This window comes from Hippopotamus amphibius, chromosome 3, assembly GCF_030028045.1.
Source record: "Hippopotamus amphibius kiboko isolate mHipAmp2 chromosome 3, mHipAmp2.hap2, whole genome shotgun sequence".
NCBI classification, from domain to species: domain Eukaryota; kingdom Metazoa; phylum Chordata; class Mammalia; order Artiodactyla; family Hippopotamidae; genus Hippopotamus; species Hippopotamus amphibius.
In genome coordinates, this window is record NC_080188.1 from 164245998 (window position 1) to 164318086 (window position 72089).

Here is a 72089-nt window from a genome sequence, read left to right on the forward strand (position 1 = left end):
AAATCCTATCTTCTCTGCAGAGAAAGCTCATCCGCACAATCACAAAAATGTGTTGTTGTAAATTTACATACAATTCATGTTCCAGCGTATTCACCATTCGTGTAGAAAGTTTAACTGTTACGACGAGACATTTGCGATGATAAGCTTCAATATGATAGTTTAATGTCTATGTGGACAGAACTCATAGTCGTTTATCACCCATTCAATTGTTTATTCAATCATTAGATGGATCATACAAATTATGTTAAGAATACAGTCCAGTTGGAGAGATGGTTCTTACTCAAATAATCATACAAATAACTGTAAAAATGTAACTGTCATAGTACCATGAAGAAATGTTATACAGTGCCATGAGGAGTGTGATGGTTAATTTCATGCATCTACTTGACTGGCCCACAAGATGCCCAGATACCCAATTAAACATAATTGCTAGGTATGTCTATGAAGGTGTTTCTCCAAGAGAGTAACACTTGAATTTGTTGATGGAGTAAGCAGATGGGCTTCCCCAACGTGGGGGGGCATCATTCAATCCACTGAGGGTGTGAAAACAACAAAAAGGTGGAGGAAGATTGGATTCACAGTCCCTCTGCCTAACTGAGCTAGAACATTGCTCTTCTTCTGTCCTCACCGTTACTGGTTCTCAACCCACCACCAGCTTTCTTAGGTCTCCAGCAGATCATAGGGCTTCTCAGTCTCCATAATCAAGTGAGATAATACCTTATAATAAATCTCTTTATATATCCTACTGGTTCTGTTTCTCTGAAGAACCTTGACTAGTATAAGGGATTATAATTGGAAGACTTTTATGGTAAAGTGACATTAAATGAGGTCTGAAGGATGAGAAGTAGGAATAATATGCCAGGCAAAGGGAAGAGTCTGTATAAATGCTCAGTTCTAAGAACCAAAAAAAGGTGAGTGTGAGTAATAGAGAGAGGACCCTGGAGTGGGAAGTAGCTGAGACTAGGCTATGCAAAGCCCATAGGCTGTTTGAATTTTTTCTATAGCCTAAGATCATCTACAAACATCAAAGGGTTGTAAGGGGATAATCTGTGAAACGTTTTATCTGAAAAAGATCATTCTGGCTGCAGGGGGAACCATACAGGAAGTAAACAGAAAGAAGATGCTAAGTGAGAGGAGATTATGGCTCGAGACAGGATAGTAATGGTGGATATGGAAAAAAATTACACAAATACAAAAGATATTTAGGAAGTAAAATCATGAAAGAAGGCTTTTATAACTAGATAGATCATGCTATGATTCACTCAAAAGGGGGAAAAAGGGCAGCTTTAGTGAGGTGGGTAGAAAGAAGGTAGAGGAGTCTACATGAGTACCATTTTGGACATGCCAAGTTTGAGGTATCATTGCAACATTCAAATGAAAAAAGTAGGCCTTTAGGTATTCAAGTTTGTAGCTCAGAGGAGAAGTCTGAGCTAGAGATATAAATATTTGAGGCATCTGCATAAAATAGAGCCTAGGGAGAGGGCAAAGAAGGGAGAAAAGAGGGCCTAGAATCAAGTTGGGAGGAAGAACAAAATAGGACAGGTGAGGATGAAGCTAAAAAGATGAGTGATGAAGAATCATCCAAAAAAAAAAAAGAGTCATCAAAGATGGAGGAGAAAAACCATGAAAGTGTTTCCAAGAGTCGAGGAAAAGGGCAATTTAAAAGAGAAAAAGATCATTAGCAACTTGTGCTGAGGGATTTAAATCACGAGGTCTGAAAAATATCCAAACTTGTTGCATTATTACTCCACCTTCCGCAACACATGCCTCTTGTCTTTTATCACTTTAAACATGTACATACATACATTTAATTTCCAAAATATTCTATGGCTAACCAGGCATGTGAAACTTTCATAAACAAGGGAATTTTTTGGATCATGAGAGGTAACAACTAAAATAGAAAGCTATGCTTCCAGATTATACTTCTCATATTAGACAATGAGTTGTTTTCACCAGGTACTAATAACACATACACATAATCTTAGAATCACTGAACTGTAAAATGTGATGTGGAATGAAAAGCATCCCAGAAAGAGATTTCAGAATTTCTCAGAGCTAAGTTATATTTGTTGTTTAGAAGTTAAGCAGGAGGTGTATACCCCCAGTTAGTGTATGAAACAAAACCTATCTATGCAATATGTAAAACACATATCTTAAAAAGTTAAAGAAGGACTTCCTTGGTGGTGCAGTGGTTAAGAATCCACCTGCCAATGCAGGGGACACGGGTTCGATCCCTGGTCCGGGAAGATCCCACATGCTTCGGAGCAACTAAGCCCATGTACCACAACTACTGAGCCTGTGCTCTAGAGCCCATGAGCCACAACTACGGAGCCCACGTGCTTCAACTACTGAAGCCCACATGCCTAGAGCCTGTGCTCTGCAACAAGAGAAGCCACTGCAATGAGAAGCCCATGCACCTCAATGAAGAGTAGCCCCCACTCGCCACAACTAGAGAAAGCCTGTGAGCAGCAACAAAGACCCAGGGAAGCCAAAAGTAAATAAATGAAAAAGCAACAAGTTAAGGAAGACTAAAAGAGAACAGGAAATAACATGGCAGGCAAATGCAAAGAAAAAGGAAGTACTGGTCAAAATATTAATATCAAACAAAACTGAATACAAGACAAAATGCATTAAATAAAAAAAAAAGAGAGAAGACACCTCTATTATAGTAGAGGCCAAGTAAAAATGAAGATCAATTTGTTGTGAATCTTTATACATTAAATAAAATAGTATTGAGAATTACAGAGCAAAATTAAGGTAAATTTAACACAAGGATGAATACACAGAAAGCAATGTTAGGAATTTTAACTTGCTTTACTGTGTTAGTTTCCTAGGACTGCTGTAACAAAGCACCACAAACCGGGTGGCTTAAGAAAAATTTGTTATCTCACAGCTCTGGAGTTAAAAGTCTGAAATCAAGATGTCAGCAGGTTGATTCCTTCTTAAGTCTGTAAGTGTGAATCTGTTCCATGCCTTTCTCCTAGTTTCTAGTGGTATATCTTTACTATATCTTTGGTGTTCCTTGGTTTGGAGCTGCATAACTCCAGTCTTCAAATGGCAGTCTCACTGTGTTCTATCTCTGTGTCAGAATTCACCATTTTTGCAAGGAAATAGTTATGCTGGATTTAAGGCCTCTTCTTACCTTGACAATCTGCAAAGACCCTACATCCAAATAAGGTTATATACACAGGCTTTGGAGGTTAGAACGTCAACATTTTTCCAGGGGAGACACAATTTAACCAATAATACTCACGCAATCTATAATAAGCAGGCTACGAATATATAAATACTATCTAATATAATTAAATAACAAAAATAAATACAAAACATGATTTTTTCAAGTGGTAATGGAGTTTTTATAAAAATTGACCAACATACAAAAGAAATGAAAACATATGCCCATAACCAGATTTGCATAAGAATATTTTATAGCCAACTTAATAATAAGCTCCCCAAACTGGAAATATCCATGTGTGAATCAATAGAAAAATATATAAAGAAACTGGCATATGCCTACAATGGAATACTTAATAGTAATAAAAAGGAAGGAATTATGGATACATGCAACAACATGAATTAATCTCAAAAACACGCTCAGAGTAAAAAAAAGTCATATACAAAAGAGCACATATTGTTTAATTACATTCAGATAACAGACAAAGTAAACTATGGTGGGAAAGTATCAGAATCATGGATGCTTCTAAGGGTGGAAGATAGGGGATTGATTGGGAAGGGATATGAAGGAACTTCCTAAGGGGATGGTAACATTCTGTATCTTAATGTTGCCTGCATTATGCCAGTGTATCAATTTGTTAAACTTTCACTAATGTACACTTAAGATTTTTGTACTTCATTATATGTAATTTTTAACTCAAAAGGGGGGAAAAGCTCTAAATGAGTAATAAATTCTAGTTAATGACATGCATGCTGAAGTATTTAGAGAAAATAGAATGATAGGCACAATTTACTTTGAAACACATGAAAAATAAAATGGATGGATGTGTAGAGATGGATAAGCATGAAAAAGTAAGTATAATAAAATGATAGAATCTAGATGGTACGTTCTCAGTAAAAAGAAAAAAAAATCAACATGATAAAGTCAGGAAATAATAACCAGATAAGAATAGGGTGAAAACACATTACATAATAGATAAACCTATTATCTACTTTCTTTTTTAAGATTTATTTATTTGTTTGTTTACTTTTGTCTGTGTTGGGTCTTCGTTGCTGTGTGCGGGCTTTCTCTAGTTGTGGAGAGTGGGGGCTACTCTTCCTTGTGATGCGTGGGCTTCTCAGTGTGGTGGCTTCTCTTGTTGCAGAGCATGGGCTCTAGGCACACAAGCTTCAGTAGCTGCGGCACACGGGCTTAGTTGCTCCGTGGCATGCGGGATCTTCCGGGACCAGGGATCGAACCCGTGTCCCCTGCATTGGCAGGTGGATTCTTAACCACTGTGCCACCAGGGAAGTCCCTATTATCTACTTCTATAAATAAATAAAAGCTAATTAACTAACCGCTAGCTAGCTAATCAAAGGAAAAATCTCCACACAACAAAATGTAAATGGGAAAAAAAAAATAACCACACCTATATACTAGAAACTGCAGTAATAAAATTTACTTTGTTCCTTTCTATTCAAAAACATTTGAATATCTGAATTTAAAAAATTGTTTTCAGATAATATAAATACAATATTTGAAATCAAAAAATAGGAAATTCAGACTGACTTTAATATAAAAAAATAAGCAAGAGGTCAAACATCTACGTCCTAAAATGACACCAAATCCACACGGTTTCACAGATAAATTATATCAGTTACTCAAATAATTTCAATAATATTTTACTTATTCCAGATCTTACAGTGAAAAAGCAGGCCTCCTAATTCTCAAGGACTGGGGCCTTTGGATTTGTCAGTCAGCACTGGAGCCCACTTCAGTAACTGAGAATTCTCTATTCACCAGACAGGCCACTTCCAGAGTAGAAACCAAAAGAGCCAGACACTCACTTTCCCAGCCTCCTCTGCAACGAGAGCTGGGTACAAAAGCTAGGAATGTACCCAGCAGGGCCTGTGAGTCAGCCAGCAGCTCAAGAACCAGAGCTCTGGTCAAATAAAATCTGATAACAGGCAGCAGAATTGGTTTCAGCCATTTCTGGTTTCCAGAGATAACGTGACAGATCCAGTTACGCCATTGGGAGGCCCCTGTTCATTGAATGAGGTTGTTCAAGTCACAGTGTCTGGCGCTCAGCAGTAGCTATCTTCTTCATACCAGCCTGGGGGGTGCCTGTGGGGTGTTGACCCTAACAATGTAACTTCCTAGTCTAGTTCTCAATATTTTAGAGATTTTTCTGAGCTTCCCAAATTCTTTCCTGAATCCATTTTACTACTACCAGTTAAAATAAGTTTCCATTTATTCCAGTTGAGAACCCAGACTGACACCCAATAAAATGCTGGCAACAGAAGCAGACAGAGGTAATCTTTTCAATAGAGATCCATTTCACATGTAAGTATCAAGGTTAATGTAAAAATCATTTAATAGAATCTGGCAGCTTATAAAAAGAATAATTCACTGTGACTCAGAGGGGTTTTCCCAAAGAAGTTTTTTTATTATTAGGAAATCTACTGCTATAATTAATGTAATTAAAAGGTCAAAGGAAATAAGCTACTTAATTATCAGTATCATGCCAAAAGACATGTGATAAAATTAAACATCCATTACTGATTCAAAATAAAATTTCATAAACTGGACGTGTAGATATTTTTTTTCAAATCCTTGTGTCGAGGGCTGACTTTCAATATAGATTTTTTTAACATAATAAAATATAAACTCAAATTATATCATACCTAATAAGGAAACTATATTCATATTCTCACTAAAGTCAGGAATAAGATAAGCATGCCCACTACCTTAATTATGGCCATAATTTTTGAAGAACTGGACAAAGTAATGAGAAAAAGGAAGAGTTCTTAAAAACTGACGGGCAAGAGAGAAAAATGTCACTTATTTCCAATGGAATGATTGTGTTTCTGTAAATTATATCAACTGATATTCAATTACAAATTAAAAAAGAATTAAGCTGGCTAGATACAAATTAATATACGAATATCAACATCAGTGGCTTTCCTATAATGACTTTCCTTACAACCATTTAGGAAAATACATTCAAAAAAGAAGAGATTTGACTTATGATAGCAACAAAAACAAAAATATCTAGGAATAAGCTTAAATGTGTAAGAATTATGTGATAATTCAGCCAAAGATATTTGTTTAATAAAGTCGAATAAACAGAGATGCATACATTTTTTTCAGAAAAGAAGGTTCATTGTTACAGCTGCATTTATTGTCTTTAAGTTATTTTATAACCACAATGCAATCTCAATAAAAATACAAATATGTTTTTTGAGCAAACAAGAAAAATCTATAAAATTCATGTAGAAAAATAAAAATAGGATAATAGATAAAGAAGTAATGAAGGCCTAGTCCTATGATATATATAAATCTGTAATTATGGTGATTAAAGCAGTATGACATTAGCAAATAAAAAGTTCAGTACAATAGAGGCATTCATAAAGACACCCAAAGAGACAGAGGAATTTATATACAATAGGGCAGCATTTTGCAATAGTGGAAAATGCCAAACTATTCACTATATGGACAATTTGGCTATCTGTTTTGGCAACTAGCTATTTGAAAAAGAAAAAAACAAACTGTATTCCTACCAAATTCTTTAGACGATGATAAATTCCAAATATATCAAATATTTAATGTTAATACCATGAAAAAGTAACAATTTCATATAAAAATATGAGAGAATTTTAGTGGGGAGGCCTTTCTTCATATTCAAACAGTAGAAGCCATAAAAGCGTTTGAGAAATATGAATGCATTTAAGTGAAACATTTCTAAACAAGTACAATATATACATATACACATATAAATATGTGTGTATATATATATATTTTATATGTGTGCGTGTGTGTAAGTGTGTGTGTGTACGTGTAGATACGTATAAACACCAGTAACTATGTCAGATGAAAACACGTTGAGAGTGAGTCTCACAGGAGCTTACCCTGAGAAAGCTTGAGCCACTCAAGTGACTAACCACTGGATAAGGTAGAAAGGAAGATGATGAAGCTTATTCTCCATCATTCTCTGCCCAGTATCTTCCCACAGGGGAACATGACCTATCACGCTGCTCATGAGAAGGAGGTAGTAAGAATATAAGGGCAGAGGCCCTTTCAAAAGCCTGAACCTCCAGTCTTGACTGTCTGACCCCCACCTCCACTGTCCCTGCTGGGTGCAAATAAACAGTGGCTTAGCTCAGGGTCCTCAGGAAATTGCCTCTGAGATGGAGACTTTCACAGAGGAAGTTCAACTAAATATGCTCTGGGGAACAACGTCCTTAGAGAAGTACCAAGGAAGTAGTATTGGGCAGAAGGGAGGCACTGAACATCAGGAAACTCAGCAGTGGGGTTCACCACCACCCCTCCCCGAAGCTGAGGAAATGAGTCCCTCAGTCCAGCAAGGGGGATCCCAGCAGTGCACTATAGCGTCTACCACACAGGGCAAAAGTGCCTCCGAAAAGTCTTGGCTCAGGGCAGAGATGAACAAATGCTGAAAAACTATTTTCCAAATATGTTACTTTTGTCATTCCAGTCTATTGAATGGTCTCAGATTTGTATTTTATTCACTGCTGTATCCCCACACATACATAGATACACATATAAAGCAATTCCTTAGATTCAACAATGATCGGATAATAGTACTGAATGAATGAATGAATAAATAAAACAATTGAATTTTGATTTCCTTAAAATATAAAGAATTCTTTCAACCAATTGGCCAACATCTATCAGTATTTTTAACGTATATGCCCTTTGGCATTATAATTGCATATCTAGAATTTTTTTCTGCAGTTATAGTCATATAGGTGAGTAAAAATGTATGTGATAAAATATGACTTGCACCCCTATTTAAAATATTAAAAGACTGAAAACAGTGTAATGTCTCTAAATATGGAACTAAGAATGAATAACAGATGGATACAATTGAACACCATGCTGTTCAAACGGAGGCGATAGGATGCAGAGAAAAAGAATTATCCCAAAGTCATATTTTGCAGTGATAAAAGTATGATGCAAAACAGTGGATATAAAGTTCTCATGTTTGATAAAAATAAAAAATATACATACATAAAAATAAAAAGTAAGGATATAATAAAAGTTAAGTGAGGCTGTGCTAAATATCGAAAATATTTGTCATGTTTTTAATGTCATCTATTAAAAGGGTTTCTGCCTTTCTCCCTTCCAAATCCTATCAGAGTAGGGAATTCCCTGGCGGTCCAGTGGTTAGGACTCCATGCTCTCACTGCTGAGAGCCAGGCTGCTCTCTCAGCAAAACAAAAAATAGTATTCAAATCCTATCAAAGTAGTTTTTTGAGTAGCTTTATGCCCTTGCCAGGCAATGGGGGACACAGCAAGCTTCTATCTCGAAAAACTATGTCCCCATCCAAGAGGCCAAGGGTGTGGTTGCTGACAAGATTAGGGTGCGTGCAGGGTCTCAGGTGGTCGGGTCTCCTAATCTTGATGAGCTGCTTCTCTGGTCCCTTTAATCTTGCTTCACGTGGTTTCTTGGATTGATTAGCATCTGTTTGAATCTGCCCTTTGGAACACAGGAAAGGTCATAAAGGCTGGAGTCTTGCCTCCAGCCTCTATGAAATGGGGGACAAAAAGGCCTCCGTGCCTGGGAACCTCACAGGGCCCCTGCTCAGTTTCACTCCCCCCTTTTCTTCGATGTGATATTCACTATCAGAGTAGTTATATGATACTTACTAAGTCTACATTTGTAATAATTATCACTGATTTTAGGCATTCTTTAAATTTAAATTTAGCACTCTTCTAATTTCAAGTTTACAGATTAATAAATAAATGTCTCAGCATTTTACATTATATATAAGCTATACAGTTTTTTTTAATATACATAAATTTTCAAATGCACTTCTATTTTTATTTGATTATTTACTTCTACTACAGACAGTGTCATAGACATTTTTAAAGCTGAAATAAACTTTAGAAAGCATTTTTGATATGAGGAAATTTGGGCCCACAGAAGAAAAGCATTACCGAAGATTCAGCCCTAGTTAGTAGCAGAAGTTGCAGAATGCCATATATCTGACGGCTGCCAGGTGTTCTAAGTAAAAACAATCTTTTAGTTAGATTTCATCTGTCATGAGTTTTCAGATCATGTGAGACAGCAAACAATAAATTGCGATTTGGTGAGAAGACAAATATAAATCTTCTGGTATAACTCTATTTTCAAAGATAGTATTTACAACCAAAGTAATCTTTTATCATGTAGTTTATATGTGGGCTAACTAGGGTGATTTTTCCAGGGTGGACCTGCATAATATAAACCTCCTGAAGAAAACTAAGAAAACTTTTAGTAGGACTTTATTAAATAAATCCTTATTTAAATGTTCCTCAACTTCTTTTCTTAAAAGAATTTATATTTCTGTTTAAATAGGATGTTTGAAAAATGTATCTATAAAGCCTTCTCTAAAAATATCTGTTGGGACTTACGGTTTATTTTATAGTCAACAACAAGATGTTTCTGCTCTTTCATTTGATCACAGTGGTGAGGAGCACACACTCATGTCAGATTGCCCTGGTTCAAATCCCAATTTTTCCTCTTAATATACATGTGACCTTGTACAAATGAGGTGGTCTCTATACCTCAGTGTCCTCATCTATAAAAGGTATATAATAACAATAGTGACCTCTGTGAGTTGTTTTGGAACTAAAATGAGTTAATATAAAGGAGCTTATAATAGAATCAGTTAGATTGCAAGCCTATGTAAAAGTTAGCTGTTTTTATGCGGAGATGTAGCCATGCTCTTGAAGTTCTGCAGTAACAGGAGAGGTCTCCAGTGATTCTTTCCCTTCCTTTTTCCTTCCTTATTCAATAAAGATGTATTGAGGACTTCCCTGGTGGCACAGTGGTTAAGAATCCACCTGCCAATGCAAGGGACACAGATTTGACCTCTGGTCCAAGAAGATCCCACATGCCATGGAGCAACTAAGCCCATGCACCACAACTACTGAGTCCACATGTTGCAACTACCAAAGCCCACACTCCACAACAAGAGAAACCACCACAATGAGAAGCCTATGCACTGCAATGAAGTAGCCCCCACTTGCCACAACTAGAGAAAACCCGTGCGCAGCAACGAAGACCCAACAGAGCCAAAAAATTAATTAATTAATTTTAAAAAAGATGTATTGAGCACCTATTTGGTTCAGTATCCTTACCAGCCTTGGGACAACCGTGTTTCTGTGTGAGGGTAACCAGTTTTGTAGTCTTCCTCATGTCCACTATACTTGTATTCTTTACTTCTACTGAGTACCCTTAGCAGGCTGTGGATGGAATTAGTTTTTCTAGCACCTGTGATAAAATTGCTCAGCACCATCTTGATTCCCTTTATCACCCAAACTGTAGATTTGTGATATGTCAAGCTTGGATTGGACACTGAGTTCCTGAATAAGGAATAAAAAAAAAAAAACCATGACCACTACATTTCTCACTCCTCAATCTTAAGTCCTTTTTGATCCTATTAGTCAAACTAAATTCTAAAACACAGAAATTAAAATCTTCTTTGTTTTTTTGGTTTGTTTTGAAGAGTTTTATTGAGATATAATTGACATACAATAAACTGCACATATTTAAAGTGTATAATTTGATTTTTTTCTTATTAGTCATCTGTTTTATGCATATTAATGTATATATGGCACTCCCAATTCATCCCACTCCAACTCCCCCTACACTTCCCGCCCTTAGTGTCCATATGGTTGTTCTCTACATCTGTGTCTCTAGAGAAATTAAAATATTTTTAAAGAAATCAGAAAAATTCATATGTATTTGTTGGGTTTTTTTTCACATGGCCTTACCCCAAAGTTCATTTACTGTGAAGATAAAGTTTAAGCTCTGGTGCCCCTGCCTGGCACTGGCTCTTTCCAAGGCCTTGGGAGAAGCTCCAGCCTTGTAGAGCTTGGTTGTTGTGTACTCAAAAATAGTTAAGATTAGTTCCTGCATAAGAAAACTTAATATTCTCTGAAACCGCACCACTCATTATGAAAGAAACTTGATATTTACCCATATTTTATAATGAATCTAGAAAATTTACTTGACATTATCAATAGTGAGCATTATACACTCTTAGGTATTTAATATATAGAGAGGAGATTTCCTACAGGAAAGCTTTATGTGACCTTCAAATCAATATTATATGATATGAATATTCTCAAATCCCTGGGAGACCCTAAATCAAAGTACTAGAAGACACTTTTTAGAGCAGTTGCACCTACCACACAGTCCCATGAATGCAGAGAGATGCTCAACACTCAGGACATTAGAACACACATATAGAGTTCCTCACCCAGGGCTTGAATACAGAAAGAGTAAAATAGATTTTATCTGTGATGAATATTAATAGTATCAAAATACACATAAGTATAAAAACACCTAAAATTTACAGAGTGTTGAGTATGTTGCTAGGCACTATTCTAAGTGTCTCATGTTCATTATCATATTTTATCCCCACTTGCAGATAAGAAAACTAAGGGACAGAGAATTTAAGTATTTTTTCAAAGGCTGGACAACAAAAAATTAGCAGAACCTAAATTCGGAGACCAGGCTCTTAGCAAAATCATGTCCTACTGCTATATAGCTTATTTTGTATATTTGGAAAAACAGATACGTAAATAATTAAATCTCAGATTAGTAATTCATTAAGTGTGTGACCTTGGTCCTCTCTGGTCTGAGGCCCAATGTTATCATCCATAGAATAAAGTTTAAAATACACATCAAAGACTTCCCTGGTGGTCCAGTGGTTAAGATTCTGTGCTCCCAATGCGGAGGGCCTGGGTTCAATCCCTGGTCAGGGAACTAAATTCTGCATGCCACAACTAAGAGCCCGCATACTGTAGCAGAGTCCCATGTGCCACAACTAAGACCCAGTGCAGCCAAATAAATAGATAAATATTTTTTTAAAAAAATACGCATCAGTCAGAGCTGTTGTGAAGATTAAATTACACTCTACACTATGCCTTACCTCAAATAGGTATTCAATAAATGCTATAATAGAAAGAATAATTACCCAAGTGTTCATGAAAGCACTGGAGTCCTGACTTTTTTTTTTTAAGTTATTTAAAATTACTGGAACACAATAAACATTTGATACTGAATATTTTTCTCTATCAACAATTATTGGCCTCGGGAGTTCCCTGCTGGACCAATGGTTAAGACTCTGCACTTCCACTGCAGGTGACACTGATTAGATCTCTGGTCAGGGAATTAGGATCCTGCATTCCATGCAGTGTGGCCAAAAAACAAACAAAAAAACAAAACAAAAAACAAAAAAAACAATTATTGGCCTAGAGAAAAGTGATGACTCCACGGGAGCAATATTTAAAGTATTTTTCTAATAAACAGTACTAAAGAAGGAATGATGTTTTATGACATAAGTTGGTATCTTAGCGTATTGTCTTCTTTTACAAAGCTTCCTATTATAAAGCTCAAAAACATTGTATTAAAACTTCCACAGATGGTGTGTTTCAACAGTTCATTGATTCATAAAACAGTTCACCAAAGAACAAAGGTGTGCTAAGTTCTGTAAGAACAGAACCCCCTTGACCAACATATACTTCTTGATCACTGAACCTTGTTCAATGCCTTCATATAATTTACTTCAATTTGTAAATATATGCATTTCTTCCTTACTAGTTCATCTTCTGCCTTCCCCTCAATAACATAAGCAGGGCCCTTATTTTTGGTAATCAGTGATTATTGTTAATAACTGTAATGCCAATAGATGACTGAGCGAACATGGTTCCAAGGAAATAGAAGAATGAAAGCCATGCACAACCTGTCTTTGGCCAAATATCTATTGAGTAATGACTATGAGCCAGAGATTTACAACTACCCCTATTGGCACATTTACTTATGAAAGCAGGCCATTGATTTGCTTGCTTCAAAATCAAGCTCTGAATTTTGCTTCTGTTATAAACTTTGTATCTCTCACCCACAGAGGACACCTACTAAGTATTCTGAGAAAATATATACAGCTATAAAAAAGGACAGATATTGTATCCAGTGACTGTAATATAGATAAAGATTTAGCTGAATGTATTAGGATTACTCAAAGTCAAAATTTGGAAACAAACAACAAATGGCCTAGTAAATATTAGTGCACCCATGAAGCCACTTTACATTTTGTTTTGTTTTTCTAAATTCCTTTTTTACATAAAAAGTTGGTAAGGAAGTTGGGGGCAGGCACCTTCTTTAAATAGATTTTTTCCATTTGCTTCTAAAATAAATTACATGCACCACTTATAAGTGAAAACGGCTGATTTACAAAGGAAGGTTCTACTTAAATGCCAAGTGAAGAATGTAAATTTAAAAACAGTATTTACAACTATTCAAATAATACCAAAATGGCATCAGCTTAAACCACAAAAAGGAGACATGTTCTGGATATTGAATGTCGTATCAGCCCTGCGATCAACTCTGCAGCAGATGAAATTTTTAACAATAGCCAGCAGCCCAAGGATTAATCTGAAAATAGTTCAGAGTATAAAATTAGAAATAGGAAAGTGGAAAGAGTGGAAATGCAAAGGCATGCGACATCTCAATGGCAGAGCAGAACCATGACCAGACTGCATTTGAAGTGTCTCAAGAAGCCAAAGTGTCCCAGAGTTAGATGCCTTCTGATAGTTCAAAGGAGTTTATATGTTTTACTTATCCTCATTACCAACTTATGAGTAGATCAAGACGCTGAGGAATAACAAATATAAGACCTGTGTAAGGTTGTAAAATCAGTCTCTCAAATGAAATGCTCCTTTCATTAAACTATTTTGGAAATATTGATGGTGTCTTGACATAAAGAAGTTTAGATCACATCACATTAGGCTATGTAAATAATAAATACATAATAAAATAGATCTATTTGTATTAAAATACTTTTCCCTTATTATAAAAACGAGCATTTGTTTAGAAAATACAGAAATAAAGATTAGCAAAAAAGATGAAAATAAAATGCACAGTGGCTGAGTTTTTCACATTAGTGTCACAGAAGACAGTTTCACCCATTTATTCAATAAGTTTTTATTGATCACTGCCAGCACTATTTTAGGTGCTTGGAATATAACAGTGAGGAAAGCAGACAAAACTTCTGTCTTCATAGAATTTACAGTAGTTGGTGGGGGAGAGAGATAGTAAACAAAATATGCAAGTAAAGTATGCAGCACATGAGATGCTGATAAATGCTAATAAATGATAAATCTGGGTGGATTGTGAGCCTGTTTACTCCTATGGAGAATATTAAAGGAAAATAATTTTATGTTGAGGGTAAGTTTGGTTTTTAGTATGGTCATATGAAAAGATCCAGGGAGCAGTTGGAAGAGTGTGCTTGAAATTTAAATTAGAATATAGAGTAGAGATATAACTTTAGAGGCAAGAAACCCTGAAGCTTTTGTAGAAGCAATTGGAAAGGATGCAAACTTCTAAGAGTAGTGTTTCTGAAACTGAGCAGAAACCTGTAGGACCCTCTCAGGTACAAAAGCCTTTCTGTGTCCCCTGTTTCTTGTTTGTAGGAAAAAGGCTTCAGCCACCTAGACATTCCTTGAGTTCCAAAAGGCAGATTCAAACAGTTACTAATTAGGGAAGGGAGGAAATGCAGAAACAAAGGAAGAGCAGGCACGAAACAATAGTGCAGTGATAAAGCAGGGTCTTAGGGGGACATCCCTGGTGGCATGGTGGGTAAGACTCCGCACTCCCAATGTAGGGGGCCTGCGTTCAAGCCCTAGTCAGGGAACTAGATTCTACATGCATGCTGCAGCTAAGAGTTCACATGTCACAACTAAAGAGCCTGCAAGCTGCAACTAAGGAGCCTGCCTGCTGCAACTAAGACCTGGAGCAAACAAATAAATAAATATTAAAAAAAAAAAAAAAAGGCAGGGTCTTGGTTCCTCCTAAAGGATATATATATTTTTGAGGTCTTCTTCAGAAACTAACTCCCCACCCCCACCCCAGTGGACTGGTAACTGCAGGCTAAGCACAAGATTCCTGGGACACCATGCCGTTGCCTCACCACCAACAGATGGGAAGAAAGTCACATGCCCTGCATCCCTCACCTCAAATTTTGCCTTTAAAAACTTTTCCCCAGGGACTTCCCTGGTGGCGCAGTGGTTAAGAATCTGCCTGCTGATGCAGCAGACATGAGTTCAATACCTGTCCCAGGAAGATACCACGTTTCGCAGAGCAACAAAGCCCATGTGCAACAAGTATTGAGCCTATGCTCTAGAGCCCATGAGCCACAACTATTGAGCCCATGTACCACAACTACTGAAGCCCATGTGCCTAGAGCCCATACTTCGCAACAAGAGAAGCCACCACAATGAGGACCCTGCACACCACAATGAAGAGTAGCCCCTGCTTGCCACAACTAGAGAAAGCCTGTGTGCAGCAATGAAGACCCAACACAGCCAATTAATTAATTAATTAAAAAATAAATTAAATAAAATAAAAACTCTTCCTCAAAACCAATGGAGAGTTCAGGGTTTTTGAGTGTGAGCTGTCTGTTCTCCTTGCTTGGTCCTTGCAATAAACTTTTCTCTACTCCAAACCCCAATGTTTCCATTTGTTTGGCTTCACTGTGCGTTGGGCACAAGAACTTGGGCACATGAACTTGGGTTCAGCAACATTTTAAAAAAGGGAGAAAGAGGTCCTACATGAATACAATCTCCGGATGTGAGAGGAATGAAAGAAGGAATAAATTCTTCAGATGGTCACAAGGGAATCATTGTCCCTAGGGTAGGGTGACATTTTAGTTGAGAAATGAACATCTGTCATTTTTCAGCCTGCAGCACTCAGCCTTAAAGATTTTACCAATGATTATGAATAGTCGCCAAAAAAATATGCATTGCCTTTAGCAAAACAAGTCTTGTGGCTCATATGGTGGAGGTTATTTTCATACACCACTAAAAACAAAGTGCAACATGTGGGAGGAGAGTAGAATTAATATATGAACAAGTGCAAAAGAAGCAGCTAAAATCAAAAGCCCATATTTATGGGCTGAGGTTTTTTTTTTTTTTTAATTAATAAACTTTATTTCTTAGAGCAGTTTAAGGTCACAACAAAATTAAGCAGAAAGTACAAAGCTCCCATATACCTCCTGTCCCCACACATTCACAACCTACCCCACTGTCAGCATCCCCCACTGGAACAGTACATGCGTTACAGGGGATGAACGTAAACTGACACATCATTATCATCTAAAGTGGCTATTCTTCTCATTCCCTTGAGAGTGTCTTTCACAGAGCAGAAGTTTTTAATTTTAGTGACATCTAGATTATCAACTATTTCTGATTTTATGGATCATAAAATGGTGTTGTATCTAAAATATCATTGTCATAACACAGGTCATATACATTTTCTCCTGTATCTTCTTTTGTATCTATCTTTTATAGTTTTGCATTTTACATTTAGCTCTATTTTGAGTAAATTTTTGTGAAAAGAATTAGGTCTGTGTTTAGATTTTTTTTTTTATTGCATGTGGATGTTCACTTGTTCCAGTATCATTTGTTGAAAAGACTATATTTCTCTATTATATTGCTTTTGCTCCTTTGTCGAAGATCAAATAACTCTATTTACAGGGTCTATTCTGGGCTTTCTGTTCTGTCCAATTGGTCTATTTGTTCTTTTGCCATACTGCCCTGCCTTAGTGACTATAGCTATATACTAAGTCTTGAAGTCAGTAGTATCAGCATTACAATCATAATCTTTAGAAGTAACTTGTCTATATCTACAAAATAACTTGCTGGGATTCTGATTGAGATTGCATTGAATGTGATTAAGTAGGAAAGAACTGGCATCTTGACAATAATAAGTCCCTTTATCAATGAACATGGAATATTTCTCCAATTATTTAGTTCTTTGATTTCTTTTTTTTTAATCAGAGTTTTGTTGTTTTCTTTATATAGATTTTGTACATATTCTGTTAGATCCTAGCTTGCATACTTGGAAAAAATTCCACTTCATTATGGTGTATAATTTTTATACATTGTTGGACATTATTCGTCAATAATTTGTTGCAATTTTTTACCTATATTTATGAGAAACATTGGTTTGTAGTTTTCTTTTCTTTTAATGTCTTTGTGTGATTTTGGTATTAGAGTAATGCCAACCTCATAAATTGAGTTAGGAAGTTTTCCCTCTTCCTCTGTTTTGTGGAAGAGACTGTAGAGAATAAGAAGAATTTCTTCCTTAAATGTTTGGTGGATATTGGTAATCAATCCATCTGGGCCTGGTGCTTTCTATTTTAGAAGATTATTAATTATTTTTTAAAATAAATTTATTTATTTATTTTTGCTATGTTGGGTCTCCGTTGCTGTGCACAGGCTTTCTTTAGTTGTGGTGCATGGGGCTACTCTTCATTGCAGTGCACAGGCTCCTCATTGCAGTGACTTCTCTTGTTGCGGAGCATGGGCTCTAGGTGCACAGGCTTCAGTAGTTGTGGCACATGGGCTCAGTAGTTGTGGCTCATGAGCTCTAGAACACAGGCTCAGTAGTTCTGGTGCACAGCCTTAGTTGCCCTGCAGCTTGTAGGATATTCCCAGACCAGGACTCAAACCTGTATCCCCTGCATTGGCAGGTGCATTTGTAACCACTGCACCACCAGGGAAGTCCAGAAGGTTGATTGAATTTCTTTAGTCAGTATAGGCCTGCTCATATTGTCTAACTTCTTGCTTGAGTTTTGGCGAATGTGTCTTTCAAGAATTGGTCCATTTCATCTAGGTTATCAAATTTGTGGTCACACAGTTGTAGTTAGCCTTAGCCGTTTTAAATTATTTATTTATTTATTTATTTATTTATTTATTTATTTATTTATATATTGACTGTGTTGGGTCTTCGTTGCTGCATGCAGGCTTTCTCTAGTCGAGGTGAGTGGGGGCTGCTCTTCGTTGTGTTGCTCGGGCTTCTCATTGCAGTGGTTTCTCTTGCTGGGGAGCACCAGCTCTAAGCGTGCAGGCTTCAGTAGTTGTGGCATGTGGGATCAATAGTTGTGGCTTACAGGCTCTAGAGTGCAGACCCAGTAGTTGTGGCGCATGGGCTTAGTTGCTCTGTGGCATGTGGGATCTTCCCAGACCAGGGCTCGAACCTGTGTCCCCTGCATTGGCAGGTGAATTCTTAACCACTGTGACACCTAGGAAGCCCCTTTATTGATCTTTTGAAACAAGCAGCTTTTGGCTCATAGACTTTCTCTACTGATTTCTTATTTTTGATTTCATTGATTTCTGCTCTAATATTTATTATTACTTTTTTTCTGCTTACTTTGGATTTAATTTTCTCTCCTTTTTGTTCTTCTTTCTCTCTCCCCTCCCCCACCCCCTCCTCTCATTTTGGTTTTGTTTCCTCAGGTGGAAACTTAGATTACTGATTTTAGATCTTTCTTCTTTTCTAATATATGCATTTAATGTTACAAACTTCCCTTCAAGCACTATTTTGGTTGAATCCCACAAATTTTAAGTTGTATTTTTATTTTCACTTAGTTCAAAATTTTTTAATGTCTCATGTTATTTCTAATTTGACCCATGTGTTATTTAGAAGTGTGTTGGGTAATCTCCAAATATTTGGGGATTTTCCAGTTATCTTTCTGGTTATTTCTAGTTTAATTCCACTGTGGTCTGATGCATTGTATGATTTTTATTGTTCTGAATTTGTTAAGGTGTTTTGTTTTGTTTTATGGCACAGAATGTGGTCTATTTTTGTGTATTTTCCGTGTGACTTTGAGAAGAATGTGTATTCTGCTGTTGTTGGATAAAGCAATCTACAGATGTCAATTATATCCAGTTGATTGATGGTACTATTGAGTTCAGCTATGTTCTTACTGATTTTCTGCTTTCTGGATCTGTCCATTTTTGATACAGAATTGTTGAAGTCTCCAACTATTACAGTGGCTTCATCTATTTCTCCTTGCAGTTCTATTTCTATCAGTTTTTGCCTCATGTATTTTGACACTGTGTTGTTAGGCACATACACGTTAAGGATTGTTATGTCTTCTAGGAGAATTGATCCTTTTACATTATGTAATGTACCTCTCTGTCCATGATAAGTTTCCTTGCTCTGAAGTATGTTCTGTCTGAAATTAATATAGCCACTACTGCTTTCTTTTACTTAGAGTTAGTATGGTATATATTTCTCCATCCTTTTACTTTATATGTGTCTTTATATTTAAGGTGGGTTTCTTGTAGAAACCATATAGGTGGGTCTTCTTTTTCGATCCACTCTGATAATCTCTGTCTTTTAATTGGTATCTCTGTACCATTTTTGTTTAAAGTGATTATCGATATAGCTGGATTAATATCTACCATATTTGTTATTGTTTTCTACTTGTTGCCCTTGTATTCTGTTTCTATTTTTGTTTTCCATTCTTTTTTTCCCTGCTAATTGTGGTTTTAATTGAGGATTTTATATGATTCTATTTTCTCTACCTTCTTAACATATCAATTATGCTTAAAAAATTTTATAATGGTTGCCATATACATTTACAACTAATCCAACTCCATTTTCAAATAACATGATACCACTTCATGGATAGTGAAAGTGCTTCATAACAAAATATTCCTAATTCCTCCCTCTCATCCTTCGTATCATTGCTGTAATTTACCTCCTATACATAAACTATAATCCTCAAATACACTTTTGCCATTATTATTTTGAACAAACTGTTACCTGTTAGATTAATTAAAAATAAGAAAAATAAAAGCTTTTATTTTGCCTTCACTTATTCTTCTCTAATTCTCTTCGTTCTTCTATAGATCTGATTCTGACGTCATTTTCCTTCTTGCTGAAGAATTTCTTTCAAGGTAGATCTACTGACCACAAATTCCCTCAAATTTTGTTTGCTTGAGAAAATTTGTTCCTTCACTTTGAAGGATAATTTCCTAGGTCGGTGATTTTGTTGATTTGTTTGTTTCAATACTTTAAATATTTTATTTCATTCTCTTCCTGCTTGCATGGTTTCTGAGGAGAAGTGGGATATAATTCTTATCTTTGGTTCTCTATATATAGTATTTTTTTTCCTCTAGAGTCTTTCAAGATTTTTTCCTTTATATTTTATTTTCTGCAGTTTTACTATGATATGCCTAGGTATGGTTTCATTGGCACGTTCCTGGGGTTCTCTGGGCTTCCTGGATCTGTGGTTTGGTGTCTAACATTAATTTAGGGAAATTCTCAGTCAATATTGCTTCAAATACTGCTTCTGTTTCCTTCTTCTCCTGCTCTATTCCCATCACACCTATGTGATACCTTTTGCAATTCTCCAACAATTCTTGGCTATTCTTTATGTTTTTTACAGTGTTTTTTCTCTTTGTATGTTTTTCCTTTTTCAATTTTGGAAGTTTCTACTGACATATCCTCAAGTTTAGAGATTCTTTCCTCAAATATGTCCAGTCTACTATGAAGCCCATCAAAGTCATTCTTCATTCCTGTTATAATGTTATTGACCTCTAGCATTTCTTTTTTATTCTTTTTTAGAATTTCCATCTCTCTGCTTATATTACCCATCTGTTCTTGCATATTAACTACTATTCCATCCACACTCATGATCAGATATTTCTAATATCTGTGCCATATCCCTGAATCTTTAGATGCTTGCTGTGTCTCTTCAAACTCTTTTTTGCCTTTCAGCATGACTTGTCATTTTTTGTTGTAAGCTGGGCAAGGTGTACTAGGTGAAAAGAACTCTGGTAAATAGGCCTTCAGTAATGGTAGGGAAGTGTGGGGGAGGGGGAGTCTTCTAGAGTCGTATGATCAGTTCTTTGTCTTTTTTTTTTTTTTTATAGTTCTTTGTCTTTTAGCCAGCCTGTGCCTCTGAGCTGTGACTGTCACAAGTTCTCCCCCATCCCCCACTGCCACATCTTAAGTGAGACATGGCTAGAGGGTACTGGAGTTGAGTATATTCTTTCCCCTGGGCCCTGATAAAATTCCCATAGTTTCTTCTTAGTGCAGGCCTAATTAAAAAGAACAGAATGCTCTGGAATAATTCAAAATGGCCAACGTCCCTCCCCTCCCTGCCAATCCCCCAAGGGGATTTTTTTTTTTTTTCCTCTGATATTCACTGTGGGAACCAAGGAGAGTTTCAGGAAGTAAAACCCACAAAAGTGAATGGACCTCCTGGAATTTTTAAATCTCAGATCTATCCAAGTTGAACATCCAGCAATTCCTCAATCACACTTTGAGTTTTCCTACATAGTCACTGGTTTCCGTGGAGGTTTCTGCCTGTGGGCTTCTGTTCTGGTAAATTGTGCTTCTCTATATGACCAATCTCTCCAATTTTGAGGGCAGCTTTTTAATCCTGTCACCTCACTTCTTTGAGGGATCTAAGAAGAGCACTGAGTTTTCAGTTTGTTCAGATTTTTATTTGCTAGGATAGAATGGCAACTTCCAAGCTCCTTAGAAGCCGGGTCAGAAACTGGACGTGCTAAACCTGATATTTAATTGGTGAGTGTGTTCTCATTATGCTAGCCCCAGCACACCCTGCTTACATTCTCTTGCACTTCCCTATTCCCTTTTGGGATTCCTGGCTCCAACACAAAGACCATGTTCAATCTACCTTGGCTCACCTTAGTAGTTATGATATACAACCATGAAGAGGGAAGAAAAAGAAAAATCTATCAGGGAACTGAGTTGAGAAAAAGGAGATAATATTTTTTCATAAAACGTAGAATTAGATATTATTTTGTATTTCTTCATTGGTTTATTAGACAAGGATTTTTTGTAATTAAAAAAAGTTTATCCTTGTGAACTGAAAGAAAGCACAACCTAAAAGTTGAGAATTATGTATTATTCAGTAGACTTAAGCCCAGGATACAGCCTCTCAGATAACTCTGAAAGACTGCTCCAAAGAGGTAAAAACAACAACAAAACAAAACAAACAAAACAAAAAAACACCCCAAAGAACCCAGCCAGTGGAACATCAAGATTCCTGCTAATTAAAGAAAACCATACATCTCAAGTTAATGAATTTAGTGCTTTCCACACATGGGAAAGAGTCTGGGTTTATTGAAATTATTCCTTTGATAGGGCCACTATCCTATTTTTCTGCACTCTGAATCCCCTCAGGGTTCACTGTCCCACACCATCAGAGTGGAGTGGAGTGGGAGAGTCAGTGGCTGAGGGCTTTACATCCTCTGGTTACTGAAATGATAGGTGACATTCTTTGAACACACGCTCTTGTTTTTAGCCCTGAAACTCCTCTCGCATGTAGCCAGAAATGGCTACATAACCAGGATTTACTGAAAAACTAAAGTAGAGGTCTTTTATGGGTATTTTTTTCTGAGCTTCAAGAAACAGACATAATCTGTGGCATAACCTTGCTAAAATGTCTTTTAAGGCAAGATACAAGATAGCAAAGCTCTTTTTCTAGCCAGCCTGTCATGAATAAAAAAGACAAGGCGCAATCTCCACTCTGTCCGAGTGAATAACTAAGTCAGCCAAAGGAGAAGGGAGGGAAATAGAAGCTCCATGCCCAAGACAGTGGATATGAGCATCCTTCCATGTCTGAATGGTAGAACCCTACTCAAAGCAGTGAGAAATACCTCCCTTGGAAATGTTAGTTCATTTGGAATTTTGGGTATTAATAATCTTTATTCATTTTTTTAGCTCATATGAATCGCTTATCACTTTAATTAACACATTTTATTCCTTTTTAGTATATTCATGAAAGTTAAATCTCAAATGAACATTGCACATGTGGACTTTTAAGAACATTGTAACATCAGACACAAAATCTACCTAACGATCTTCACGGCAATCAGAGAGAAAAAGAAGTTGATAAAAAATGAAGCAGCAGAAGGGGGCAGTAAAACTCAACAGAATGCTTTGGAAGATTTTTAATATGCTTTCTTATTTTCACTTCATACAGAGAATATCCCAACTAATTTCAGAGACTGATAAAAAAATTTTTACACAACAGATACATAGATTTGTCTAAAATGTACACAGAAACACTAAATATATATACAAGTGAGAGTGATAATTTTTACATAACGATAACATTTTTTATGGTGTGACATCTGGCATAATAATCATAGTACATTTCTACAGAAGACATGGTTTAGCCATTTTGATTTGGTTTGGGACATTAAATATCCCCCCATGACCAGCATCCCCAAATGTACTATCTATTCTATCTCAGGCTTGTCAAAATTAATAAATCATAATAGTTTTTCATCAAGCCCATAATCGGACTTCCTTTCTAAACCTCACCCACCTTAAAGTGTCATTTTCTCCTTGAACTATTTTCTGATTGCATAGGTACATGCAACTCTCTCTATTCTATTCTGCTATAGAAGTTACAGATCAAACCAAGTAGTTTAACCAAATAGATGTTTTGTAATTGAATTTCCACTACGAAATGGAGTTCAATTTCTTTAAGTTCCAAGTAGTCTAAATGTGATTATTCTTTACACTCTATTTTGTTCTTACCTTTGAATTCAGTCTCTCTACTAACAACAGAACACACTTCTATACACAGTAGGTATACAATTAAGCTCTGATGAGGTCAATAATGATGACTTCAAAAGGAATTCAGGATTACAATATAAAATTTTAGTACACTAACAGAGTCAGAGTATGAATTCTTCCTTAGCATCTAACCAAGCTCAAATTAGTAGTCCTAAATAGCAACTTAAAATTTGAATACGTACATCCTACTCACTTAAAATGAAACAGAAAATTGGACTTATTAAAAGAAATTATTTTTTTAAATCCATGCTCTTAGCTGAGATTTCATGTAAGACTCAGTACAATAAATGGGAGTGTCACAAATGCAATGATTAAATATGACTAGAGGAGATGGGCTTCCTGGAATGAGATGGAATTTTAGTCATTTGTGTCTCATGTAGAATCAGATAATGTGGACATTAAGCAAAATATTTTTAAAAAATCCAGCGAGTGTCTTTTTTTAAGGGCTCTACAATGCGTAGTGCTACTCTTTCCTTTTTAACATTTTATCCTCACACACCCCTCCCAACCATCACCAAAAGATAGATGTTAAACAAAAGCAAATGATGATGAAATTCAAACTTGTCAGAATCACCCTTCCTTTACATCCATTCTGTCCAAATTCCTCATCAAATTACCTTCCAAAATGAGAATAGAAAATTGATCCTAATAAGCCCAGACAACTGAAAAGTAAATGTGATGTTGTACTTTAATCCTTTGTCACAACTCATCATCCTGGAAAAGTGAACAGAAAAGACAAAAAAGCAAGCTTTAAAAATCTACTTCCTCCCATTTGTATCTCCTGTGAAAGGCTGGTGACCCAAACTGTGGAAACCCCGCGGCAGAGAAAGAAATGCAGTAAAGCAGACGCTTTGGACGTTTAGCATCCCTCCAAACCCTGCCACCTCCGCTTCCCATGTTCACCGGAGGAGCGGTTATAGCGGTGACCCCACGATCTCACATTGACTATTTACAGGATAAGTGCTCAGGATCAGTAATTGAGGAGAAGAATTTACCTTTATTTCCCCTCTCCAAGAAGCAACGTCGGGGTGGTGGCATGGAGAACAGTATTTCTTATGTTAAAAACAACTTAGCTATAAAGAGAAGCTACAAATATGTACACTGACTATAGCTATTCCATTTCATTCGGTCAAGTAAAAATCTAAAAAACAAAACAAAAAATAAAAACTAAAGGTATGTATGTGTGTGCTGCATCTACACGAGGTTGAGTGGTCACTGAAATCATGACACGTCCGAAATACATGACATGAGTAAAACATGTCAGCCTTTCTTGGCCCCACTCTCCCCAGACTGTGACTTCCTCAGCCCCTCAATCACCCCCCCCCCCCCCCGCCCCCAGCCTAAGGACCAGACCAGCGGGCGGCGGCGAGCGAGGGGATTCCCTGCTCTCCGGAACCTCCTCCAATTCCGGGAGAGGAAGCCCAGGGGCGGCCCTCCCCCTCCCCCTCCCCCTACCCGCCCCCTAAAAGATCTGCCTCCGCACGGGGTCTTGGAAGCCTGAGACTCGATAGAAGGAAAGGAATCCTGCGTGAAGCCCGGCGCCGAGGGCGGAGAAACCCAGTGAGAGGCGCAAGAAGATCGGAGCGGGGAGGGGGCAACCCGCTTTGCACCCACCTTGCAGAAGCCGAGTGCATCTTCCCAGGTTTCCGATTTTTCCCGTTTGCGTGGCTAAAAAAATCCTACCCCCACGTGGGTCTTACGCAATTATTTAACTAAAGAGAGGGGGGAAAAGTTTTGGAGGAGGGGGAGCGGAAAGGAAAGGCGGAAAGAAACAGTCATGCCGTCACGTGGGCTGTGTTCACGCATAAAAGGAAGGTCCTCTCCGTTAGCTTCCAGTTGTCAAAGGACTCGCAGCAAGCATCAGAGGACGCCCAGGAACTCAGCACCGCGCCTCCTCCAGCTCTACAGCCCGGACCCACACACTGCAGCGCCTCCGCCGGTCCCGCGCCCCGCCCGCAGCCGAGATGCTCGCCCGCGCCTTGCTGCTCTGCGCCGCCCTGGCGGTCTGTGGTGCAGGTGAGTGGGTACCTGGCGCCCCGCAACGGGGACTCCGCGGCTCCGCACACCCGGGCCGAGTTTCCGCTCTGACCTCTCCCGGGAACTCTTGGTATTCTAAATACCCTCGGAATACAGAGGCTGGACCGCTCAAGTCTAAACAAACTGGACGTGTAGCCCAGCTTTGCCAACAGCTCTGGTCATCATGAGCCAGTTACTTAACCCGTCCAAGTCTCACTTTTTCTCATCTGCTAAATAGGAATAGTGATACTAACGTGCAGGTGGTCATTATGACAGGATTCGGTCAATATATGCGAGATGTTTTTGTATAGTACCTACTGTTACTGAGCGGAAATAATTGTATTAAATACCCTAGTGCTTTCCTGCTCCAGAAAAGCCCAGATTGTTTTTTCAGATGAGCAACATATTTTAAAAGGAAGCTGTTTTTACTTTTAAATTTTCTTTACTGTTTTTTTTTTTTTTTTTTTTTTTTGGCCGCACTGCGCGGCTTGTGGGATCTTAGTTCCCCGACCAGGGATGGAACTCGGGCCCTAGGCAGGGAGAGTGCGAATTCCCACTGTACCGCCAGGGAGTTCCCTGTTTTTTCTTTGTTTGTTTGTTTTGTTTGTACTTTTAATGTAAATTAAGTCATCCCACTTTAATACTGTAAACCATTCAATGATTTCCCTTTGACACATGGAATAAAACCCGAATTCCCATAAAACCCAGGTCATCTGCCTTTGCCTTTTCTGAACTCACCTTCCACCTCTCTCTCCTGCTAGCTGTGCTTCTGCCACACTGTCTCAAACATGCCTCAGGTCCTTTGCACTTGTTTTCCTCTCAGCTTGGAATGCTTTTCCTCCAGATCTTTCAACAGCTTTGATTTGCACAAAAAACAAAAACAAAAGCAAAAGAAAACAAAAGCCAAAATTTTGATTAATGTACTAGATCTCTTCACTTTAATTTTGGAAGTCCTATGTCTTTGAGCCTCTTAAAAAGGTTAATTCGAACATCTAAAAAGTTAACTAAGAAAAGCTTAGCAACATGATTTCCCTGGTGGAATATTCCGTTACCTTTATTTAGAATAGGAAGTTGGTATTTCTACATTGTAACCGTTCTGTAAGGCAAGCCAAAAAAAAAAAAGTTTTCCCATGACGACCTGTACATTTCTTGAACTTTTATTGTAAAGTTGACTCATAGTAAGTAAAACAATTAAATATTTAAGTCTAGATTAAGACACCGAAGAATGATTTATTCACTGTCTTTACTTGTATTGTAGCAAATCCTTGCTGTTCCCATCCATGCCAGAATCGAGGTGTATGTATGAGCGTAGGATTTGACCAGTATAAATGTGACTGTACCCGAACAGGATTCTATGGTGAAAACTGTACCACACGTAAGTTTGCTGTTGGGTGCCCTCATTTGGAATGGGGATATATACAGTTATCATTTTAAAATAGTTATCAATTGTGTCTTATAATGGGGTCCGTTAATTTCTCTATCTTTTTTTCTCTCATTGCAGCTGAATTTCTGACAAGAATAAAATTATTCCTGAAACCCACTCCAAACACAGTGCACTACATACTTACCCACTTCAAGGGAGTCTGGAACATTGTCAATAACATTCCCTTCCTGCGGAATATGATTATGAGATATGTGCTGATATGTAAGTACAACTCAATCTCTAGGGTTTTCAGCTGCCTCAAAGAAAAATGTACTTTATAAAACTTTAGATTTTTAAACTTAATCCAAAACATATTCAACTATACCATTTTAGTTTGCCTTCTATCTTAATGGCCAAAACACTGACATCTGAATCCCTTGAAGTTTATAAAGTTTTGTCTCGCAGTCAGAATTCTACTTAAAATCCTGTATACTTCTTCTAACCATCACTGTTCTTGACAATTTGTAAAGGAAGTGTGGTCTAGTTGTTTATTGAATGCCCATGGACCACAGAATTGCATCCATTAAAATAAATGGATAATTTCAGTTGGGGTCAGCAAGAAAATACCTTTATTTCTAAAGTGAGTGTCAAGCCCAGACATTTCTCTCGTAGGCCTCTTGAGCAGTAAGTAGGTGGTTATTTGAAAAATCACGATGGTTAGACTTCTGTGTAAAGTATTTATACTTTATCAAAGATGTATTTTTGAGTACCAGTGGCAGTTAGGCTTTAAAATATAATTCTTTTAAAATAGAGTATCTTTGTTGGAATTAAATTCACTCTAGTGCCACTTTGCACATTTTACAATAAAAATGAACAGTGATTTGCCTCGTCTATGGGAACAAATAATTTTTTTTCCTCAAATTTCAGCAAGATCACATCTAATTGACAGCCCGCCAACTTATAATGTGCACTATGGCTATAAAAGCTGGGAAGCGTTTTCTAATCTGTCCTATTACACCAGAGCTCTTCCTCCTGTGCCTGAGGACTGCCCAACACCTATGGGTGTGAAAGGTGAGTGAGAGGAAGCAGTTAGAGATGTATTAACTGTAACCAGGATTGGAGTGCTACCTAGAAAATTTGACTGTAAACTATGGTTTATTTGTTAATAAAACCATTTTTTTTCTTTTCTTATGGATATCTCTGGAGAATGGTAGCCATAAGAAAGTCCATGTGAAATATTTCATGAAAGTGAAGGGCATTTTGGTGTAATGTCATGATGTTTTCAAATTCTTTCATTAAAAGTGAATTAATACTAGTTAAAATAGATTATTTAATAAGAAGTTGTTTCCCTGTATCTTAGAACTTCCATTTATATTATGATCCTGTTCAAAGTTGTATTTCTCCTATAAGTGAAAAAGACCCTGGTAAATGACAGTCACTCTCTGCTTCCCTGAATATATAGATGGATTCTTATCTTGGCCTTCTTATTTTTCAGGGAGGAAAGAGCTTCCTGATTCAAAAGAAGTTGTGGAAAAAGTACTTCTAAGAAGAAAGTTCATTCCTGATCCCCAGGGCACAAATATGATGTTTGCGTTCTTTGCCCAGCACTTCACCCATCAATTTTTCAAGACAGATCTTAAGCGAGGACCAGCTTTTACCACGGGAAAGAACCATGGGGTAAGATAGAGTTAAATCAGAATTAGTAGCAAATCATATTTCTATCTATAAAAACCTTAATGAAGTTTCCATTTTAATTCACTGGTTTAGTAAAAATACACACACACATACGTCAATACATATATAAAGATTATTATTTGTAGTTTGGCTCTTATATTCTTAGTTTAAAATATTGGCACTGCAAAAAGTTGTCTTCAAAAACATTTTTACACTGATTATGCTACCTTAAATATTATAAGGTGAGATTTTTGCAGAATCATTATCTCTTGGATTTCAGTGACATAGCTTAATTTGATACAAATTTTATATCAAAATATTTTCTGCTGCTTTTTAAAAGAAATGCCATATAATTTTAGTGAAGCTTATGGTATAAGCTTCATATGAGACACTAATAGGTGACATATTTAGGAGGAATATTTAGGTTTGTAGGTTTTGTAACTTCAGTGGATAAACAAGTTAATTTATTATTTTGTGGATATGAAAAAAATGTGTTATTGAAAATTTTTAATTAAAGCAAACTAAATCATCAAGTTAGTGATAAATACATCATAGACATTTTACATAAAAATAACTTCAATAGCAACAAATTAACATTTTTCCATAATCTTCTAGGTGGACTTAAGTCATGTTTATGGTGAATCTCTGGAGAGACAGCATAAACTGCGCCTTTTTAAGGATGGAAAAATGAAATATCAGGTTTGTTCCATTTAAATATTAAGAGTTAGTTATGACTCACCACCCACCTATGTTCAAAATCTCTAATGCTTAAAATTTGTTTCTTACCTCTTTTGTTACTGTTATGTTTTAGATAATTGATGGAGAGATGTATCCTCCCACAGTCAAAGATACTCAGGTCGAGATGATCTACCCCCCTCATGTTCCTGAACACCTGCGGTTTGCTGTAGGGCAAGAGTTCTTTGGTCTGGTGCCTGGTCTGATGATGTATGCCACAATCTGGCTGCGAGAACATAACAGAGTGTGTGACGTGCTTAAACAGGAGCATCCAGAATGGGACGATGAGCAGTTGTTCCAGACGACCAGGCTGATACTGATAGGTAAGCAAGAAGAGCAAATTGTTTCAATAAAACCCTCTGCCCCAGAGAAAACTAACTTGTTTCCTTTGGTAGGTTTTCAGTAATTCTGGGGGGAATGTAGTGCATGTAAAATCACCTGCTCCATAATCATTCAGTCCCTGAGCTGGATTCAGTCCCATATACCTACCTTTTGATGATTTAAAAAAAAAAAAAACATAGAAAGTGAAGGAATGCAGATTAACAATTGCATTTCAGTTGTGAGCAGAACATTTGTGAGCAGAAAGAATTCATGTTCTCAATATTTTATTTTGTGCCCATAGGAGAAACTATTAAGATTGTGATTGAAGACTATGTACAGCACTTGAGTGGCTATCACTTCAAACTGAAGTTTGACCCAGAGCTGCTTTTCAACCAGCAATTCCAGTACCAAAACCGAATTGCTGCTGAGTTTAACACACTCTACCACTGGCATCCCCTTCTGCCTGACATCTTTCAGATTGATGGGCAGGAGTACAACTATCAGCAATTTATCTATAACAACTCCATCTTACTGGAACACGGCATCACTCAGTTTGTTGAATCGTTCACCAGGCAGATTGCTGGCAGGGTAAGCATTATTAATGAAAAACAAAACAAAATAAGGGACTAGTCAGTAACTAGAATTTCTGCTGGAGAAATGATTTTTCTTAAACTTACTAAAAGAATATTATTTGCTGGTAATATTCTTTCCTTGAAATAAGAAGCCTAATATATAATCTCAATCATAATATAATGTTACCATTATAATCTAGATCACAGAAATAGTCTATAAATATTCCAAATTTATAGTTTAGGTCTCAGCTGGGAGCATCAGTCTTATCTACTTGGTACCCAAGGGAGGCTTTTAAAGTAGAAACCTTGGGAATTCCCTGGTTGTCCAGTGGTTAGGACTTTGCACTCTTACTGCTGAGGGCCCGAGTTCAGTCCCTGGTCAAGGAACTAAAATCTCAAAAGCTGTGCAGCGCGGCCAAAGAATAAAGATTAAAAAAAAAAAATCTTAAATGTGCCTAAAACTCAATTGTGTTCTACAATTTAATTCATTTTCCACAGGTTGCTGGTGGTAGGAATCTTCCAGTTGCAGTAGAGAAAGTATCAAAAGCTTCAATTGACCACAGCAGAGAGATGAAATACCAGTCTTTTAATGAGTACCGCAAACGCTTTCTGCTGAAGCCCTATAAATCATTTGAAGAACTTACAGGTGAGAAAGTTTCCAAACTTCTTCAAAGAGTCAGGGGGCAAATGTTTTCAGCGAAGTGGAAAGCAAATTGAGCAAAGGGGTAAAAACTTTTTTTATTTTGTGAAAGTTTTGCATTGGTTGTATCTCTGTGCTTGTCACCTTCACAGGAGAGAAGGAGATGGCTGGGGAGTTAGAAGCGCTCTATGGTGACATTGATGCCATGGAGCTGTATCCGGCCCTCCTGGTAGAAAAGCCTCGCCCAGACGCCATCTTTGGGGAGACCATGGTAGAAGCTGGAGCCCCGTTCTCCTTGAAAGGACTTATGGGTAATCCCATATGCTCTCCTGAGTACTGGAAGCCTAGCACATTTGGTGGAGAAGTAGGTTTTAAAATCATCAACACTGCCTCAATTCAGTCTCTCATCTGCAGTAATGTGAAAGGCTGTCCTTTTACCTCATTCAGTGTTCAAGATCCACAGCTCGCCAAAACAGTCACCATTAATGCAAGCTCCTCCCACTCTGGACTAGAGGATATCAACCCCACAGTATTACTAAAAGAACGTTCAACTGAGCTGTAGAAGCTGATTGATCATATTTATTTATTTATATGAACTATTTCTTTTAACTTAATTATTTAATATTTATATTAAACGCCTTGTGTTACTTAACATCTGTTAAGGAGAAAGGGGTCATACTTGTGAAGATTTTCATGTTGATTCTAAAGATGTCTTCAAGTCAAAGGGGAAAACAGTTTTCATTCTTTTGTACAATCCAATGGGAAATCACTATGGCATCTTTTTACTTGAATTTCAACTTGTAATAAGAACAAAAGCTAAGGTGTTTGAACATTTAATTGCTGTTACAAGATGACAGTATGCTGCACATTGCTTTCTACACTGTCAATTGCAAGGAGTCTTCCATGATGTGAGAAGCAACTACCCACTCACTGATCATTTTATGATCTTCTTTTAGCCATTTTCTGGTCAGTTTACTACTTCTATTTTGTTTTCCTGGTTTTAAGTTTGTCTTTCTTTGGACTCTGTCTATACTTTCTTACTGGAACTTAACACAAGTTTTAAGGAAAACCTCAGCTCAGGACTACTACAGAAGGCCTTTACAAGAAGGTATACATTCATTTTAAGTGAAAGGCAGAGAACCTTATGAATAATTTATAACCAAAGAACCCTTATAGAGGCTAATAGATTAGATCTGTAGGGGGTTCTTGACAGCAAGAAAGTTATTCCTATTCTGATGAATGTCCTTTCTCACTTAAAAACAAAACCAAACAATTGCTGAATAGTTCCCAGGAAGACAATGCTTCTTTTCCACCTCTCATTGTCAGCTGACATTTTCTGGTACTGTATATTGATTTAATTTATTGAAGACTATTATTTATGTCTTAGGATGGTTATTATAAACTGGGTTTAAGGCTGCATTGATTTTTTTTTCACATTATGTCAGAATCAATGTATCTTTTGGGATTACCTCTCTGAATTATTAATACAAGATAAATGATTAGATTAAGATTTGTGAATACATTTTTTTTTTTAGGAATCCAGCTCTGGTATACTGAGATGTAAAGCTGAAATTCGTCTTAAGGTTTACCTGTATACCAGCCCACAGAGAACGTTGTGTCTCATTAGCATGGACATGTTATAAGACTGATTTTTATAGATTTTTGAAGGACCTGTGGATGTTTCATTAATTCATTCACCCATAACTTTTTGGAGGGACATTCTGTACAAAGCACTGTGGATTTTAATATTTTTTAATCAAGCACTGATTATAGATAACATCAGTATTTATGTAAATAATTGAAAAAGTATGCCTTTTCAGGGGCAGAAAATGAAATTTTCATAAAGAGCAATAACTCAGGGGAATTTTTAAGATTTTATGTTTAAATGGTTTATGGTTAAGAAAGTCAATAGTAAAAGGGCTTGTATAAAAAACTGTTAATTGATTTTAAGAAACTGATTTGTTAATATCTGAATGACTGAATCTGGGACTTTGGAATATGTGTTGAATGTTTTGGTGCCTCAGACAAATGTATGAGTAAATTAATTTATGTAAACTGTAAGTGTTGAAACAAATGTTTGTTTATTTTTGTATTATTTAAGAATTGAAAATCTCTTCTAAAATAAATTTTGACTGTTTCTGTATATCTTTGTCATGAGATGATTTCTCTCTAAAGCATTATTACTGTCTTATCTCTTCCAAAGGGGACTGGACCTTAATGAAAATGGGTTCTGCCCTCAGTCATACAGAGGCTTCTTTTTTTTTTTCCCACTAGAACTTAAATTTAATTATTTTCCCAAATAAAGCATTTGGATAGACTCCTGGTAGTGCACAATTACAGCAAATGCATTTTTTTTTTTTCAAGTTCCCCTTGTTTTTAATTTTTTATTTTTTTTATTTTTTTTAATTTTTTTGGGGGGTACACCAGGTTCAATCATCTATTTTTATACACATATCCCCGTATACCCTCCCTTCCTTGACTCCCCCCCCCTCGAGTCCCCCCCACCCTCCCTGCCCCCATACAGAGGCTTCTTAAGGTCACTATTTGTAATCTCTCGTTCACGGCAACACTGTATTAGAAAATGTGTGCTTTGTGCTATAGGGGATAGCAACAAACTTGTTTTCATTGCCTAATCTTAGGAAAAGGGAAAAACCAAAAACAAAAACCAAGTACCCAAAAGGCAAAGAATAAGGCAAAGTTATTGAGGAGATAAAAAATTCAAAAGGAAGTCCAAAGAGGGAGAGATTATGTTCAGTTGAGTAAATTATTGATACCTGGCTCATTGTGTGATTCCCATAACATAAAGTTCTTAAAAGAGAGAGACAAAACAATCTATAAGGAAAGTAATCAAGAGTCAAGGCTGGGGGAAGAGGGAGTGGCAAGGATTACCTGGGAAGCTGCATAAATGAGCCAGCTTCTCTGCAGTAGTGGGGTCATTTTACATCTTGATAGTGGTATAAGTGGCATGGGTATATTCTACTTTAAAATTTTGTTGTAATTGTACACATAACTGTGCATTTTACTGTATATAAATTATACCCCCATAAAAAGTGAAAACATGAAAATACGCTGGGACTAAATGATGGATCCCACCAATGTTTTCTGGGTCTACGTTTAATTTCCACACATATTTGCTATTATACTAATTATTTCTCTGTAAACAGTATTTAATTTAGTTTGTATCACAGTCCTATGGAGAAAATATTATTATTTTATTAATATGGAAACAGGCTTTTTTTTTTTTTTTTCGGCCACACCAAGTGGCATGTGGAACTTCTGCGACCAGGAATTGAACCTGTGCCCCCTGCATTGGAAGTTCGGAGTCTTAACCACTGGACGCCAGGGAAGTCCTAAGGCTTAGAACTATTGAGTTACTTACCCAAGGACCAAATCTGTCTAACTCCAAAGCTCTTTCAATCATAATGTTGCAGAATGAACAAAACCAATCCTTTATGAATATTTTGATGCTTTCACAAATATATCCCTGTCTGAAAAAAATCAAATTTTTATCTTGCATCCTTCACTTCTTGAGGGGCATTATAATTATGTAATATTACTTTACTAAAGATAACCAAATAAAACAATTACATCCTTTAGTCACTGGATACATCACTTTAAAACTCTGCCTAATAAGACACTTGCCAGTGCTCAACCCACTCCATTTATTTTGCCTTTACAGATGTGAAGAAATAGCTAACAAGGAATGTCAATGAAGTGCAAATCTCATATATGTCTGTCACATTTTTCACTTTTGTTTTGACCAGGAAAATTCTGTTATCTTTCTCTCTGTCTCTCTCTCTTTTTTTCTTTTTTGAGGTTCCGTTATTTAAATGCAACTATGTTGTTTCCATTTAACTTCTCTCACACAACTTAACAAAAGAACAAATTAAAACACACACGTGAACACACATAAATTAAGTCCTCAGTCTCTGCCTTCTTCTATAAGGCTTAGCTCTATAATTCAAGGTGGGGTGCTACCTAATTTTTCTACTCCTTCGCATAAAAACATGTGGACTAATCTTCATGTTTTTGGATGTACAACACACGGTGATTGTGTGATTGTGATTGGATCTGTTGATTTCCAGCTTAGGTGGACTATTTTTCTGTGTGAAAGGGAACTCTTGGTCACTCTTATTAGGATAGAGTTCACCATGTTAGAGCTGAAGTAAACATTAGGAATGCGCCGTCTTATTCCTTATAAATGGACATGTTCCTGACATATCATAGCTAATTAGCATATACAGATTTAAATACATATCACTTATGTGAAAGTAACTAATTTAATGATCACAACAATAAAGAATAATCAAAAATCAAAGCAAACCAATGCAAAATGAAAATAATTGTTATAATTGTTATAAAATTCATGTGCTAAAGCTCATGTACTTTATCACAAGAAAGCATTTCAAGACTTCACTAAAAAAGCAATTTTTTTTCTTTTTTTTAAACTTTTTTTTTTTTTTGGCTTCACCATGCAGCTATGGTGGCATTTTAGTTCCCTGACCAGGGATCGAACCCAGGCCTTCAGCAGTGAGAGCGAGGAGTCCTAACCACTGGACCACCAGGGAATTCCCAACAATTTTTATTTTTCTATTTCAAACTATAACACAAGGAAAATGACTTTTCAAGCTTTTCATTTCTCCAATCATTTAATAAACATGCTGATAATAAGATTTCACTGAGAAAATAAATCAGAGAAAGTGGAAGTAACTAGATGTTCTTACACTGGCTTTCTGTGACATCAAGAACTAGGAATCTCTCAGGGTTTCACTTGCTTCGATTATATTATAAGAAGTTTTAGAGAGGGCTACATAATTCCTCTTCTCATATATGACTTCTAAATTAACTTAGCATCTACACATCCTGTGGTAATTTAATATAGCTCTTTGTTTTTCAGTTGGTAAAATGGGTATAAGAGACTGAGGAAAACAAACTTCACACGGGAAAAAAAAAAACAGAAACTCTACAGCCAGCAAAGGTCTACCCTGTCACACTATGATAAAAAACATTAATGAGGGCATTTTTGTTTTTCAACTTCCTAGCTGTGTTAGACAGAATCACATCCCACTACTCAAAACTGTCCAAATCCTAATCCCCGGAATTTGTCACATATTATATAACAAGGTGGAATAAAGGCTGCAGAGGAAATTAAGGTTGCTAATCAGCCGACCTTAAAATAAAAAGTTGATCCTGGATTACCCAATGTAGTCATAAGAGTTCTTAAATGTGAAAGAGGAAGGCAGAAAGGTCAGTGTCAGAGTGATGCAATGTGAAAAAGACTTACCCGGCTATTATTAGCTTTGAAGATGGAAGTGGCCAGGGATGCAGGAATGTGGGCAGCCTTATCTAAGAGGTGGAAAAGGCAAGAAAATTCATTTTCTCCTACAGTTTCCAGAAAGGAATGCACACCTCAATTTTAGCCCTGTGTGGCTTATCTAGGACTTCTGCACTACAGAACTATAAGATAATAAATTTGCATTGTTAAAACCACTAAATTTAGGTAATCTGTAACAGCAGCAATAGGAGACTAATACAGTAGCTAAAGTAAACAAGAGAAGAATCGATTGCGAGTGAGGGGACCCACCTCCTGTAAGGGGAAGTATATGTAAATCACTCAACATAGATAAATGCAACAAATCATACAGTGGATTTTGAGCTCTGTCTCTTTCTGCTGCATGTTAATGTTATGGTCCTTTTCAGACCTGCTTCTGGCATCCCACATAGACTGGCAGGTATGTGCTTTTTGCTTCAAGGTCCTTATTACTTATTTCTATTAGGTCTTGTCTTATGCATTTGCTTTAAGTACAGCCTTTAAATCCATAAAGTCATCACTGTAGTTTTTTGGAGATTTTCCTTCTTTTTGAGTTTTTCTGCAAATACTAGCTATAGAGTTGATTCATTATTTTTCTTACCTGTGTGCTCACACTCTGCTGTATCTCTGTTGGGATCCACTCTAGTCTATATTGTGTGTTTTTTGGCTTGGAGGGAGATTTTAAAGAAGAATGTGTAATTTTCTCCTTGGAACTAATATTGAAAATGAAAGCCTCCACTTGCAAAAGAAGTGGGACATTACCAAACTTCTTCCTTTACCTAACACAATGTTAGCTCACAATGAGAACAAAAAACTGGTCAGATACTTCATGCCCAATATCCTACAGCTTTAATAAGATCCAGAAGGAGTAGGCAAGTCAAATTGGGGATTATCATGGCCGGGTGAAATGAAAAAATAATAGTTTTTGGAGTCAGAGAAACTTGTATGTTCAATAAATTTACATCTCTCCAACTCCTCCTTATCATTTTCTCTTTGACTAAGTCTTTATTACAGAATTGTGACATTCATTTTTTTCATTCTTAGCATGAAGCTCAGCATTGGTAACATCCAAAATACTCCTTACTGGTTTTCGATTGAATGGATATGCCCCATCTAGCATTAAAAGAGACTTACGAGTGAGAAGACTAAGTCACTCTGATAGGATATAGAAAATTACTGCTTAGTGGATGGACACTTTTGTTATCGTAGATTATTTTGAGGGTCTGATAAAAGCTAAACACCTGAAACAAAAAATAATACAAGAATTATCATAAAATTTCAGATAGTTCTTAAGCCCTTGAACATGATCCAAGTTAAAAAACCTAGGGCAGTGGATTCTCCTGCAGTAAAAGGGAATTAATAACAATTTGGAAAAGAGTGAAGATAACTGTATAAGAAAAGAGGGCAGTAATGTCACAGAAAGGACTTTCAATTGAGAATCAAGTAACTAAGAGATCCAGTTTTACCAAGGAATTTACTTTATCAAGTTATTTAAAAGGTTTTGATAGAAAACATCAGAGGAAGGGTTAATTTTAACAATCTTTAGGCCTCTTTTCATTTTGAGTTTCTATCATCCTCTCTGATCTGTTTCTACTTTATAAAATGAGGGTGTTAGTGTTACGGGTTAAAAGCTTGTGTCGCCAAAATTCATATGTTGAAATTCTAATCCCAGGTGTGGTTGTATTTACTTCTAAGGAAGTAATTAAGGTTAAAAGAGATTATAAAGTCAGAGCCCTGGATAACAATGGCCCTAATGTATAGCACAGGGAACTACATTCAATATCCTTTGATAAACCGTAATGGAAAAGAATATTTAAAAAAAAAGAATGTATATGTATGTAAAACTGAATCACTTTGCTGTACAGAAGAAATTAATGCAACACTGTAAATCAGCTACACTTCAATAAAAAGAAAAGTCAGAGCCCTGATCTGATAGTATTACTGTCCTTGTAAGAAAAGATACTACATGGTACATTCAGGCAATGGAATATTATTTAGCACTAAAAAGAAATGAGCTATCAAGCCATGAAAATACATGGGGGAATCTTTTTATTTTAACTTATATTTTAATTGACATAGTTAATTTATAATGTTGTGTTAGTTTCTGTTGTACAGCAAAGTGATTCACATATACATGAATATATATATATACATATTCTTTTTCAGATTCTTTTTCATTATAGATTATTATACGCTATTGAATACAGTTCCTTGTGCTACACGGTAGGACCTTGCTCTTTATCTACTTTATATATAGTAGTGTGTATAATACTTTTTTTAAGCTCTTTATTGGAATATAATTGCTTTACACTGTTGTGCCAGTTTTTGCTGTACAGCAAAGTGACTCAGCTGTATTTATATATATATCCCCGTATCCCCTCCCTCCCGAGACTCCCTCCCACCCTCCCTATCCCAACCCTCTAAGTCATCACCCATCATTGAGTTGATCTCCCTGTGTTATGCCGCAGCTTTCCACTAGCTATCTATATTACATTTGGTAGTGTATATATGTCAATGCTACTCTCTCACTTCATCCTGGCTTCCCCCTTGCCCCTCCCCAACCTGTGTCCTAAAGTCCGTTCTCTACATCTGCATCTTTATTCTTGCCCTGTCACTGGGTTCATCAGTACCATTTTTTTAGATTCCATATATATGAGTTAGTATACGGTATTTGTTTTTTTCTTTCTGGCTTACTTCATTCTGTATGACAGACTCTAGGTCTAGACATAGAGGAATCTTAAAAGCATATTACTAAGTGAAAAGGAGTCTTCTATAAGCCAGGAAGAGACCTTTCATCAGAAACCGAATTTGCCAGCACCTTGATTTTGGATGTCTCAACCTTCAGAACTGTAAGAAATAAATTCATGTTGTTTAAACCACCTAGTCTGTGGAATTTTATTATAACAGCCCAAGCAGACTAACACAACTGGATGATCGCTAAGGTTCTAGTATCGTTTCTATTCCCATAATGTCATAAATCTCTAATTATTACAATTTGGGGTGGCCATTAAAAGAAACAACCATAGATGACTTTTTTTGTCATTATGAGATAATACATCTTAAAACAAAAGCTTTTTAAAAAAAAAACAGTCTTGAATCATGCCAACAACTTTTGGGTTATAAAATGGCTTCAACAATTAATATGTTTTCCCCCTCTCTATTTTTTTTAAATTTTAGGTATAAAACTTTTATTAAAAATTTCCACTCCAATAACAAAAATTGTCCAACTTCCTCAATAAATCAGTAAGTCTACAGGATATCTATATGCTTTAGATGTTCACTATACCACTCAAAATCAAACATTTTGTTTGTTGTTACCTATTTGGGTAAGATATTTGTAATTTTACAATGTTTATTTTCTCAATGAAAATGAGAAAAAGAATATAATTTCACACAAAAAATTATAAAATCACTTGTAAAATCATATTCATAAGAATAAATATAAAAATCATGTCAAATATTCCTGATTCAAGAGTTATAACCATACATAAAAATGGTTAAAGAAAAAGTGAAAAAGGACACATAGCTTTAGGCAAGTATAAGTTTGCTGGAGGAATCAAATGTTAACTGTGTCCACACATACAATTTTATTCATAAATATTCATACAATTTAATTTTTGTTAAAAAAAAGTTTTTTGATTTTGTTTTGTCCTAATATAGAAGTTTTAATATACATTGTGTAATATAGATCTACACATACTTTATACAGAATTTTTACAGTCATTGATTTAAATTCAACATATTTCCAAAGATAATTTAATATTGACTATAATAATTAGGAATAATGAAATTATTTTCCAAATAATTAACAAGTGAAAACCAAATAATGCAAGTCTAAAGAAGAAACCAAGAAAAGAAAGACAAAAGAAAATAAAACAAAAATTGAGCTAACGCTAGTCTTTGACAGAATTTTTTTTGGATGTTTTCTATTAAGTGGTTTGGGTGTTTTTTGGTTTTTGTGGGGTTTTTTTTTTTTTGCATTTTAAATTCTTTATTTAAAGAATTTTTTTTAATTGAAGTACAGTTGATTTACTATTAAGTGGTTTTGAACAACCTAATTTGTGATGGCCTGTAAAGTAATTGACAAAAGACAAAGAGACTGTCCAAAGATGACTGTTGCCTAGAAAAGTTCTGAGTGAAAATCATCCACATAATATTAAACTGTATTTCTGTTAAAGCAATTCTATCCAGAACTAGCCTTGTATGGCCCAGGTAAATAGACAGATCTCCAAGAATAAACATTTCTATATTAAAAGCCGGTTGATGTCTTTCTCAATTAAATGGGAAACGACTCAAACCAGAATGCAATTCTGAATTGTTGTAATGAGATATGGACTTTCTGTAACATACAAATCTTTAAGAAATAAATATGCCTATAATGTTTACTATAATTTACCAATGTCTTTACTCATAAAGCAGCTAGTAACATAATAACAATAAAGTAATCCAAGGTTTTGTGAGTCAAATTTGTACCCTCTTTATATTAGTCTGGGTTTTCCAGAGAGACAGAACCAGTAGGAGATTTATCTACATCTCCTACAATGCCAGTTAATTTTAACATGCTATCAACCATAAAATACTAATTTCTGGTATATAAAATGTAACCATAAAATGTGCATCTAAGAATCTATGAAATACTGTTATGAAATTCATACTTATTGTTTGATATTCACTACCTGCAGACATTACTGCAGGAAGAAGACAACAAGGGCCTAGAAATCTCAGAAACTATGACAAGATGTGAAAGAAACTTGTGACCTAATTGATACTCCTAAATTACTGTAGAGAATGTGTTAACGGAAAGGGTGTGCTGTTTGTAGTTTAGAAAGAGGTGACCCAACAAACAAAAATGTGCCTGCAGAACTGTTGACAGAGTTTTAGGATAAAACAGAACTCTGTTCCACTGGCGGATTATATTCTCCTAGCAGCAGATTAAGAAAAGCAAATGCTCCTGAATCTGTGAATGTATTGAGAAACTCAAGCTCACATTTGGTCACAGAGAAAAATACATTTACAATATGGAGACTAAGTTTGTAATTTCCAGAGGCTAAAAAAATTTTTTTAAAAAATGTGTGTGTGTGTATTACATATAAAAATTAGTCTGCATTTTTCGTGATGAGGACTAAAAGTCAGTGGAATTGAAAGAATTCATGTATCAGATGGTCTCCCCAGGATGTTTCCTTAGTTTAAAGCAGTTAATTCAATCTACTTAAAACCATATGTGTTCCTGGACCCCATTGGGAGAATCCTAGTGAACATTAAAGGGCTATCCAGACAGAAGAAGAAACAAACTTCAGGATTGAATGGAAGGAGGTGTATACTAGCAGGATTACTTTCACTGCATGTTATGAGAGGAAAAAAAACAGTCCTAAAATCTGCACCAATTATGGACACAGATCACAAACACTGGACCAGCCATGGAGAACTAGAATACAAATCTGTTTCATTATTACTTTGGTGGGGTTTTTTGGAGAGTGTGGGCTGGGGGAGGCGAGTGTGGATGGTTTAGGTAAAGGGTAAGAGTGGCTTGCAGGGTCTTCGTTCCCAGACCAGGTCAGGGCAGTGAAAGTGCCGAGTCCTAACCACTGGACCGTTAGGGAACTTCCATGAGTTCTTAAGTAACATCCTTCAAATGAATCTGACTAATCTTGCCAGTGTTTTCTTGGCATCCAAGTAATCTTTATCAAACCAGGAAGTGGGTCAGGCAGACCTAGGGTAGACAAGACAATCAGTTGGTATATAAACAATTGAAAGACTCTGTCCATCAGGAGGAGACTTGAAAAATTTCTTAGACTTAAAAGGTTGCTTGTCGCATATGTCAGAGCCTCTCCCCCGCTTTTCATCTTCCTTTACCCTGAATTCACTGATACAATGAGGTGTGCACACAAATTAAGAGGGTGAACTATTACAGAACAGTCAGTTTAGTAAGAAAGTGGTAACACGATATAAAATGTCTACTGCACAGAAGCAGCTAAACAGAAGAGAGAGATAGTTGGATTAAACACAACATAATGATCCTTTGTTAAAAATATGACTCCTCCTAGGTGGGTCCTAAGAGCTGCCGTTTATGAATAAGCAGTTTTAGATTCAGGTGAAAGTATGACAGGATATTTCTTTGAATAAAGTAGCAAATTCTAGAGGTGTGGCCTACCAGTTCCCTAGTCTGTAATATCCCTGGACAATCCTTTGTCAGATATTGAGGGTTTTGATGGTGTGCTGCCCCGCAACTCTTGCCCACCTTTTAAAAGGTTACAGGGATTGTGTCGTTCATCTATTCAATGGCCTATAATTTTCAATACGACTCCATTTCAGCCACCATCCACCCACTTCCAAGGCAAACGTTATCACCATTTAGCACTGTACCAGCTCATAACATTTAACTTCTTTCCTCTCACTTCTGTACCAACAGTTATCTCCCACCTTAACTCACACCTCTCGTGGACCTAATTCCTCATTCCTCTATTTTACTTCAGTCAACCAGTCTTGTTCGGGGTTTTCTTCCTTTGTATGATACATTCTCAGCATCCAGAGACAACGATTCCTAGTATTTTGGTGTATAAGAACATCACAATATGATCTTCACTTGAACAGAAATTTTGCTTTTTTATGAAGTCAAAACTATGAATTCCTTGTTGTTTGTGATTTTAATTCTTGTTGAAACCTTCTTCATTCGAAGGCTTACATATTGTTCAACGAATTGTATAGTTTTGTGTTTCACAATTAGGTCTTGAACATGTGAGGAGTTCACATTTGTAAAAACAGAGTACACAGGAAAACTCCCTGCGGGGCTGATAAGTTAGAGGCAGCGGGGAAGGCAGGAGGCATGGATTAGCTGGATTTGCTAACATGCACCCACCCTCTGCAGCCAAGCTATGACTCATTCGTCCCTCACTTAGCAGAACCCCTATCTTACTCAATATGTTCAGAGGAGAAACTTTGACATTCTTTTCTTTTTTTAATAAATGTATTTATTTATTTATTTATTGCACTGTGTTGGGTCTTCACTGCTGCAGGCTTTCTCTAGTTGCGGTGAGTAGGGCCTACTCCTCACTGCAGCGTGCGGGCTTCTCATTGTGGTGGCTTTTTTTGCTGCGCAGCACAGGCTCTAGGAGCTCGGGCTTCGGTTGTGGCATGCGGGCTCAATAGTTGTGGCTCACGGGCTCTAGAGCTCAGGCTCAGTAGTTGTGGCATACAGGCTTAGTTGCTCCATGGCATGTGGGATCTTCCCGGACCCGGGATCGAACCCGTGCCCCTGCATTGGCAGGCGGATTCCTATCCACTGCGCCACCAGGGAAGTTCCGAGAAACTCTGACTTTCTTAAAGCAAAAGACAATGCTATGAAAATGAACAAATCATCCAATAAAGAAGAAGCTAAACATAACTAAACATATGATGCTAAAAGTAAAGAACTCAGTATATGTAGAAACTCAAGACAATCTTCTGGAAAATAGAATAAAAGATATGTGAGGAAAATGGGAAAGAAAAGATAAAAGGATTAGAGAAATCCAAAAGGGCCAACTTCTAATACACAGGAGGCTTAGAAAAAGATAAAACAACAAAAACATAGGTGAATTTTGTTTAAATTATAAATAAAATGTCCTATAGTAGAAAGAGGTTAGTGAGTACTGGCCTGAAAATGAAAACAGATCTAGATCTAGAAATAAGAAGATTAATCCTAAAAGCAAAATCTAAGAGCTAAAAGAGGTTGTTTCAGTGGAGTAGTAATGGTTTGGAAAGGAAGACAGCTTTTCTCACTATAAGACTTCTTATTTGATATTCAAACTTTGGACATTTATAATTTCAGTAAAATTATACTTAAATTAAAAATGTCACTTCACAAAAAGAAACAAAAGAAGAAAAAAAAAATGTCACTTCACATATCTTTCCATTCATTCGATGGTGAAACCTGAATATATCACCCTAGAGGTAACACAGGAGGACGACCAGGGGCAGTTTTGAAGGAATGGCAAAGATTTCATTTTGGAGCATGTTGACAGGCTGGAACTGTTGGACGTGACACAAAATCTAAATCTGCAGACGATGCCTTTGACCTTCAGCCTCATATATCTGCTGGCCGTATTTCCTTGAAGGTCTTCTTTAGCTCAAGTCGGTCTTGCCAAAGCTACCTTTGTGATTATTCCCACCCCCACATCACCACCTCGTGTCTTCTCTCTTGGTTGGTAGCAGTATCATCAATCACTCACCCCAACCCAGAAATATGGAGTCGTCCTTGACTACTCCTTTAACCCACTCCCAAGCTCTGCGGATGGTACTCCCTAACTTTTTAAAATATGCCCCTTTATCCATTTCCACTTGCCTAGTTCAATCTTTCATCATTCAAAGCCTGAATTACAGTAGTCTGTTTACAGTTTTATCTCCCTTCTTTCTTTCTTTCACTTAATCACCAAAGTGATCTTAACTATGCTTACCTCTCTATCAACTCAGTGGTTCTTACGCCTGTGTGTGTGTGTGCATGAACAATTTTAGAAAAGGAAATTGTTTAGTGATGTTAATGTAAAATTTTAATAACTCAAGGAACGTTGAAGACTTCAGCAATAATTACAAGTCAACGATTAACACAATGTCACAATGAAGGTCACAATTACATTCATTCGTTCAAAGAACAACTGTTTTTTTTGTTTGTTTGTTTTTGTTTCTTTGGCCTCATGGCATGTGGGATCTTAACTCCCCAACCAGTGATTGAACCCATGCCCCCTGCAGTGGACACGTGGAGCTCTAACCACTGAACAGCCAGGGAATTCCCCCAAAAGAACAGTATTTGAGCGCTCAGCAGAGGGTGCAGGGAAACTGCCGTGGCCAAAGCATTAGAGTTCTTGCTTTCATCGAGCTTACATTACAGTGGAGAGAGACAATGAACAAATAAATGGGTAGTGATCATAAGTACTGTAAAGAAAATAGCACATAAATTCATGTAGATTGCTTTATTTAGAGAGGGTAGTAAAAGCAGTGATTTGGTGACATCTGAACAGAGCCTTAAAAGAGCCATGTGGCTATCGAGAGAAAGGTGTTTCAGAAAGAGGAAAGAGAGCCTGCAAGCTTTTTGAAGTAGGAGTGCTTGGAGTGTTTGAGGAACAGCAAGGAGCCCAGCTGGTTGGGGCAGCATGAGGAAGAAGAAAACTAGTGGAAGATGAGGTCAGAAAGGAAGCCATATGCTGGGTGATCCGGGGCCTCACAGGCCATGATGATGACTGGATTTATCCTAAATGTAGTGAAGATTCTCTGGGGGCTTTGAACAGAGGTGTGACAAGCACTATCTACACATTGTGAATCAGTCTACTCTTTTAGTTCTTACAAATTACAGCCTCAGGCATCTCTTCTGTCTAGTTTCTGATGACTCTGTAAAGAGAAGCCTCTTAACATTTGCTGATTTTATGGGGTGAGTTCAGGAAGAGGGGAAGAATAGAGGATGAAGTCCAGATGGAGGTCCAGCCTAGCATCAAGACCGATTTTCTTTAGAAAACTTATTGCTGATAGAGAGATTCTGCCCACCTACAAATATTTGACTTTATGTTGAGAGAGCCAATAGTAACATTCCTGATATAAATCTGCAAAAAGAACATTTATTTCCTTTTCCCACCCCTGCTCTGGGTTACATGGCAAAGCATTCCTGAGTTGACTGACAATGAAGAGTGCTATGCCCAAATTATTCTTTTCCCATTGTGGACTCATTTCCCCATATGGAAAGAAAGATGATTGATGGTACTTCCTTATTACATGCTTACATCACCACGACTCAGAAGAGAAATTCTCTTCTCTAGTTTCAATAAAAACTCCCAAATGAAAGCCTCTGGTTGGCCTGGCCGGGATCACATGTTCATCCTTGGCTCAATCACTGCAGCTGGAGGAATGAATGAGTCACCTTCACAGGCCAGGTACAGATCAGGTGCCCATCCCAGCCCTGGGAAAAGGTACTATAATGGGTAGTCTGAGCAGGAAGGGAAGGGGAAACCAGACAGATAAAATATAGAAACATCTACAATATATGTCATACAAAATCTTTCACAATCTGAAGACTGCCTACCTCTATAGCCTTATTTCCTTCCACTCCCTAAATCGGAATATGCTCCAGAAGGAGAGCAGAGTTGTTCAGAGAGTGAGCTTTGAGGTTAGCAGAACTAGATTCGCAACAGAATTTTGCAATTTACTCATTATACGACCTTGGGTAATTTTTGTAACCTCCCTAAGCCTTCGTCTCTTAATTTGTTAAGTGCGGTAAATAATGGAACCAACGGAAATGATACCAGAGAACACTCGGCACAGGTCTCCCAGGTAACAGGTGTGAAATTTTAGGGGGTTGGTAATAAGTACCCAGCAGAGATTTCTTATCTCACACAGAGTAGAAGCCTGGTTCTCAGGTCTTTAAACTACACCACTGGCTTTCCTGGGTCTTCAGCTTCCAGATGGCACGTCATGGGACTTCTCATCCTCTATAATTGCATGAACCAATACCTTATAACAAATCCTAATTCTTATTCTATTTCTCTAAAGAATCCTGACTCATACAACTGCTAATGAGACTATATACCTTATTCAGTTTTCACTAGTTTTTATATACACTTATTTGCTTGTATGTGTGTGTATACTTCCATGCAATTTTAATACCATACACAAATTCATGTAACCACCATCAAAATCTACGTACAGAAGTACTCATACAACTCAATAGCATAAAAACAAACAATCTGATTAAAAACTGACAAAGGATCTGAATAGACATTTCCTCAAAGAAGACATACAGATGGCCAGTGTACATACAGATACATGAAAAGATGTTCAACACCACTAATCATCAGGGAAATGCAAATCAAAAGCGCAATGAGGCATCATCTTACACCAGTTAGAATAGCTATTAACAAAAAGACAAGAAATAACAAGTGTTGGCAAGCATGTAGCGAGAAGGGAAAGCTTATACATTGTTGGTGGGAATGTAAATTTCCCACCAATAATGTATAAACTTCCATAGCCACTACAGAAAACAGTGTGGCGGTTCCTCAGAAAACTAAAAACAGAGCTACTATATGATCCAGAAATTCCACTTCTGGGTATTTATCTGAAAAAAATTAAAACACGAACTCAAAAAGATATCTGCACCTCCATGTTCATTGAACCATTATTTACAATAGCGAAGACATGGAAATAACCTAAACATCCACCAATGGATGGAAAAAGGATTTCCTTTTTTTAAATGTTTGTTATTCAGTCATAATAAAAGGAAATCCTGCCACTTGCAACAATGTGGACGGACCTGGAAAGCATTATGCTAAGTAAAATAAGTTAGAGAAAGACAAATACCATATATGAATTAACTTATATGTAAAATCTAATAAAAACCATTGACCTCATACATAAAAAGAACAGACTGATGGTTGCCAGAGGCAGGGGGTGGACGGTGTGTGAAATGAGTGAAGGTGGTCAAAAGGTGCAAACTTCCAGTTATAAAATAAGTCCTGAGGATGTAATGTGCAGCCTGGTGACTAGAGCCAATACTATATTATATATATATATTTTTTTAAAATTTATTTATTGGCTGTGTTGGGTCTTCATTGCTGCGTGCAGGCTTTCTCTAGTTGCAGCAAGCAGGGGCTACTGTTAGTTGTGGTGCGCAGGCTTCTCATTGCAGTGGCTTCTGTTGTTTTGGAGCATGGGCTCTAGGTACACAGGCTTCAGTAGTTGCGGCACATGGGCTCAATAGTTGTGGCTCACAGGCTCTAGAGCACAGGCTCAGTAGTTGCGGCACATGGGCTTAGTTGCTCCGAGGCATGTGGTATCTTCCCAGACCAGGGCTCGAATCCGTGTCCCCTGCATTGGCAGGTGGATTCTTAACCACTGCACCACCAGGGAAGTCCCTATATTGTAAATTAAAAGTTGCTAAGAGAGTAGATCTTAAAAGTCCTCATCACAAGAAAAAAAATTGTAACCGTGTGTGGTGGAAAAAAGAGATACAGAAATGTTCCACCAGCATATAGTAACTTCTTATGCTCTTCTTTTATAGTCATACCTTCCCCCTCCTGTCCCTGTCCACTCATCTATTCTCTACCTTTATAGTTTTGTCATTTTGAGAATTCTATGTCAATGAAACCATGTACTAATGTAACCTTTGAGACTGGCTTTTTTTCACTAAGTATGAGGTCCTTGAGATCCGTCCAAGTTCTTGCATGTATCGACAGTTCCTTTTTACTGCTCAACTGTATTCCATTGTATAGATTCCACTGTACCGATGTTTGCTTAACCATTCACCCATCGAAAGACATTTCAGTTGTTTCCTCTCAAATTTATTTTTAAAGAAGTAAACATTTGCACACCTTGGGTCTTTCACTTTTACAAATAACTTTAAATCTGCCTCATGAGTGATTCATTCACTGATTAAGAGTTGCTGAACAAGAGGAATGCAGTCAGAGGTAGGAAAGCTATTAATTGTAATGAGCATCACATGGGATGTCTATCTGAACAAATATGACTTTACAGGGGTAACTTTTAAAATTTTCTAAGCACTAATCAGTTGATAGCTTCATCCTAAACTGTGTCAAGTCTCAGGAGATGGCGGGGGGAGAGGACCAGGGCTGTTGGGCATTAGGCAAAGAGGGCTGGCCCCGTCGAAATGTTACATAGGAGTAAGGAGGAGGGGTGACGGGGAAAATGGTATGCAAAGGAGTGGAGCACCACGTTTCCTGTAGTTTTGAAACAGGAAAGATGACAACATGGGAGTCATTTACACTTCCCATTTCCCTCAAGTTCCCAGTGGCTGGACAGTCACTGGCACTTACTACCATGCCCCTTGGAGCCTGCACTTATGTCTGGTCATAGCCATTTTGTTATTGATTTTACAAAACCATATATAGAAAGAAAACCCACCCCATAAGGGCATGTTCTATGTTGCAACAAATTCAAAAGAAAGTGTTCTCTTTTAAGGCAACTAAGTTTCTGCACATTTGAAGTTAGTTTTAGCTCATTTTGGGTGATAATTTACCCTATTTGGAACTTCTGTTGCTATACCTGGAAAAGAGAATAATCTTATGTTCCTGAAGGCAATGAAACAGGTCAAAAAAAAATTCTTTGAATTGCTGTTTTTTACTATTTCATTAAAAAAGTGCTGTGTCTATCAAAATATTCTATAGGAAAGAGGTTTTGTGAGGCTTAAGGCGAAAAAAAATGTATTTTAGACACAGCATCTGCTCAATGGGGTCCCAATTTAACTCAGCGGAGAAAACAAATGTTGAAAGTATAAAGCATGGAGTTATTGTAGTAATTACAAATAAATATATCATGGTTCCTTGACATTCTCTTCTTCAATAATTTATCCTCCACTCTTCCTTAGTGACCCATTTCCATAATCAACACCTAGATAAAGTAATTGGGCTGTGAAGTCAAGCATTTTGCTCTGTGCCCATATCCTTCTCTTCTTCCAGATTGCTTGTTTGAATAACCCTCCCCTGCCTTCCCCATGGGACCACTCCTGGATCCCCTTGGCTCTCCAATTCTTTAGCATCTCTACTGTATCTCTTTTCTTTACCTCCCTTCTCTCTTTTGTTCTCTGCTTTTCCAGAATAAATGGTCCATCACCTCAATAATTCTCTTGCCGAAACATTAAGCGCTCTTGTCCCTCTTTTCATTTCTCTTTTTATGGTAAAATCCCTGGAAGCAACTAAATATTCACTTTCTCCACATTTTTCTTCACACTTACTCCATAGTTTCCTTATGTTTTCTCTACACTTGTTCCATATTCACAAGAGAGAAAGCTGGCACCCTTATAAATTCATGATTACTAAATTAAAATGTGCCTTCATTATTCCTGGGAATCCCATTGTGTTTCCTGACCAACCCGCTCCTTCCTTTCCAAGAGGGCTTTTTAACACCTTCTCCCTCCTCAAAGTTCTGCCCTGGACCCATTCTTCCCCTTGCTCCCAGAAGATGACCTACTTCCACCTTAATAGAGAAAACAGAGGCCACCTGAGGTGAACTCCAAGTTCCTCCTATCATATCTAGAAAATGTCCCTGCACCTGGATCTACTATACCCTCCTTCACTCCTATTTCAGCAAGTGTGCCCCTCTTCCTATTCAAGGTATAGCCTCAACCTGGGTTCCCACTCCCTTGTTAGCCCATCACCAACCATTGTCTTTTCTTTCTCTGGTCTCTTTACCTCTTCCTGTATGTTAGTCCTTCCTATCAGCACTTAAACATGCAAGTCCATCTCAGAACCAATCTCCTCCCTTAATCTCACTTCCTCCTTTCCAGTTACCATCCTCCTTCCTCCTTTCCCATGAGAGGGAAAAAAATTGCATATTTTTTACTATAATGACTATAGGTTTTGCCCTATAGCTGTTCACTAGTGCCACCCTCCCTACCCATCCCTTTTCTAGTAAAAGACCCAGCTCCCAGTTACAGAAGTGGGCTTATGTCCCAGACTTGACCAACTGTGGTCATTCTCTGGACTCAGAAATTAGTGATTGGTCCTGTGACCTGTGTAACTCAGGGCCCAAGAAAGTGAACAGAAACTACACTGGGTATTTCAAAGAGAGAGAAATTAATCCAGGGAACTCTCTTCTTAAGTATGAGAAAGTTGAAAGAGCAAATAGGAGGTTAATAATTGCTAGATCTACAGAAGCAAAAAAAAGGGGGATGAGGGGTAAGGACATAGGAATTCATGGGAGGGGTCCTGCAGGTCTGTTGCTCCAAGTTGTAGGGGCAGACTCTCCACACTTGGGGTGTGGACTTTTGTGGAGGATATTTGTCTGGGCAGATCCCTACAGCCTAGTAGGTGACATGCAGCAGAACTGTTACTCCAGCTGTAAGGGGATATATCAGAAAGAAGCTGGAATCTGGAGCCACTTTCCCCTGCTGCTGGAGTGATGAGATAGGAGTAGGAAAAGGAGGAAGAAATTCCTTTCTTCCCTCCTTTTGCCTCTAGTGCCTCCCACTGATAGACCCTAATAAGAAACCAGTTGACAAAGGAGTCTGAGAAATGTAGTCCCAGACCCAGCATCACAAAGAAGAATATAAAAGTTTAGAGCTGGTAAAAACCGGGCATATGACCTAAGCTAGATTCGGCTTGGAAATCCAGATCAATAGGAAGCTCTTTTTCTCCTCAACTTCTAGGGCTGTGAGTATTGATCTCAGAGCACGCAGAAAAGTATTGATCTCAGCAGCACATAGAAAAGCCTGATCAAAGAATGGCAGAATGAATCAAGCAGAATAGGTGAGTTCTAGCACTACCACTGTCCAGTTTCTAAGTCCTTAAAGTTCTAAGACGTAACAGCAAAAGAATGGGATGTCCATCAATTTCCATCTAGGGGCAGGGGAAGGTTGCCTTATAAATATATTTTAGAGGTTCTTTCAATAATAAATGTTATGTTTTGATCATGACAAGAACCATGCTTGTTCAATGTAACAATTACTCCAACAGCTTTGAAGAGGAGAACTGGAAGAGGAAAAGCCAGGGAAGGAGACAGAGAAGTTCTTGTCAAGGAAGCAAGAGAGATTAAAACAATGTCTCGGAAGTCAAAGGCAGAGAGAGCTTCAAGAGCTGGGCAAAAATGTCCAATGTCCAATGAAATACTGAGTGATTGATTAGGCTAAAACTACTTGTAGCTGTTGGTCCCGTGCTAAGTTTTGCAATCAATGATTCATTGTATAAGTGCCCCAACACCCCAAAAAACCCTTTTAATAAATTCTTTATGGATTCCTGATTCAGATTGAGGGCAATATTCTTGATTTACTTATAGTTTGCAGAATTCAATTCTATATGAAAAATCAAAGAATTAAGTTAAAGAGTGATGGGACTTCCCTGGTGGGCCAGCAGGCAGCAGGCAGCAGGGTGCAGGTTTGATCCCTGGTCGGGGAACTAAGATCCCACAACTTAGCTGGGATGTAGCCAAAACAAACAAACAAACAAACAAAAAAGTGAGTACCGGAACTCCCCTCAGCGGCCCAGTAGTTAGGACTCCACGCTCCCACTGCAGGAGGCACAGGTTTGATCCCTGGTTGGGAAACTAAGATCCTGCATAGCATGGCCAAAAAAAAAAAAAAAGAGTGAGTACCTAATAGATGCTATCACCCAGAGAATGCACAAAAAACAAGAACAGGGCTCCGTTTCTTTTCTGAAGGAATTTACAGGCCAGCCAGGGAGACCCTTACTTTAATTAAGGAGCTCTGCAACTTCAGTCAACTTCAGAAGAAAGTCATGAATTTTATTCTGTAAAGGGAATTAAAAAATAATAATATTGGGAATTATTCTTTTAAAAGATAAGAAAATACTTACGAGGTCATTTTAAATTTCACACCCTCTGCATTAGTTTGCTAGGGTTGCCATAACATAATACCACATGCTGGGTGATTTAAACACCAGAAATGTATTGGCTCACACTTCTGGAGGCTAGAATTCTAAGATCAAGGTGTCGGCAGGTTTGGTTTCTCCTGAGGCCTGTTTCCTTGGCTTGCAGATGGCTGCCTTCTCCCAGTGTCCTCACCTGATCTTTCCTCTGCACATCTGTGTTCTAATCGCCTCTTCTCAGAAGGACATCAGGCATACTAGATTAGGGTCTACCCTAATGACCTCATTTTACCTTAATCACCTCTTTAAAGGATGTAGCTCTAAATACAGTCACATTCTGAGGTACTGGGGATTAGGATTTCAATATATAAATTTATTGGGTTACAATTCAGGCCATAACACTCTGAAAACCAATTCTACATAATGCAGTGATTTGTACAGTCAGTTAGGCTGATTCATAAGAGCACTAGATATTCCACATGTATAAAGATAGTTTTCTAATTCAGCAGAAAACTTATTTTTTCACATTACTTCACACCAAAGTATTAAGAAAATTGTCTAGAAAGAAATTCATCTACCTAATAAATATGAGCCCTTATAATGGTGTTCCCTTAACTTTCAACCTGCTGACATGAGTCTTCTGTTCCTAGGTTAATTCCTCTGCTTTTCATGGCAACAGTTGGATGTGATATCTGCTGTCCTCATTCCAATCCAGATCCTTTAAAGAAGAGCCTCAGGAGTGTGTATACTGTTTACTTTTTACAGCCTTGCATGGCAACAGGATTTGGTGTTTCCCTCATTTTTAAAATCTCCTTTCCACGCCCCTCACAAGCCCTGTAGGAGAAAAACATTTTCCACATATTCTGCTTATGTATCTTAGTAGCTGATTATACCTGTGTGTTTGTTTCCAAAATACTGCCCGTTACAACTTGCATAACTTGGAAGCAGGTATATTATGCAAAAGTCTACATTTACATGAAAATTTGTCTCCCTTTTCCTGCAGGCGTCAAGCTGCAGTGCCCTGCCCTTCAAGACATTCATAGGATTTGGAAGGGCAGGGCAATGGCAGAACACATATTCATACATCATTGCCCTGGCTGAAGAACTGGCTGGCCTTAAAGCTCCCCAAGGGAAATTATGTGTCTTTTACTAGAAGGCAGGGCGGAAACCCTACACCTCTTACTCTAAGAAATTCCTTTGGAGAACTGGATGATGCTTTAACCTGCCACATAGGATGAGACTGCCTAGAAACAGTGAAAGCCAAACAAACGTGTAAACAAAATCTTTTTTAATGGTAAATCATGACACTAACATCAAAAGTGAATGACTATGCAGATATCAACTGTAAATCTAAGAAATCTATCCTTATTTATTTTCAGCATGATAAATGTAGCATTTTAGAATTTAGACCTAGGAAAAGCATTCCCCCCGCCCCCAAGAAACTAGGAGTGATGTGAGCTATATAACAGATTTTCCAACCATAATGTCATAGCTCAGAGCAGACCTAGGAGTGTTTACAGGTTTGCCCAAATATTGATCTTTTCAGTCCTCACTCCCAGGGATGATAGAGCAGGTGCCTCTGTTTTCCATCATGTCCCTTAAAATAATTACAATGTTCTGTTTATACTATGATATAATAGGTAAGAAGCCCAGACGTAACTGACCATATTTTCTATTGGTTTTTTTTTCTTGTATGTCAGGAAACTCTGAGACAAGTGTGAAATTTGACTACATAAATTATCGTAGAGTTAGGATATTTTCTCTCTTTGCTCTAATTTTCTTTTAGTAATGTTATTTTGCATATCTTGTATGCAAATAAATAAAATCCTTTTGGAGAAAAATCAAGATAAAATTTCTATTAGTGATGCTAGAAAAGGTGAAATATGAAATGCAACTGTACAAACATTGCCCTGGCCGCTTTACAAACAGAAGTGTTGATCATACTAATGAAAATACTGCACTAAACTGCAGTTTAACATATGTTTTTATGTCTAATTCTTACTTGTTTCTTTCACATCATCATTCACTATATTGTTCAAATGTATATTTAATGAATCCTAATATTCAACTGATATGCACAGTGCATTACTGAAAAACACAGTTAACATGTGATGGTGTACATCAGTGAAGGGGATGGAGCAGGTGGGGAGCTTCTAAGATGGAAAAGTTAAAACCCATAACTGAAAGTTTCTTTAAATAATCCCTCAGGGACTTCCCTGGTGGGGCGGTGGTTAAGAATCCGCCTGCCAATGCAGGGGACACAGGTTCAAGTCCTGGTCCGGGAAGATCCCACATGCCACACAGCAACTAAGCCCGTGTGCTCTAGAGCCCTCAAGCCACAACTATCGTGCCCACGTGCCACAACTACTGAAGCCAGCGTGCCTAGAGCCTGTGCTCTGCAACAAGAGAAGCCACCTCAATGAGAAGCCCAAGAACCAAAGCGAAGAGTAGCCCCTGCTAGCCACAACTAGAGAAAGCCTGTGGGCAGCAACGACGACCCAACTCAGCCAATAAATTAATTAGTTAATTAATTTTTAAAAATCCCTTCAATTCTATTCTTTCATATTCCACCTTCAAAGAATCTTTCCTTTCACCACTGTTTACTATGGATAGTTTACTGATCAAAGTCTTGATATCAAAAAAATGATTGTTAGAAATGGTTCTACCAAGGTCCAGAGTACTAAAATATTCCATGACTCCATTTTTCCTATTACTAGTTCACAGCAACACACTATACATTTTCCTAACTGTATGAAGTAGATTAGAATAAAGGTAAACTAGAAACACGATCAGCAATGTAATTCATTGTTCATAGTAAATTAAACCTCTAATCAAGAGAGGCTCTACTATGGGTTTTGAGTTCATAAATGAACCCTATGGGATTCATTAAGAAAGGAATATTTTGCTAATATTTTTCAATGTAGGCTAATGTGTAATTCCAAAGATCAACTCGGTAAATCTGGATGATTTAACTCAAAGAAAAAAATGTCTTTAAGAGTGGACAAACCACATATTCTTAAGAAAACAGTCCAGAAATATGTCTTTCTACTAAATTTCTGTTAAGTACAGAGTAGCAAAGAGCATGAGGTCTGTATTCATTAATAAATGCTTGGAGGGACGTCCCTGGTGGCGCAGCGGTTAAGAATCTGCCTGCCAATACAGGGGACACAGGTTTGAGCCCTGGTCCAGGAAGATCCCACATGCTACGGAGCAACTAAGCCCAGGAGCCACAATCATTGAGCCCTCATGCCGCAACTACTGAAGCCCGAGCACAGCACCTGCAGCCTATGCTCTGCAACAAGAGAAGCCACCACAATAAGAAGACAGTGCACTGCACTGAAGAGTAGCCCCCACTTGCCGCAACTAGAGGAAGCCCGTGTGAAGCAACGAAGACCCAACACAGCCAATAAATAAATTAATTAATTTTAAAAAATAAAATAAAAAATAAATTCATCTCAGTTTAAAAAAAATAAATGCTTGGAGTTCAGTTATTCAATGATGTGTATTAGCAGAAAACCCATGGAAACGCTGGAGGCAAAGTTGAAATTCGACAGCTTATAATTTTAATTAGGCCATAAACCTAAATAAAAGAATACTGAGTCTCCAAAGAAAGGCAGATGCCTAAGTCAGTATTCTGTTTTAACAAATGTATCTTACCAAAAAATAATCCATAAAATTTTATTTGCATTTAGCCCCTTTTCAAATTTTGCTTACTAGTGATGAGAACATAAATCTAGAAATAAGATTGTGAAGTCATCACTTTTTTTCCAAATTCGCAAATTAACATTATACCAAACACTGGTGTCATTTTGGACTTCAGGAAAATTATATAACTTTTCTAGTCCTTGGTTTTCGAATCTGTATAATGAACATGAATAATAGCACCTACTTCATAGGGTTGTTCTGAGAATTTAGTAAAATTGTACATATAAGGCAATGACCAGGACTTCCTAGGTGGTGCAGTGGTTAAGAATCCACCTGCCAATGCAGGGGACACGGGTTCCCGATCCCTGCTCCAGGAAGATCCCACATGCCTCGGAGCAACTAAGCCCATGCGCCACAACTATTGAGCCCATGTGCTGCAACTACTGAAGCCCGTGTGCCTATAGCCCGTGCTCTGCAACAAGAGAAGCCACTGCAGTGAGGAGCCCGCACACCACAATGAAGAGTAGCCCCCGCTCACCGCAACTAGAGAAAGTCCGTGTGCAGCATCAACGACCCAATGCAGTCATTAAGTAAATAAATAAATAAATTTATATAAAAAAAAATTAAGGCAATGACCAAAGGGTGTGGCAAAGACTAAATGTTCACTAAGAGTGAGCTGCTCATGTCGCTATTGTGATCATTATTACGATAATAACCTTTAATGTCATTATTCTGTTACTATCTTTTCCTGGTAGCTTTACCATCTTTCAGTTTCTTCCAATATTTTCTTAATTATTCTGCAGTTTCAGCCATGGGCACCCTGAGTAATATCCAAATGATGATGATGAACATGATGACAACATCTCTGACAATGAGGGCAATAAAAACAAAATCCCAGAAAGCTTATGATGATAGCTCGTGAGAGTTTTGAGAATGCTTATATGGTATTATTGCCAACAAACACCAAAATTCTTCAGTCTAGTCTTTGTCCAGTCATTCCTTCTCCCATGATTTCCACAAAGAAGGAATATGCACAGAATCCAAGGAAAATAGCAAAAAAGTTACCAGTTTATTATTAAGTGGGGCTGTACTTAAATTCCAATGTGGAAATCTCTGGTTAGCCAGATTAGTAAATGTGACCTGGTGGAAAGGATTACTTTAAGTGCCTTTCTCACCAGTTTAAGTACAAATCCATATCTCAGGGTCTTACTAACTTCAGGTTGATCACCTAGTACAAAAGACCAAAGAGATGAGAATGTTTGTGGATGCTAAGAAAGGCAAAGAAGGAGAGTAGGATGGTTAGGATTACCTTTGGAGAAGATACTTTGAAAGTTTCTGTGGCTCCTTCTTCATGGGGCAAAGGAAGAAGAGAGATTCACAATTAGGTGCAGGATTTTCATTATATCATAATCGCAACCACAGGTCGACGTGATCCAACAATATCAAAGACCTGGCTCCAATCCGATTAATATTTCCTTGGAAGGTTAGTATTTCCTCGGAAGAAGGAATAAGAGATCCTCCTCAACTCTGCTTCCCAAATAGTGGTTCAATAACACTTTAAGCCTATAAATAAAGAGAAATTAAGTGTAGGACTACAACATGTCAAGAAATGATAATTGTTCAAAAAAGCTTGAAAAGTAAAAATGAAATTTTGAATTCTTGACTTTTAAGTACTACAGAAAATTATGTTTTTAGGAATTATCTAGAAATACCTGACATTTCTGAAACTATGATCCTTCCCTGGACATAAGAGCTCTGGATAATAAAAATAGATATTTTTTAAAGACCTTGTATATTGGTTTAGCTCTCAACTAATCAGTGAAATACAGTAATTAATCATCAATTAATATTTCTACATACACAAAGATGAAAGACTTCCTCTATGACAGCATGAAATTCAAGAGAAAGAATAAAAATTGAACTTTTTGGTAAAATCAGCATACGATACCTGACAGTAGCTAAAAGACTATGAAGATAATAAACAACCAAGTGGAAAAACGTCCTCCAAGGCACTTGGTCTCTTAAAATCTTCTGGCCAAACAACCACCCTAATAGCACATAAGTGATTCTCTTTTTTAAATTAATTAATTAATTAATTTATTTTTGGCTGCGTTGGGTCTTTGTTGCTGTGCACAGGCTTTCTCTAGTTGTGGAGAGCATGGGCTACTATTCATTGCAGTGTGCAGGCTTCTCATTGCAGTGGCTTCTTTTGTTATGGAGCACAGGCTCTAGATGCGCAGGCTTCAGCAGCTGTGGCGCACAGGCTTAGTTGCTCTGTGGTATGTGGGATCTTCCTGGACCAGGGCTTGAACCCGTGTCCCCTGCACTGGCAGGCGGATTCTTTTTTTTTTTAGCTTTTCATGAACTTTCTTTCTTTTATAGTAATAATCCTTTTACTGAGTCCCCTGAACTTTTACAAATTAAAAATACTGATTCAAGTTTTAAATATTAACATCGATTGCTGACTTAGATGAAGGAAAAGCTTCATCTCACATCTGTTGGTATAAATGTGTATAGTTACAAGTGGATTCGTAACCACTGTGCAACCAGGGAAGTCCCCACATAAGTGATTCTTAAGTATATCTATAATTGGCAATTTTATTCTAATCTTTTTATTTTCAACATTAAATATATTTCCAAAAGTCCTATAGACTGCAAGGCCTAACCCAAGATTTTCCTTATTTAGTAACAGAAAATGAGAAAAGAAAATAAGAAGAAAAACTTTCTGCCCATTTTTGAGTTGGTCCTTGTTAGGGTTGACTCATAATAGTTTATGAGTTTCACGGACTTCTGGAAATATCAGTTACATTTCACTAGTTCAGTTTTAAACTACTTTTATATCATAAAAGGGAAATAAAATTGGCTTAGACTCCCTCACTCATTTATCCATTCATGATATGACCCTAAAGAATACACATTCCATGGGGCAGAGAGTTATATAAGGAGGTAATCAGTGCAACGTAAATGTAGAAAGAAGGTATTATGGGAGTAGAAAAGAGGGAGCAACTCACTGCCTGGGGGAAGGGGAAGGAGGTGCGGGAAGGATTCAAGGAGAAGATGGAAAGCTGTTTTTAAGTATGACTAAGACAACCAGGTGGACAAGGCAGGGTATGAGGTGTGGCAGAGGTGGAGGAAAGGGCTTTCGAGGTGGAGGGAAAATCTGTACACAGGTATAGAGGCATGGCAAGATTATGGTATGTAGGGGGAGTTGACAATCCTTTTTGCCTAGAAATCATAAGAGAAATGAAAAAAAAAAAAAAAAAAAAAAACCAAGGGAGAGAATAGTGGGAGATGAAGCTAGAAAATTAAGCAGTAAACAGGTGGTGAAAATAAGCCATAGTAAGCAGTCTGAAACTGATTCCCCACGAGGAGTTCCCTGGTGGTCTGGTGGTTAAGAATCTGCCTTCCAACGCAGGGGACATGCGTTCAGTCCCTGGCTGAGGAACTAAGATCCCATGAGTCACGGGGCAACTAATAAGCCCGTGCGCCACAACTGGAGAGAAACACCCTCCTCCCTGGCACCTGAGACCCAACACAGCCAAAAAGAAAAAGAAAGAAAGAAACGGATTCTCTGATGATTTCTGAAGGGGGAATTACTGGCAGTTTACTTGAAGAGTATATTTTAAAATAGACAAAGAGGACTAATAAGGAGGCTGTTATAGGGAATTTCCCGGCAGTCCAGTGGTTAGGACTCCATGCTTCCACAGCAGGGGGCATGGGTTTGATCCCTTGTCCCTGGTCGGAGAAAGATCCTGCAAGCCTCTCGTAGCAGCCCTCCCACCCCGCAAAAAGAGGCCATTATAAAAAATACTGTGCAACTGAAGTTTGACAATGGACGCAGAGTGAAGGAAATGTTTAGGAGATAAAAAACAAAAAGGATAGAAAACAGATTAGATGTTGAGGATGGAGAAGAAGGAATCAATATAAGATGAATCCCTAGTATGATATTAATTAATGAATTATAGAAACACAGGGAGGACCAAATTAGTGGGGAAATCTATGAGTTCAACTTTGTATACACTGAGTTTGAGATGCTTCTGGGACAATGAGGTGAAGCTATTCCATTGTCAATTAGGTAAAGGAGTCTATAGCCAAGAGAAAGGTTTTGGCAAGAGAGAAAGATTTGCAAGTTGGCACTCTAGGCTATGGGACTGGAAAAGACAGCCCAGAGAGAAGAGAAGTGAATCACTCTCATTGCATAAGACATGAGTCATCAGATGCGATATCAGGTCTGTCTACCGATTGCACTTTTTTTTTTAAAAGTGTTTCTTTGTGGTCACGCACAGGATCTATTTTTTTTTTTTTTAATTGGCTGCGTTGGGTCTTCATTGCTGCACATGGGCTTCTTCTAGTTGCAGAGAGCTGGGGCTACACTTCGTTGTGGTGATCAAGCTTCTCATTGTGGTGGCTTCTCTTGTTGCAGAGCATGGGGTCTAAGTGCGTGGGCTTCAGTAGTTGTGGGACTCAGGCTCAGTAGTTGTGGCACACCGGCTTAGTTGCTCCGTGGCATGTGGGAATCTTCCCAGACCAGGGCTTGAACCTGTGTCCTGTGTATTGGCAGGTGCATTCTTAACCACTGCGCCACCAAGGAAGTCCCTACTGATTGCACTTTAAAAAGACCTAGGCATGGCTGGGTTGTCCCAAAAAGCAAGGAGTGATCTCTTTATCGCCCCTCTGGCAAGGGTGGAGAAGTTAAGTTTCCTGATTTTTTTTTTTCCCATAGTTTCTCTTCTATTTGATTTCATGCCTCTTCCTGGTCTGCTGGTCCCTCTCATACCTGGTCTCTCTACACAAACTTCTTCTCCAATCCATCCTACACATTGTTTTCCAAGTCAGTTTTTATAAACACCACTTCACCACTTCCAATCATCATGCTCCCCACTCCCATACACACACTTCTCAAAAATGGCCAATAAATAAATTTCAACATTTTGCAGAAAGGGCAGTGCTTTAGAGTGAAAAGAGCCAAGCTTTGGAGCTAGACCAACCTGAACTCAAACCTCATTTCATATAAAAAGAATAATGTAGAACCATACACAACCTCCATTTTTGTAGGCTAAAAATGGTTGAATATTGTTACCAAGCAGGACCCTGTGGGGCTCCTGGGCACAAAAGCCTTTCTGTGTCCCCCATTTCTTGATTATAAGAAATAGGCTTCATTCAGTATCCTTGACGTTCCCTGAGTTCCAAAGAGCATGTTCAAATAGCTGCTAATTAGGGATGGGAGGGGATGCAGAGACAAAGGAAAAACAATCAAAAGAAACAATAATACACAGTCAAAAGAAACAATAATACAGCCTTGGGGCAGGATCCTGGTTCCCTCACAAGGGATACACATAACTATTTTGGGGCTGTGTTGCAGATACTGAGACCCCCACCAGGGGGGAGAAGTTAATGGTAGGGTGCTCACAAGCAGCAAACCCCAGACCGCTTGTAACCAGAAGGTTGACGATGCTGACTCCCACTGACTTCACCACCAACCCATCAGAAGAAGGGCCATGAGCTGATCATGCCCTCTTTGAATCATTACTATAAAACGTCTCACGATCCCCTCCAGATTGGGACACACAGTTTTGAGGCCATTAGCCCACGGTGGCCCCCTTTGCTTGGCAAAGCAATAGAGCTATTCTTGTCTACTTCACCTAAAACTCTTGTCTCTGAGAATTAATTCAGTGTCAGGGTACAGAGGTCGGATTCGGCTTCAATATCAGCAGTTCATATGGTTCAATTTAATAGCTTTGTGATCCAGGGCTCACTAGCAAGTCAAGTTCATCTCTCAGAGCTTCATCCCCATTGTCTCCTGTGTTCACAGAGCCAGTGATCTCTAACTGTCCCAAAGGTGCATTCCCAGGTCAGCTTGCTAAACTTGGGAGACAATAAAGATGGCTTTAACCAATCTGATTATCCATTCCTTCTTTCCTGGGGAGAAAAATTCCTTCTCTTTGGGTTGAGGCAAAATGCTAGGAGAGGAGGAAAGAATTTAGGGCCCCCTAAAAGTTATCTGATGGATCCATTTAAGTCTTTCTGTTAAGAACTGGAGATGGAGAAGTTTCTGCCTTTTATTTTTCCAAGGTCTGTTACTAATCACCCTATCCTTTCTTCAGTCATTTCTGAGGGGCATGTTATTTTTTTAGAAACATAAATGTTACTGATTTGGCTGAGTCATATATTATTCAGACCTCGAACCATCCTAATTCTTCAAAATAATTTTGCCTATTTCTTATCTCATTCCTTAATTTGGATTTCATAGTTTAACTCTCAGAAGTCAACACCATTTCCAGGTTTTTGGCGACAGCTCACTGTGTTCTCATGTACAATTTATATTAGTGATTTTTGAAAATTTTTAAGGTAGGAGTTCTGGAGAAAGAGAGTGAGAGAGAGAGGGAGGGAAAGATAGAGAAATTGAGAGAGAACATCATGTAAAACACATAAAAGGAATAACTCTAGTTGAGTAATAGGATTGGGAGGAATAGGACTGGGGACAAAGAACCCCCAGGGTTCTTTGAAACAGGAGGGAAGGGGGCAAAGCGCAACATTTAGAAAAATTACATAGCCCAAGGACACGATGTAAATTGATTAGAACCAAATAGGTCCAAGATGGCGGATGAGTCGACTTCCACTAGACCTTCAGCCTCAGTATACGCTCATTGTAACACATCAGCAAGCTAAATGACACACCCACGGGTACCATGACAATTCCAAAGCTGACTCTAAAGGTCAAAAATTGGGCAGTGGCCCAATTTCTGGAAATCCCCACCCCTTCCCCAAAATAGCTGGAATACTCTTCCCAATCACTTGCCTATGAAATTACCCACCCCTATATATATGAAAACTGACAACCCAGTACTCTGATGATTGTCTCAGACTCTGAAATGGCTCACACTCTCTCTATGCAGTGCACTTCTCTCTAAATAAGTCTACTTCTTACCTATCACTTTGTCTCTCACTGAATTCTTTCTGTGATGAGACATCAAGAACCTGAGCTCCATTAAGTCCTGAGACCAGGTGTGTGATCTCAGTTAAAAGACCGTGGGTTCAAGTTCCAATCTTTTTTTTTTTTTAATAAATTTATCTCTATCTATCTATCTATCTATCTACCTATCTATCTATTTATTGGCTGCATTGGACCTTTGTTGCTGCTCACAGGCTTTCTCTAGTTGCGGCAAGCGGGGGCTACTCTTCATTGTGGTGCATGGGCTCCTCATTTTGGTGGCTCCTCTTACTGGGGAGCATGGGCTCTAGGCACACAGGCTTCAGTAGTTGCAGCATATGGGCTCAATAGTTGTGGCACACAGGCTTAGTTGCTCTGAGGCATGTGGGATCTTCCTGGAGCAGGGATCGAACCCGTGTACCCTGCATTAGCAGGTGGATTCTTAACCACTGCGCCACCTAGGAAGTCCCTCAAGTTCCAATCTGAACTACAGTTTCAGACCCACCTCTCTCCTGCCTGTGATGCACCTCAGGTTCCATAGAATACGCCCTGAACTCTGTAGAGATATCTGACAATCTTTCAGCATACCCTTTGATTGAATTTCTACCAGGTGTATGTGCGTGTGTGTGCATGTGTATATATTTATGTGTTATGTGTTCATGTGTATTTTCCATAGACCCAGATCAGAAACTGGTAAACAGAATCCACTGAAAAAACAATATTTTATCCAATGGCACCTTGAAAATATTATGATAAGTTGAAGAGATATTACTGATGAAAAAACTTGACAAATTTAAAGGTCAAAAAAAAACCAGAGTATTATTTAATTTAGAAGTCTGTACATAGTTACTGTTCATTAAACTCCCCAAAATAGTGTTCTCTCCAACTCACATCCTGACTCTAGCTACTGTTTAATGTTGTTATGTAACTGTTCACTGATGAAGGAATCTACAAATACAGGCTTCTATAGTGGTTGTTCTTAATCTTGTATGGGTTATGGGCTTCTTGGGGAACTAGATAAAAAATTTGAACAGTTCTCTCCAAAAAAAAAAAAAATCATATGGCCAAAAAAAAAAACCCTCAAAGAATTGTTTATAGTTTAAGGAGATGACAAACCCTCTGAAATCCTTTATAAGGTATTAAGAAGTCCTTTCTATAGTGAGGAAAATCCATCTGCTAATTGAACACAATTTCATGGTTAAGAGGGAAAGAAAACAGTTTCTATTTGTGCCCTCAAAGATACTGATGCATCAAATGCTAGTTTAAAGTTCAATTATGGGGGGCTTCCCTAGTGGTGCAGTGGTTAAGAATCCACCTGCCAATGCAGGGGACATGGGTTCGAGCCCTGGTCCAGGAAGATCCCACATGCCACGGAGCTACAAAGCCCGTGCACCACCACTACTGAAGCCCTCGAGCCTAGAGCCCGTGCTCCGCAACAAGAGAAGCCACCAAAATGAGGAACTCACGCACTGCAGTGAAGAGTAGCTCCCACTCTCTGCAACTAGAGAAAGTCTGCATGCAGCAACGAAGACCTAACGCAGTAAATAAATAAATACAAAAATAAAGTGTAAAAAATTAAAATTCAATTATTATGTCAGCAGAATGTACTAGGTTAGGCTGCATTAACAAACAACCCCCAATCTCAGTGGTTTAGTGCCAAAAAAGGTATATTTCTCACTCACCTGTGCAGTGTAGGCTGGTACCTGTCTTAGGTAATCACTGTCACTCAGACACAGGCTCCTGGGACACCACTGTCTAGGCAATGTTTTCTGATCACTGAGACAGGAAAAGCCAGTGTGGTTTATCACACTCTGACTTTCAGAGTTTCTATGTAGAAATGACAAGCAATCTTTCTACTCAGCTTTCATCAGCCAAAGTAAGAGAGGCCACATATATCAATATAGCCTTAAGAGGTAAAGACAAGAAGGAGAGTGAGTAGTAAAGAATACTGCTGTTGTCTTTGTTTCAAGAGCTAGTCGTATGTGGTATTCACTATTTCTGAACTTCTATGAGCATCATTTATCCTACTTCTTTGCAATCAAAGATGTTAAGCTTTTAAACCTTGATATGCTTCATAAGGATTCTCATCAAATGTTATTTATAATTATGCATGGGTTCTATTAAAGTATTCTTTACATTTTTCTTTTGAGCTGTATTCTGACTCAGACCTTCCAAAATTGGAAACCCCTTAGCTTTATGCAACTGCCGATATAAAAACATGCTACCATAGTCTGGGGAAAGATGGTACACTCACTGTCAATTTATATGAAGTAATTGAGTCAATGATGTAAAGATTATGTATTGTGGTGCCTACTTTTTATCACTCCAATGCTGTGGAGGCACAGATCAATGTTCAGCTACCATCTCTTGCTGAAGCCATTCCTGGCCCTCCAATTTTTCCCATAGGACTCTGCATGCCTTTTTGCACTCATTTCACTGGCCCATAATTGTCTACATGCCTTTCTGTCCCATTGACTGTAAGCTCACTCATTCATTTGTTACACAAATATTTAATTTTAATCTACTTACATTTCTGCTTTTAACATAGGGGCTAGTACAGATGGGAATTCATAAATTATAACTAATTAATGAATAAACTGGAGAATATTATTAGCAATAGTGTTATTTTTATAGTGGCAACTACTATTTATTGAAAGGAAGTCAAGATCCTTAACTATTTGAGTACTTTATGGTTTCGTGCTAAATGTTTTATATGTATTATCTTCTTTAATCCTTATAATAATCCTAGGTGAGAGACATTATTATTCTTATGAGATGACTCCATTCTCCATCTCAGCCACTCTATTTTCAACTGCATGTAACTGGTTTTCACTTTCATCCTGAGTTTGGGAGTGGGCTATTAGCAACTTTCTGTCCCTTACATCTAGAAGTGTCACTCTATGAGTTGAATTGTGCCCCCCTCCTAGACTCATAGGTCGAAGTTCTAACCCCCGGAACCTCAGAATGTGACCTTACTTGGAAATAAGGTTATTGCAGATGTAATTAGTTAAAACAGATAAAGTTATACTAGTGTAGGTAGGCTCCTAATCTGACAGGCACCTTTATAAAAGCAGGAAATTTGGACACAGACACACAAACAGGGTGAATGCCAGTGAAGACTGGGGAGTTAGTGACAAAGGGACAGATACTGCAGAGTGAAAATATAGGGATTTTGTGTTTTTATTTTTGGCCGTCCCACGCAGCTTGCAGGATCTTAGTTCCCCAATCAGGGATTGAACCCAGCCCATGGAATTCCCTAGGGATACTTGTTTTATACTGAAAAACATTTTGGTAGAACTGTCTCTTTTAACAGCTTGCACACAAATTATATACTAACAGAGCCTACAATCCAAGTGGAAACTCATAATATCAGTGTAAGTCAGCTGCTTCTTGCCTCTTACCAAAGTTGTCAGAGTCATGAATGCATGCTAGCTTTAAGAGGTGGTTCTGGTTCATAGAGGTGGCACAGGAAAAAAAAAAAAAAAAAAAAGCTGTAGCCCAGCCTTTCTCAAGCATCCCCATTAAGACTTCCCAGGCAGATAATTGGAACTTGCTCATGGTGAATTTATCATTGGCAAGAATCAAATTCAGGAAGCTACCTTCCTACTCAAGGCTTTTCTTCCAAACAGCTTCAATTTGGGGGTGAGTGACAGGTGTGGATAGAGCACCAAGGGCAGGAAATTAAAGACCAGAGATTTCAACCACCCTGTACCTAGATGATAGGCTTTTCTGTGGTAACCTGGAAACACAAGAAGCATACTAAGGGAAATTTACTGCTAAAAAGAACTTACAGGCTGGCTCAAAAAAACCTGTGATTTTCTGATCTCTAAAGCAACCTCTGGATCCCCAAATCTGCACCAGCAAGAAACAGGTGTGAAAGACGTTTAGCCTCCTAAGGAGGGCATAGTCTTACTACCCAATTCAGATATAATCACAGAAAACAGAAATCCCTCCCAGAGAGCAGAATCAGGGGTTGAAAGAGTAACCAAACCTACTTTATCAACTCAAGATGGATTAAAGACACGTAAGACCTGAAACAATAAAACTCCAAGAAGAAAACATAGGCAATACTCTCACTGACATAGATCTTAGCAATATTTTTTGGAGATCTCTCTCCTCAGCAAGGGAAACAAAAGCAAAAATAAACAAATAGGACCTAACCAAACTTAAAAGCTTTTGTATATCAAAGAAAACCATCAACAAAATGAAAAGACAACCTAGTGAATAAAATAAGACATTTGCAAATGATATGTCTGATAAGGGGTTAATATCCAAAGTATATAAATAACTCATACAATTCAATATCAAAAACAAAAAAACAAATAACCCATATAAAATATAGGCAGCAAACCTGAAGAGATATTTTTCCAAGAAGACATACAGATGGCCAACAGACATATAAAAAGATGCTCAGCATCATTCATCATTAAGGAAATTCAAATCAAAATCACAGTGAGATACCACCTCATAGCAGTCAGAAGGGCTATTGTCAAAAAGACAAGAAATATTGTCAACAAGACAAGAAATAACAAGTGTTGGTAAGGATGTGGTGAAAAGGAAACCCTGTGGACTCTTGATGGGAATGTAAATTGGTGCAGCCAGTATGGAAAACTGTATGGGTTTCTTAAAAATTTAAAAATAGAACTACCATATGATCCAGCAATTTCACTTCTAGGGTATTTATCCAAAGAACACTAATTCAAAAAGATATATGCACCCAATGTTCATAGAAGCATTTTTTTCAACAGCCAAGATATGGAAACACCCTAAATGCCCATCAACAGATGAATGGATAAAGATTTGGTATACATATGCAATGAAATATTACTCAGGGTAGGGAGTTTTTATAATTTCTGTTAGTGAGATTTAAAAATTGCTAGAGATCAGTGATTTTTATGCATTTCCAATTCTTTCACTTTCTGAATGGGAGTTTGTATTGCACTTATTTGGTTTCCATCCCTTCTTTGTATACTGGTTGGGGAAGAGGTTTGTGGAGAAAGCATTTCTTTTAGTTGGCTCATAAGACCCACATCTCATCCTAATTAAGAGGACACACATCACTCAGAGATATTGGATATCGCCCAGCAATCCTGGACTTTAAGCAAATGTGGCAAACAGATAGTGCTAAGGGACTGTCTCCCTTTCATAGGGGTGAATGTGTTCTATGTGTGAAAAATAGTACACTTAGATTTTTGGGTCACTAAAGCGGTTTTGGCAGAGGTTGCTAATATCTGTTTTCCACTTTGTAGTAAATAAAAGTTTCAGGTAAGAAACTTCTATTAGGCTGCTGAGCTTAAGATTCTCTTTTTTAGCTTCCTTTGTAGCTAGGCATGACCATGTAATTAGGTTCTGGCTAAGGGATGTGAGTAGAATTAATGTGTGTCACTGTTGTTCATGGTTTTAGAAACAGAGTACACCAAAACTTCTCCATTTCATGCTGGTCAAATATGAAACAGTCACCTTGGAACCCCAGCCTCACCTGAGGAACCTGGGTCCTTGGGTGAACTTCATGGGCAAGCTGTACTATTTGCCATGAACCACCTATTAAAGAACTTTCGATGAGAGAGAAATTGTTCCCTGAAAATTGGATCCCCTTCTTGGTGGGTGTTGAGCCAAAAGACACAACCTACTCAAAGAGTTGGAGAAGAAAAGATTTATTATTTGCAGCAAGTAAGAAGAACACCGGGGCTCTTTCCCAAAGCAGTGTCTCTCCAAACAGTAAAATCAGGGAAGTTTTAAGCTAAGGGTACATGCATCTTCAGGAAGGGGCTTGAGCAGAGGAAAATTCAGCATAGAATTGTGACAAAGGTCAACAGAGTTTAGTTGACTGAAATCATGAAGGTCAGAAAAAGTCAACATCACCATCCCTTAGGTTCCACTTGATCTGGTAGTTGAGCACTCAAGGGGGGCTTAAATTCTGCAAAACAGCTCAAGAAAGTGCTTCATGCTAATCTTTGCCATTGAGACAGAATTGGGAGTCTTTACAAGTGGTTTATTATCTTTGCTACTGTTACTTCTCTTGCCCGATAACAGCCTTTTGTTCCTGCATTCTTTTGTTCCCTTAAGATTATTGAGACCTGTTCAAGGGCAAGTATTGTGGTCAGGCTTAGATCACAAATGGCTTAAGCTAAAAATGGCTTCTCTAATGCCAAGAAAGTCATGCCTGGTTCTTTTCCTCCAGGGTGGGCTTGGTGGTGGAGGGGTACCCTATCTGCTTACAAAATGAATTGAACCTGATTAAATCACTGTTAGCTTAGCCTTCGTTACAGCATTAGAAGCAGTCTTCTATCACCTACTGCCTTCTAGTAATTCCTCTTCCCCACCACACTGTCTCATTCTATTCATGGATCCTGCCAACATTATCTTTAAAATTCCCCTTCCTTTCATACTGGTTTAGATGTGGCTCCCTTCCACCAATGCCCACTACTGCCACCTAAGGTTTTATTCTGCTACTCCTCTTGTGTAATTCCATATAATAATATTTAATTCACTGTATCACAAGTTTTTAACTGAATTTATTTTGCTTTCTTAGCTATCTTCCTCACTACGATATAACTCCTCGAGGCAGTAGGGACTCTCTCTTGTTCATCATGGGTTTACTAGTGATTACTGCCAGGGCATGTAGTAAGCACTGAATACATAGATGTTAAAAGGAAGAAAAAGCCCATTTTTGGACCTAATCTACATTTCTCAGATCGTTTCCTTAAACACTGCTTCACTTGTAACATGTTTCTACTGCACTGACCTGGAGGATTGCAGAATAACAAGTTAGAAGGTATATAGGGTATATTTACCTAAGTCTATAGCTGAACCTTAGTCTTGTATGCAGGCCATGATAATCACTTACTTCTCAAAAAAGAAACAACACAATGAATGCAGCGGTAAGAACATGGTGTTGAGGAAAAAGCCTGAGGACCTTCAGAAGACCTGGGTGTGCATCTCAGTGTTATCACCTACTAGTCTTGTGTAAATAATAGATGATTATAGCATCATTACCTGATAGAAACCAATGTTCTCTCTTACACAGGTTACAGAGTTTCTCTCTGAGGTCAGCAAGATGAAGAGTAGATCTGAGAAATGTCACACTTTTAGCAAGTTTTTAAAAAGTGGGAGAAATTTAGGAAAACTGTTTACCACTTAGTTTTTGTTTCATACTCTATTTTTCTAACATATTTGCTTTATGAATAATATAATGATAAAAAATCTGAAGGTGAAACAGGAGGGAAGGGGGCAGTGCACAACCTTTGAAAGAATGACATAGCCCGAGGACATGACATAAACTGATTACAACCAAATAGGTCCAAGATAGCAGATGAGTCGATTCCACTAGACCTTGAGCCTCAATATCTCCCTCACTGTAACACATCAGCAAGCTAAATGACACACCCACAGGTGCCATGACAGTTCCAAGCTGACCATAAGGATCAAATAGTGGACAGTGGCCCAATTCCTGGAAATCCCCACCCCTTCCTGAAACAGCTGGAATACTCCTCCCACTCATTAGCCTATGAAATTACCCACCTTTTTCGATGGCCCGCACTCTGTCTGTGGAGTGTGTTTCTCTCTAAATAAATCCTACTTCTTACCTAACACTTTGTCTCTCACTGAATTCTTTCTGCAATGAAACATCAATAAACTGAGTTTAATTAAGTCCTGAAACCAGATGTGTGATCTCAGTTGGAAGAGATTGGGTTTTGACCGTGTTTGAGTTCTGGCCACGTGGATTCAAGTCCCAACCTGAGGTACACAATTTCAAAAGGAGAAATGGACTACTAAATTATTAAATTGCATTATGAACAAGTTCATTTATTCCCCTTAGATTTATGAGGGAAAAAACTGTTTCCACTCTCAGCTTTATTCTTAGTTATATTTCACACTGAATTTAGGTGATTCAATCACTATATTAAAACTAATAAAAAGTACTTCAAGGTCTATATATTTTCTTACTGACTTCTATAAAAATGTTATTTAAACAAATAACCTATTTTTGTATTAGAAGAAAAAAATCTGTTTGGCTAGTAAAATCATAATAAAAAAAAGTCTTTATAGGAGAAAAAATTAAATGGTTTGAAAGAAAAGCTAATATGTTGAGTCATATTGCATCAAAGTGAAAAATTCCTGTTTCCATGAACAACTATAGTGAATATATATAAAATGCAAATTAAGCAGAAGTTTTTCACTAATTTTGATCCAAAACTGTTCAAAATACACAAGATGAGTCTTAATTTGTTGAAATTTTTTCATTAATTTGAAAGTAAACCAGTTACCTGATTCACTCTATCAGTGTTTGTTTTGGTATCATGTAGATAAGGAATTTCAGGAAAGGATTTAAAATCTGAAAGAGTCATTATGCCTATTCTGAAAAGTTCCAGGTTTGTCTGAGTATAAATTTAGGTTCATAGCCAGACGGGCCCTGGCATCTCCTGTGGGAATATATGAGCAGTTCTGGCTTCTGTTAATGAAAGCACAAATAAAGTAGGTTGTATAAACATACTGAGCAACTGAAAGTGGGCTTGCCCTAAAATAGAAATAGCATACCAGTTTTACTGAATATCCCAAAAAGGATAGACATTAAATGCTCTTAATTAGCGAGGGTTAATATTACAACTAGAAACAAGTAATTTTATTCTGAGAGGTACCACTCAAACAAGGCATCTATAAAGTGATTCTAAAATGATTTTTTAATTAATTAATTAATGTATTGGTTGAGTTGGGTCTTTGTTGCTGCACGCAGGCTTTCTCTAGTTGCAGCAAGTGGCGGCTACTCTTTGCTGCGGTGAGCAAACTTCTCATTGCGGTGGCTTCTTTTGTTGTGGAGCACGGGCTCTAGGCGCACAGGCTTCAGTAGTTCAGTAGCCCAGTACGTGGACTCAGTAGTTGTGGCACACAGGCTTAGTTGCTCAGTGGCATGTGGAATCTTCCCAGACCAGGGCTTGACCCCATGTCCCCTGCGTTGGCAGGCAGATTCTTAATCACTGAGTCACCAGGGAAGTCCCAAAATGATTTTATAAGCAATGGC

The 72089-nt window shown here is 37.8% G+C and overlaps 1 protein-coding gene and 1 long non-coding RNA gene across 2 annotated transcripts; one reads left to right on the top strand and one right to left on the bottom strand.

The window, feature by feature from the left end:
• Positions 1–23778: 23778 nt before the first annotated feature.
• On the bottom strand, positions 23779–25287 carry LOC130850231 (uncharacterized). The gene is made up of 3 exons (XR_009052855.1): positions 25188–25287; positions 24569–24714; positions 23779–24287 (listed from the first exon to the last, which is right to left on the bottom strand). It is a non-coding gene; the product is annotated as an uncharacterized LOC130850231 (long non-coding RNA).
• A 145-nt stretch (positions 25288–25432) lies between these two features.
• Positions 25433–33037, top strand: PTGS2 (prostaglandin-endoperoxide synthase 2). Its single transcript, XM_057729634.1, has 10 exons — positions 25433–25589; positions 26848–26964; positions 27091–27234; positions 27880–28023; positions 28448–28629; positions 29242–29325; positions 29438–29684; positions 29984–30270; positions 30753–30900; positions 31047–33037. The coding sequence occupies exons 1-10, from the start codon at positions 25538–25540 to the stop codon at positions 31454–31456; spliced, it is 1815 nt and encodes a 604-aa protein (XP_057585617.1). The 5' UTR covers positions 25433–25537; the 3' UTR covers positions 31457–33037.
• The last annotated feature ends 39052 nt before the right edge of the window (positions 33038–72089 follow it).

Bases quoted from the DNA above. Each gene is read 5' to 3' on its own strand.
- PTGS2 (XM_057729634.1), top strand. From the start codon at position 25,538: ATGCTCGCCCGCGCCTTGCTGCTCTGCGCCGCCCTGGCGGTCTGTGGT. The intron at 28,630-29,241 runs GTAAGATAGAGT...ATAATCTTCTAG, and splicing joins CCACGGGAAAGAACCATGGG to GTGGACTTAAGTCATGTTTA. The intron at 30,901-31,046 runs GTGAGAAAGTTT...TCACCTTCACAG, and splicing joins ATCATTTGAAGAACTTACAG to GAGAGAAGGAGATGGCTGGG.